Source organism: Dermacentor silvarum, unplaced genomic scaffold, assembly GCF_013339745.2.
Source record: "Dermacentor silvarum isolate Dsil-2018 unplaced genomic scaffold, BIME_Dsil_1.4 Seq123, whole genome shotgun sequence".
NCBI lineage: Eukaryota > Metazoa > Arthropoda > Arachnida > Ixodida > Ixodidae > Dermacentor > Dermacentor silvarum.
Window position 1 is genome coordinate 1 of NW_023605666.1, and position 60,001 is coordinate 60,001.

At 48.8% G+C, this 60,001-nt stretch overlaps 1 protein-coding gene across 1 annotated transcript; it reads right to left on the minus strand.

Annotated features, from left to right (window-relative positions):
- Nucleotides 1–25,958: 25,958 nt before the first annotated feature.
- On the minus strand, nucleotides 25,959–55,981 carry LOC119434536 (sterol O-acyltransferase 1). Its single transcript, XM_037701678.2, has 12 exons — nucleotides 55,840–55,981; nucleotides 50,999–51,132; nucleotides 48,835–48,891; nucleotides 47,610–47,717; nucleotides 45,827–45,975; nucleotides 45,299–45,426; nucleotides 42,029–42,104; nucleotides 40,170–40,272; nucleotides 39,084–39,357; nucleotides 34,289–34,387; nucleotides 30,228–30,360; nucleotides 25,959–26,149 (listed from the first exon to the last, which is right to left on the minus strand). The coding sequence occupies exons 1-12, from the start codon at nucleotides 55,891–55,893 to the stop codon at nucleotides 25,974–25,976; spliced, it is 1,491 nt and encodes a 496-aa protein (XP_037557606.1). The 5' UTR covers nucleotides 55,894–55,981; the 3' UTR covers nucleotides 25,959–25,973.
- Between the last annotated feature and the right edge of the window lie 4,020 nt (nucleotides 55,982–60,001).

A 60,001-nucleotide genomic window follows, 5' to 3' on the forward strand; every position in this document is an offset into this window, starting at 1 on the left:
AATCATGAGACAACGAATTACAGCCCTTTTTATCTGCTTTATGCTCGATCGCCGCGGAGCTTCCTCGACACGATTCTGCCGTTTTCTCTGGACGCTGAGGATTCCGTCGCCAAGACACTTTGCCTCGCCGAGGAAGCCCACCGAATAGCCCTCGTCCGCACATTGGCATCGCAAAACCGCTCGAGAGATCGGTACGATAGATCCCATCAAGTCATTTATTTTGAGAAAGGTGACCTAGTGCTGCTATGGACCCCACAACGCAAGCGTGGCTTGTGCAGCAAGAATTGTCACATTATGTGGGCCCGTTCGTTGTTTTAGATCGCCTGAGCGACCTAACTTACGTGGTTGCACGGGTTTTATCTACAGATAGGCGTTCCAAGAAAGCCCAGCTTGCTCATGTTGCACCCCGCCACACACAGAGAGAGAGAGAGAGGTTTATTTGAAGAAAGGCAGAGAGGTCGGCTTGAGCGTTAGTTTGGTCTGGCCTGCTACTCTACACTGGAGAAGGGGGGAGGGGATAAAAGGAGCGATGAATGATGATAAGATTAGGGGGTGCGTATATACATGTCCATCACGTTGAGGTCATACTAGAGCCGTGCATGGAGTCCAGTGGCTTGAAGGAAGGCTATATAGTCGGTTCGATGACCACAGCTGCGCTGTTGGCGTCAGACCAAGGACCTAAGACAATCTCGTCAGACAGTGGCCTTTTAGTCACCCCGCCACAAAACAGTGACTGGGCTTCGTCTGCGAAAGGGGGATTGTAACGTGGCAAAGAGGAGGAGATAGAAGAGGAGGAGAACGACGAACTGAGCAGCAGCCACGGCTGCATTTCGGTGGCGACCTCTCATCCATCCTGGTCTTCATCTGTGAATAAACATCGATCATCCGTAACAATATGTTGGAATTGGCAGATCAATTTTTGGAAGCACGGGGAGGCACCAATCTCTCCAAGATCAAAAAAGAGGAGCCAGAGGACGCAGAGAAACCGGCATCCGATGAAAGAAGAAACCCTCAGAAGCCTGTTCCGATGTGTTATCTCTGTAACCGACTGGGCCACCATTCTATCAATTGTCGGAGCAATTTTACGCGCCCCAATGAAGTCAAATGTTTTAAATATCGGCGAACGGGGCACAAAGCCGATACATGCCGCAACGTACGTAGTGAAGGAAGCTCCCCAAGCATCCTGTGTGTATGCACCGTCGAAACGTCAAGACGTAAACGACGACTTTGTAGAACTCCGAGACGGAAAAAGAATTCCAGTCATTAATGCGGTGATGACACAACGCCCAGACTTTCCCGCTAAAGTAATGCCCGTACTTGCCGGAAAAATTGCAGGGAAACCAATGACGGTGTTACGAGATACCGGCAGCAGCACAGTTATCGTACAAAGGGACTTAGTCAAAGACGAAGAGCTCACAGGCGAAACCAGTTTAGTTAACCTGGTCGATGGTACGGTTAGGAAGCTTGCGGAAGCCAAGATTGAGGTCGAGACCCCCTATTACAGTGGGAATGTCACTGCGCTTTGCATGGACTGTATGACCTAATTCTAGGAAACATAAAGAGTTCGCGCGCCAGACGATCCGAAACCTTTGAAGGAATCACCGAAGATAGAACCCGATCGAAGAAACTCGGCGAAAACCATCAGTTGCTGACGAGAACAACGCGTACCGAGCTCGAGCGAAGGCTCAGACAAGGCCTTTCCAGCCCTTTTCCACCCCCGATTCCGAAAATAAACCGACCGGGACACGCGAAACACCACCATCGAAAAACCAAGTACAGGAAATTTAAATTTAAAAACCGTTGACGATTAGAGTGTGGTGCAAAGGATTTTGATTGAGTGCACCAATTAAATAATAAAAAAAAGTCTTAGGGCCTTCACATTTTGATATAGATGGCTTAAATTGCTCCTGTAAAAATGTCTTCCCAGCAATGCATTTGTGTTTAAAGATGAATCCGACTTTAAGGGGATCAGTGTAAGCTTGGTCTTTGCAAGCTGTCTATCCCACGTTGTGTTGCAGTGAAGCCTACTCATAAAGAAAAATGTGATGCGAACGGAGCTTGATAACGCTATCGCGTTCCACTCGGGCCCCCAAACCACTTCAAATATTTTTTTAACATTTCAAGTAAACAAGCGCATCGAGTTCAGAATGCCGTCACGATCAACGATGCCAAACGCTGCAGCGCTACGCTCCGCGGGCGCGCCACAAAAAAAAAAAAAAAAAAAAAAAAAAATCACAGCATATACACGAGGTGAATGATGGTGAGGTGGGCGAAGCTCCGCAGGTTATGGGTGATACCGTTAATCCTCTGAGAAGTTCGCCCGATAAAATCATCATACAAACACGTGAGGTACGGTGAAGAAAACTTTTATTGAGATTTCAAGTTACCTTTATATATTACGCACTTGTGGTCGGAGAAGGGCACAGCTAGGGGTTCGAGTACCGGTTTAAGGGGAACGCCATCTCCCCGCACCGCGGGATCCTGCCGACGAGCACGAGCCGCAGCGGCCATCCGCGCCCGCCGCTGCGCATCGTCCATGCTCCACCAACGATCCGACACGCACGGCGACGATTCATGAGAGAGGCGCTCGCTCCCCGCGCAGCCCGCGCATCAGCCAATCGGAGAGCAGCGGCACTTTCAGCGCCATCTAGTGTCGATTCACACAAGCGCCATATTGCAGACAATTCTATTGGACCAACGCCATCTAGGAAATGAGACGAAAAATGGTGATGACGACACAGATTGTGTACAGCGTCATCTAGAATATCGTCCCTGAACTGCAGTTTGTATGTACTTCTATGAGACAGCGCCATCTATTGCATTATACTAGAGATACTGCCGTTTACTGCCGGGAGATACGCCGGACAACGGAGACGTGACAAGGTTAGACTAAGAGGAGCTACGCCCCTAAAACAACACCCTGTTCCTCTCCGAGACTTTGCGGTATCCCCAGCAGTCATCGTGATGTCACCAGGGTGCATGTTGTGATGTCAACGGGGGCGACGATGTCGATTGGTCGAGCAATAACCTCCGACTTCCGGTTAGTCTGCTACCAGGTACATAGAGTTTCTCACTATAGATGATTTGCAGCAGCCGGTTTGTGCAACTGAAATCAGATGGCGCCACCGGAGCGCCGCGCGTGTCGGACATCTCTGGCCTTGGGCGCGCAAACGAAACTACCATTGCTCAGTCGCGAAAGCGTAGCCAGCGGCGTTTAACAAGCGCAGTTTGTCAAACTTCGAACAATATTCTGCTCCATGTGGAGATCAAGAGGGAAAACGTGTGCTGTGGTCGGATGCAAAAACTGTGATGGCGACATTAAGCTGTGGAACACGTCGGTGTGTGAAATACACGCGCCACAGCTGCATCAAGACTGCCCGTGCCCGAGGCCGTTTTCCATGCACCGATTTCCTCAAGGAGAGAAAAACAAGCTCACCCGACAATGCTGGATAGCGAACCTACAGAGAAAGAACTTCAATTAAGGCACATCGGCAAGAGTAAGTGGCAGATCATAGTACCGAATAAGCGAACGCGCTCGGCTTGCGGAATAGTGTATAAACTTCCCATCTTGCGCTTGCTGTACATTAAGGTCACCGTGCGGTGTTTCCGTGGCAGAACACAAGCATTAGCGATATCGTATTGGAACAGTCACCTGCTATCAGTGATGTTTATCGTTAAGCGAAATTACACGCCACGTGCGTGATATATATGCGCCGGGATCGGTGCCAATTAAGGCGTACTAGTTGTCGCGGTGAGAACTCCTGCAGAAAAGATTGGAAAAGTGCTATCTGAATCGCATTTTTAAATCGTTAAGCTTGACTAATTCCTGCCTGCGCGTCTGATTTTACATATGTTGGTCTCGCTGCTGTATCGGATGCACGGTGTGATCAGAACGTAGACCTGGCGTTGTTTGTGGCCAGCAACAGGTGCGCGAAAGCTAGCGCTGTGTTGACGCTGTAGCACAAAATTATTGTTTCAAACAACGCTAGAAGCGTTGGTTGCGTGTTTATCGTAAAGTGATATACAATAATGTCACAATTTCGTGATGTCAAGAGAAACCATGAAAATATAAATAAATAATTTCAAACTCACCAGTTTGACATTATTTGATTAGCTGCGTTTTAAAGTAGTGGTAACTACAAATCAGCTGTTTCCTTCTGCCTTGTGTCTTTCAGGGTTCCCCCAAAGCGCATGCTGAATATATATATTATTTACTTTAATTTTCATAGCCTCTTTTGACATCGCGAAATTGTGGCATTATTTGACACTATGAAATTATGACATTATTTGTGATTATGGAAGAGACATTGGCAGCACATTGCTATTGTCTTTTTTTTTTTGTCACATTTGTGGCAGTTTGTAATAAGAACTGCATGCGTTACCCATGTGCGTGCTTTTTATTTATGTGGACTCCTTTATTCTTACGTTCAAATAAAAGCAAACCATTGTAAGTATTACATGAATCACCCTTTTCTTTCAGGTATGTTCTATTCACTTTGTTGATGGGCGTCCAACCAAGGACTATCCCTACCCAACACTGCAGCTTGGAACACAGCTTTATGCTACAGATGCCATCCTTGGATTGACACAAAGCTTTCCCAACATTGCCACTGTCAAAAAGGTTGATGCCCTCTGCAAACCCCCTGTAGTCCTGTGCAGGCTTCCCATCTTGGTCGATTGCCTTGACCATGTAGTCGTAGACAACTGAAATAGGGGAGAAACATTTGTATGTACTGCGGGAATGAAAAAAAAAAATGGCAATGAAAGAAAGCTGATTTTTTATTTACTCCTCAAGACATCTGCAGATGTTTGAAAGAACTAAAATAACACGATAGATACAGTCTGATATTAAACTGATCGTTTGGATTTATAAATTATAGTTCTGGAGTTTCAATAATGAATACATATTTGATTACTAAGCTGGTGTTGCTCTCCTATGAAGACTTTGAAAAGTTGAAACGAGAGCACTCATTTAAAAACGCTTGAGTTACAGCTAGCCAAAGTTATGCCCCTGTCACATGGCTACTTTCGATCGCGATCGAGCCTCGATCCGGCTCGGACTTTCGATCGCAATCGAAAATGATCGCTACCACATAGTCCAAGGCTCAGGATCGTGTTGTTTGGGTTCTAACGCTTTAAGTGTAACTAAGTCCGAAGCAAATAATAAACGTGCCTAATAGGTAGTAAAGGTACGTACAAATCAATTTTCAGAAAAATTACTTTTTCATTCGGTATTTTAGGCAAACGACGTGCCACGTCCGCCGATTCTGATCGTCTGCAAATCTCAGAACTACGTGCATGGCGTCGACGCAGCACACAGATTTTCAAAATTATACGTGCATAAAAAATAAAACGGCCTTTTTAGAGGGTTATTCCTTCGGATCTCTTTCTTTCTCGTTGTAACTCGTTTTCTGTCACACTGAGCTTGAAGCTGCTTACGTCGGTCTCCGATCGAAATCGGACACTTCGATTACGATTTGCGGATCACGACCGACTGGATTCGGATCGAGGCTCAATTGCGATCGAACGTGCCCGTGTGACAGGGGTTTTACTATGAAACAACACCCGTTCGGGGGCATTCAGTTAGTACATCCAACAAACACAATCTGCCGCTCCGAAGTTAATTACGCGAAACTATTGCGTACCCGCCGCACTGGTGAATTCTGCAGAGATCAGTGCACCAGTATCGAGGCAAACCTCAACGTATGTGGGAAGCTAAAATACCAGCGAGCGAGACGTCAACACACAAGCGGACACGGATTTTTCACTCGGCGCTCAAGCATACACATTCGAGGCCGTCAAGCAAAGCGCGAGAGGCTGGGCAACCACTTCAAACAGCTCAGATCGTAGCTTAAGTACACCGCACTAACCACAAAAAGGAAAAGAACTAGCGAACTGACGTGAACGCCGCACAAGCTCGAATCGCTCGGCGCGAACGAGCGACGCGCATGCACGATGATCGAGCGCCAGAGCGCTCCGGCGCGAGCACATACAACGTTAAAATTACAAACAACGGTTCACTTACATGATCGTTGAACCATGGGCCAGAGCTTTGTGTCGTCGATCCAGCCGCTGTCCATCGGTGGACCCGAAACAACGCCGCTTGCCGCACCGTCGCCCACGACTGCAGCAGTACGGCTCCGGGCTCCTTCGCTGGCCTTCAACCCAAGGCCAGTCATGCCGGCGCAATCACGTGATCAAACATGGCCGCGCCCGTGCGCCGCTGCTGAACATGCGCGCTCCCTGCTCTTCCTCGTCGTGTTGCTCGCTTGTGCGCGCTTGCAAATCGGTAATTACAGCCCGCAACGCAAGTGCCAAATCACTCGCGTTCCAACACAGTCGTGCTTAGCAGTCTGATTAGCTGCGCGAACAGAGTGCGACAGTGTTGGCTTTCCAGACGTGCGCGCAACACAGGTTCCACAGCGGCACGCTTCGCATGAGCACGGGTTTACACGGCAGCAACAGCGGGTAGCCGAGAAGCGCCCAGTCGCGGCGAAGGACCGTTACCGGCACGGTAACTCGCCGTTCGACGGCGGGTTTGCTCGAGAACGGCGAGATTTCCTTGCCGTAGAGAGCATGAGACCATAGAATAAAGAACCAAGACCCATTTGTGCGGCAGCCACACCGCCGTAACGCTCGACGGCGCCGATTTCGTCGCTTCTCCGGTTCACTTTAAAACTAAAGCGGACGGCGCCTCGGAATGAATTACCGACGCTCACTAGCCGCAATATTTTCTTATCGTTGTTGTCGCTCTTCGCAATCACAGTACACAAAGAAGAAAATACGCTGATATTAGCGGCGCCGTCGGCTGCGATGCGAGCACAGCCGAGCCGGTCGTCTGCCGTCGGTAGCCGTGCACTACAGCTGAGCTCGACAAGTATCGGAGCTCTCATTCATGTTTAACGTTTCACAGTGGATATAGTTTTATTGCGATAGCAATTATATGGACACTCAAAAGCAGATTTCTGCCGTCGGCGTCGCCGTCGCCGTCGCCGTGAGGTTCCGTATGACGTCATTTGGAGATGAAATCGTCGCCGCGCGCCGAACGCTGTATGTGCGAGTGAAAGGGCGCGAGGGGCGCGTCTTTCACGGGGAGTGAACGCACGGCGGAGAACAAACGCGCGTTCTGCGCCGTGCTCGCTTAAGGGCTGCAGAATTAGGCGTCTCGTTTCTCCTTTACAATCACCATATATGTAGAGCAAACGCGCCTTCTTCAGACGCGCGAGAGGCCGTGGGGGAGGGGGAAGGAAGGGACGCGACGTTTAGCTGCGGCACCAAGTGCCTATTTATATGAGAGGCTCCAGCAACAGTCACCAACGCCGCACGCATTTTGAGCTAACGCGGGCAAAACGCCGATGGCGTCGACAACAGTTCTGCGTGTTGTTGCTACCAAAGCCGCTCACCTTACTTCGTATGACATTGCTGTGTTGCTATCGCATTCATTGCTTCGCCCTTAGGGCGAAACTGTGACATTTTTTAATAAAATGGACAATTTAGGCATCACTTTATCTAGCGGAAATTATTTTGCTTGGAGCAGAACCTGCAGCCGATGTTTTCGTCGCCGGTGGCGCTTCGCGGTCGCCGACTGTAAAACCCCTTTAGCCGACTGGCCCCTCAATCGTGCGGCGGGTGGAGCGCCGGCCGTCTACTTTGGACACCTCTCGCGCGGCAGACGTTCTACCATAGCCTCCTATATTAAAAAAATATATATAGGAGGCTATGGTTCTACGGTACTAGAGGCCGGTTCGCCGTCGGTAACCCCTCGACATCCTCCGCGCGCGCTTCCCTCGTCCCCTGCGCGGGCCGCGCATTTACATTCGCGCGCCCGTACAGCCGGTTGACTGCAGCGCACCCGCGCGGCACCAACGGAAACTACGCATCTAGGTGCTTTTCGGGTCGCGCGTACCTATCTCCGTCGAGCTATGGTGGCATAGTCGAGCCCCCTAATCCCCGCCTTCGCGCGGCCAGGCTCGGCAACTCGCCGCGAGCAGGTGGTGCGCACACTGCGGGAATCGATGTCTATCCTGCATTGTTTGAGATAAAACGAAGCGATACAAGGTGGAACAATGCGTTTGCGCGAACGGAGCTGTGCGTGCGCAAACAGCGCGACGGCGACCACGTTGAGAAGACGATCGTTTTCTAGTGCGGCCGTGGCGAGCCGACTGTTGAGTTCTAGCGCAGGTATTGAACGCGCATTAACTAGAGAAACACGGGATTTTGACGCGATTAGCGACAGTGTATACAACCGTACGGACTTACGTTTGTGTCATATGGTCAATGTTAAAACGACGATGGCATTTGTGCGCCGGCGAAGTGTTAAAACGTGATTACATTTGGCCGATCACGAAGTCGGAGGGAAGTATGCATGCGATCGTGGACCAATGGTAGAGCATCAAGCTCGGAGTCATATCTGAAAGAACTTTAACTTTTATTCTCTGATTATGCCACAGTGCTAGAGCCTGATTTCTTGCCATTAGTAAACAGGCAAGAAGACAATACATTGCTGCTCTACTCCTGTCGCGACTGTTTAGTCAATTAGATTTAGTAGTGCCGTGTTACGGTGTGGTAAGTGCGGTAACGTACCGCGATGACCGAATACGTTTGGGCTGCGTGTGTGCTCGATGCGTACGGTAACTTGATAATGTTGATAACGGCTAACATTCAGGCCTTGCAGAATGCAAAAACTATGTGCTGAGTGCGAAATATTAATTTTGGCAGATACTAGAAAGCTTTAGCTTGTCTATACACGTATTATTCTTTACGGAATTGCCTGTTACGGCAAATGTGGAAGCCAGTCACAAAGCTGGTGGTGACGCTTTGTCCAACAACGCGTGAAACCTTTTTTTGTTACGTAGGTGTGTTTGTCGAAGCAGTATATAAAAATAAGACTTTGTTGTAAATTGCACCGCTGTCGACACTTTACACCAGCAGATAAGTAGAATATAGTTAGTTACTGCTAGAGTGTACTAGAATATGGTCGAGTGGGACGAGCGGCTGGGGCGGCGCATGCTTTGCAGTGAGGCGCCCGACGTGGAAAAATACTGTGGCGGCGCTGCGATCGAACTGGATTGGGCCACATCAAGGTCGCGCCGTTGGAAACTGCTGGCGATACTGCTCGGCAGGGTCATTCGCACTACTTCGCGCGCTGGTATTTGCGTTAAGACCTCTCAAATGGTGTTCATAATCGAATATGACATGTATATATGTCTTAAGAATAAATGCCTTTCTTTCTCTTCATTTTATTTTTTAATGCCGCTCGGTGATGCGCGTGCATTGCGGCCGCAGTGTCGGCTTTCATTCTACTATGTTATTGTACGGTTCCCTTTGGAGAACAAATATTTTTCTCGTTCTTCAAGCAGCATGTATCTCTCGTGTGTATTGTTCCGCATATAGTTTTCCATCAGTAGGTCTTGCGAAACGCAAACGGAGAAACATATGTAACCTTCCTGCTTGCCGCTTCAAACAAGTAAAGCATATCTGCCCCATCCGGTACCTTGTACTCAGATTTCTTTCTTCTTTTGGGTTTTTTTACGTGCCAAAACCAGTTCTGATTATAAGGTACGCCGTAGTGGAGGGCTCCGGCTTAATTTTGACCACCTGGGGTTCATTAACGTCCACTACAACGCAAGCACACGGGCTTCTTGCATTTCGCCTCCACCGAAATGCGGCCGCCGCGGCCGGGATTCGATTCCGCGACCTCGTCCTCAGCAGCGCAACGCCTTAGCTAACTGAGCCCCCGCGGCGGGTACTCAGATTTACGGGAAGCATCGTTATTGAAAAAAAAAAAAAAAAAAACTGCAGCACAACATTCTATTCAAGTTTCCGCCTTATTCGCGTAACAGAATGCGGAGTAATTGGTACGGGGTCCTTTATCGTGGTCGGTGTCATTCTGGAAATTCATTTCAAGTGGATGCGTTTTGCAACCTCACCGGCTACAATTCGTAAATTGCAATATCTGTCGTAAAGTAATTAACTAAGAAGCTCATTAATCAATTTTGGTAATAAGTTGAATAGGTGTTTCAATTTCTCGTGCTACTAACGTCCGCCTCTTCGAATAACCCAGCTCATCAATGAGAATTGTGCTAACTGCCACAGGAGATTTTTAAAAATTCTCTAAACCTTAATTTCGAACACCCGGTATAGTGGATACGGCGTTGCGCTGCTAAACTGGAGCTCGCGAGTTCAATCCGTAGCGGAATTCGATGGGAAAAAATGGAAAACACTCGTGTACTTCTATTTAGGTGCACGTTAAAAAGCCCCAGGTGGGGAAATCTAAACCGGGTGCCTCATACTCATATCGTGGTTTTGCCACATAAAACCCACAAATTTGTTTGAACTAAAAAATAAAAAGACAGGTGGCTGCGTTCTTCGTCTTTTTTCTGGGAGTGTAAACAAAATAAATTATTCTCGAGTCTGATTTCCGAGAAAAACATGTTACGCTTATCCTATATTTAATACATAAATGTAATGCCATTCCCAAATGTCTGTCCGCTCAACTAAGCAGGTTGTATATTATAAACGGCTGCTTTCAGTTATACAACGCACTATCATAACCAAGGAGGTTATAAAAAAAACTTCTGGAGTGGAGATGCCGCGCCGCGGCTGACGCCGGCGACCGCCATATTGCTCCGGGCAGAAAACGCAGCTGCGCCGCTTGGGCCCTTGCGGTAGTTCGGCAGTTGCGGCATTTATAGTGCTTAGTTACGGTCTGCTGAGCGGTAGTTCTGCGTTTGTAAGGGAACATCCAAGCTCTGCTGAACGGGATGGTGAACGCCTGCGTCGCACGAATCGTGCGAAGCAAAAGTCAGGAGTAACGTTTCACGTGTATATGTGGCGCGAAAAAGCCTTCAATCGCTCGACCATTGCTGTGCAATATCTCCGTCGAGGAGCGCTGTTGTACATGAAATCTACTTTTAATTGGCTAATATAGGCTGAAACAAGCTTTTTTGTGCATGTTTGTGCGACAGGTTCCCGAAAGAGAAAGCGCTGCGTGACGCATGGCAGCCCGCTGTTCGCAGAGATGGCTGGGCGCCTAAAGATTCGGATGTTCTTTGCTCGGTGCACTTTGAAGAGGGTTGTTTTGACAGGTCTGGTCAAACGACAAGGCTGCGACAGGGCAGCATTCCAACCATTTTTCTAGTGTTCTCCGCACATCTGCATAAAACAGCGAGTTCGTAAGAAATGCTTGCTGTTCGTATATATTTCCGGTGCGCTTGCATATGAGATTCCGCATGCCGAGAGGAATTATTTACTACTTATTTATATAAAATGATACAGCTCGCAGACCTGGCGGACGTCGTAGCTGCGTCTCACAAGTTGACTGTTTATAAGCGTGGCACGCAACTGTTTCGCATCAAAACAAGAAAATAACTGACCTAAATAAAGAGTATTGCCAGTCACATATCGTGTGTGTAACAACACGATATGTGCCTGGAGCAACAACAGTTCTTGTGCAGCCATAGGTATCCTATCTCGGCGTAATTTAACTTAGGCTGGATCGCGAATATTACTGTTTTCGGAGATCAAGTTGCTGTTGCATGCCGTCGTGTAAACCTCTATACAAATCAGAGTTCATAGAAATTCGTCTATTGCGGACTCACGATCTTTACAATATTTAAAAGCCATTATTCGTAGTTACTGAACCGTGCGCCTTAAGAAGTGACATTATCAGCATGCCTTTAATTTTGGGCATTGGTGCAATTTTTTTTTGCGCAGCCAAAAATATGTTTGTTTTGATGTGTTTGCATTTTATGTATGCCTGTTTGGTATTGTTTTCCTATAGTATACACTGTGATGCACCAGGTAGTTATGCAATATTTTATTCATTTTTTCACCATGTTGTTTTATGCTTATTTTTATCAAAATAGCCAGGACATAATAAAAATTTATTTACCACTTTACTGATTTCACCTTGTACTTCGTGTCACTTCGGTAATGTGCCAAGCTGATGCGCATGAAACGCGTTACAGCTTCAGCCCACGTATTCTTGCGTTAACAACTGCCTTGTGCATTTGTCCTTAGCCTGACATGACAAAGATTACTGGGGATTCCTGATGATAGAACTAGGCGACATGAAAGCCCTAGCGTCGCTAACTCAATGATACGACGGCCGCTTTCCACTTCTTTTACGGAGTCTTCGTCACTTTCTTTCGTCACAATTCTTTCAGCAAAAAGTCACTCTAAATTCGCCTAATTCACCTCTCTGTGCACGCTTTATCACCTCAGTTCAATCGCGTAATCACTTTTAGAATGGTAAATGTGGCTTTCCCATCATCATCAACTAGCCCAGCACCGCGTGTTCTTCCCATCATTACCTTTCGTTGAACTCCTATCACCCAGCTAAACCCCTTTAATCCACGATTATTTACTCCTAATTCAACATTATTACAGTCTCAACACACTTCATTCACCTATCTATATTCATTGTTACTGCAGTTCACATGCTTAATTAATATTGTATACTTAATAGTGGTATTGCGCGCGCTATCACCTCTTATCCTAAGAGGATCATTTCATGTCAACAGCACGGTTTTGAAACGGCCTTGAGACGGACACCCCACCATGAGGTATGCATAAAAGGCTGTCGCATTAAAAAAAAAACATCTGCGCTAAATAAATCATGGTAATTCTCCCGCTTTCATCATAAAACGCCACCACGAAATCGCACTGGTTACGCTACCAGCGCGCAAGCAGCGCTCGTTCTTGCCTGGAGCAAGATGGCCGCCAACCGGTTTTCCAGGCTTCAGCCGGTCGCATGGGCGCGCATAGGGGATTTCCACTCCAGAAGTTTTTTCATAACCTCCTTGATCATAACGACAATAAGGAAGCAATTAGAGAAACAGGCATACCTCACATACACGTACAGATATGTGTAGATCTGCTGCGTTCGTTCAAGAAGATAAGTGTGGTACCACATGGGGCACCCAGTTTTAATGGGTTGCAAAGATGGTGAGACTGTCAAAAAAAAAAAAAAAAAAAACGTTTTCCTTGCCTGAATCAAGTTAGCAGATTTATAGGCTGCCCCAAAACGGGGCATTTATATTGAATGACAGCTTATTACACTTATTAGCAGGGCTTATTAGCAGCTTATTAGCCGGACTTATTAACACCGCTGCGTTAATTCTCTCAGGAACTGCGCCTCTGCGCAACAGCCACAACTCTCCGGCAGCACAATCATTCGGAATAACAGTCCGCACTTGCATCGGTAACTCACCTTTGAGACTGCAATATTGCTGTTATGCGTTATATTCGTACGGAAACGACTGTTCGGCGTCGTACAGCATATCAATAACACTTGCATGTATATATATATATATATATATATATATATATATATATATATATATATATATAGTTTTAATTGCCTGCTATGAATATTATTTCTGCGAATGAGAGTTTTATGTGCAGTATTCACTAATACGTGTGTTTCGTATGCAAACGTGCACGGTCGGGAGTTCTCACTGTACCATTTGTACCATTCTCAATGTACCCTTTGATTTAATTACGTAGAAATACATCAGTCATTCTTCGCGCCACGCAGCTAATAAACCTGGTTTATTTCACTTTAGTATTGTTTTCTTCGATCATTGTTCCTGATCAATATCCACCGACAAGAAGCGCGCGTAAAATGACACGCTATCAGTAATAAAATTTTCCTACGTAGCTTCATGTTGCAGAGATGCCAGTTGCTTTTAGAAGACAGTGTTAAAAACAATGGTTCACTTGGCTAAAACTACCTTTGGTACCCGCCGTCAAGAGTCATGGGCGCACCAAAGCAACTAAAACAAAACAAAAAAAATGCACTACACAGACGTTTTGCGAGAAAAACTGGGCGCCGCCAGCATCCGCGTAGCGAACGCGCGCTCGCTAGCAGACGACGCGCTTGACAACGACAGCAAAACTGAAGACGACGCGTTGTATAATCCATGCCTCAAATATATATGTTTAGCAAGATGGTGTAAACATAAATTTGCAGTTGAAATAAAGCACTATTTTAAGAGCGTACTATGCGCAATCGGCCTCGGCGCCCGCAGCGAAAGTACGTTGAATATGCCGCGGAGCGCGGCTCCGCCCCAATCCAGTTCGCTCGCAGCGCCCTCGCATAATTTTTCCACACGCGGCGCCTCAGCGGGAGAGCGCCGTTCGGCCCACTCGACCATTATCTAGTACACTCTAGTTACTGCAATTTTTATTGCGATAGCAATTATATGGACACTTCAACCGGATTTCTGCCGTCGGCGTCGTCGTCGCCGTCGTCGTCGCCGTCGCCGTCGCCGTGAGGTTCCGTATAGATAAAATCTTCGCCGCGCGCCGTATGCCCCAGCGGAAGCGTGGGGGGACGCGCGCTATCACGGAGATCGAACGCACTCAATCTCCCACGCGCAAGCAAGGAAGCGGAAAGCCAGCGCCGGAGGGAGCAGGAGGGGGGGGGGGGGGGGGGGGGCACTTCTCTGCCAACAACCGCGCTCGTCGCTCGTCCGCACAGTCTCTTATCTCTCCCACGCGCAAGCCAGGAAGCGGGAAGCCAGCGCCAGAGGGAGCATGAGAAGGGGGGGGGGGGGGGGGGGCGCACTTCTACGCTTCCAACAACCGCGCTCGTCGTTCGTTCGACCGCACCGTCTCTTATCTCCACACGGCTCTGACCTTTATGCCGCTCAGTTTCCGTTGATAGACCGCACGTACCTTCGCCCGCGCAGCGGGCGAAGGTACGTTGCGCTGCCAGCGTTTTGACAGTCGTTGGCTGCAGTCATTCAGTGTGATCTATTCATGTTTGTTTGTGCGCGCTCACACCACGCTTGTTCATTCAGTTAGTAATAGTCGGGCCACATTTTCCAACGCACGCTACACATGCAATGCTGCCCGGATCGGCAGTGCAGCACTACAGGTGTGTCCCTTCGCACGCGCTGCCCACGGTAAGCGCTTCTCATCAACACCACCGTTTCACACGCGCCTTCTCGTGGTCATCGAGTCTCTCTTCATGTCGGTCTACTTACGCCGCAGCACACCTGCTTACTTAATCAGCTCATGTTTACTACAATTCATATTGCTACCAAGGCCGCTCACCTTACTTCGTATGACATTGCTGTGTTGCTATCGCATTCATTGCTTCGCCCTTAGGGCGAAACTGTGACATTTTTTTAAAAAACTCAGCGCCCCCTCTAAGTAAAGTGTACGTCACTAGATGGCGCCACCAACCTGAAGTGTTTTTTTTTTTTTGTGCCACGCTTTATATTCAGTTTTTTTTTTTTTTGATTTGCGGTTATCTGATTTTTTTTTCTCATTCGGCCTGAAAATATTACTCGCCTGCACGAAGGGTACGGCCACAAGTTCAGCATTAGCGCGGCGCGCTCCGGGAAGCCATGCAAAAGCTGGGGAGGCGGCGGCGCTAGGGCGCACAGGAGGACGCCGCGTAGGGGCCAACGCGAGCGGATGCCTGCAACGTCGGCTCCGGCAAACGGTACGTGCTGCTCCTACCCAATCTCTCCTACGGCCACTAATCTGCTCGAGAAGCGACATAAGTGCCTAAGGAAGACAGGGAAACCGCCCATTCCGGGTGAAATCCGACCTTTTTTGTGCTGAGAACGATTATCAGACCGAGACGCTCAGCTGCCCAGTTAAGCCTCACCCGGACTCTACCTCTCCGCCGGCACCGCCGGCAACGCCAGCCATTATGATGGATGTAACGGTTGAAGGCCACACCATAACCGCACAAGAGCTCCAGTCAGACGATTGGACACCAGTGCTGTATAAAGCCTACGCCTCCCGACCAGCCAGTTCGCCGAAACCACCTCACCACTCCGGCAACGCTACCTCCGAGGCAGCTAACCCGAACGCCAGGAACGCGGCGCACGACGCAACAGCCGCCACCCGCAGCGGCAAGACGCCGGCCCGCCTACCACCTGCGACCAAGGAGACGCGCCTCACAGTGCAGCGTAGCAAGCAGCTGCCACCACTCCCACCCAACGCTATTCGAGTGGTCGTTCGCCCGCGAGGTGAACTACGACTTCTAGACGTCCCAACACCTCGACTTACGAAAGCAGTGCAGACCCAGCTCCGAATCCCTCTACCGGACGACTTCTGCCTGCGCACCCACCCGACCAACAATACTTTCACCATGGCAACAACACACTCCCCAACAGCCGAGACTCTCAAGACGCTAACCTCCCTCGCAATTGGAGACCAAACCTACCCTTGCACGGCTTACGTGGCACCCCCACCGGGGGCTACCAGAGGAGTCATCACAAACGCCTATGACGACGAGACCCCAACGCAACTCTACCAAGACTTGGTCAGAAGAAATCCGGAGTACACCATACTAGCAGCCCGACGCATGGGAAAGACGCACTCCATCCTAATCACTTTCGACGCAAACGCAGTCCCGCACTCCATCAAGTACATGGGAGCCATCCACCGCTGCACCCTATACCGCGGCAGTCCGGATGCCTGTACCAATTGTAGACAGCCGGGTCACCGTCACGACGTATGCCCAAGCCCCAAGACCAATCTTTGCCCCCGCTGTGGAACACAGCATTCGCAACAAGACCCTCCTTGTACGCCCAAATGCATTCTGTGTGAGGGCCCTCATCTTACCGGCACGGGAGCGTGCAAGGGACGAAACCTTCACCAGCCAAGGAAACAGCCAAGCCACCCAGAAACGCAGCAGCAGGAATCGGTCCCACCCAGGGACAGTTTTCCCCAATTGTCATCCGGACCCACCCAGCCCAACCAACACAAGCAAGCCTGGACAGAGCCATTGAAACAAGCCTGGAATACGCCCCTTTCTTCTCACAAGCACACGACATCCATGACAGTGAATCCCAGTTTACAACACGCCCTGGCGAAATCCCAGGAGGAGGCAGCGGCAGCCAAAGCAGAAGCTACAGCAGCCCGAGCAGAAGCCGCCGCTCTTCGACAATGCATCGCCAAACTGGAAGCCCAGATAAGTGCTCTTGCCACTGGATCTCCCATTTCACCTACCCCCGCTCCAACCGCACCTCAACCTCCTCCCCTTAACCCACCCAACGACCATACCTTGCCCAGCCACTCCAACCCTACTTCCTCTCCTGATTCGCTAGCAATGGAGGCTGACACGGAACCCTCTACAAATTCAACCACATGCACAACGCCACCTCCCTCCACCCCCCTCTCACTAGACGACATACCAACCCTGCTTGAGTCCTTTGCTGCTCGCTTTGAGGCAAAATTGCAGGACGCTGTCACTCGCATCAACCAGGAATGTGCAACCCTCAAAGACGCGGTTATTAACATAACACAAGACAATGCTGCTCTTAATCACCGATTCGACGTGCTAACCCAAGGGTTTTCTGACCGCTATAGCGATCTTGAGTCCCGGCTCAATTCTTACGCAACCCGCCTCGCAAAGCTGGACTCCACCCCAAGTAGACGTAAGAAGCCTAAAGCAGCTGAAGGACAGGACAACCCTATCCCTACCACAGCTCACGACTCCCACCCACCAGTTATCACGTCTCCCAACCCCCAATCGACTCTCATGCATGATGGCAGCTCCAAACCGTAATCTTACTCTCTGGCAGTGGAACTGCCGGGGCTTTGGCCAGAAGCGTCATGTGGTCCACCAACTGCTGTCCTGCGCTACAGGACCCGACATCCTTGCCCTGCAAGAGCCCTCCAACCCACTCACCCTCCCCGGCTATACTCCTATTCTACCCACATCCCCCCCGCCCACTCGGGTAGCGTTTCTAGTTAGCCGCTCAATCACCACCATCTCCCATTCCCTAGCGATTCAAGACATTGATCACCTTCTAATTGAGCTTGTGCCACAACACGCTCGAGCGAATAGTATCTTCGTCTTGAATGTATACAGCCACCCTAAATGCCTACAAAGCAACTTCGAACGCCTTTTTACTCTTGCGAAGCGCATAGCAAACAAGTGCCCCTTACTCGTCGTAGGAGACTTTAACGCCTCGCATACGGCCTGGGGTTACCAGCACGACACACCGAAAGGACGTCGGGTGTGGTTAGCAGCGCAACAGACCGGTCTCTCCCTTCTTACCGACCCTACCTCTCCTACACGCACGGGAAACAGTGTCTGTAAAGACACTACACCAGACCTTACATTCGCACATCGCCTCCCTCACGCCACATGGTGCAACACACAAGAGAATCTGGGTAGTGATCATAGCATCATCGAAATTCTCTTAAATGCTCAACTACCCCGCAGACCTCCCAGAGGCTCCACTTTCACGAAGTGGGACTCTTTCCGATCATGTAGAGCAGCCCGCACCGTCGTCCCCATCACGGACATCACCGACTGGTCCAAACAATTAGAAAGTGATGTTAGATCCGTAACTCGTCCCCTACGAGAGGACTGCCCAAGTGACACAGTTGACTCCCGCCTCCTGCATTTATGGGAAGCTAAAGAAGGCCTATAACGACGCTGGCAAAGGCAGCGCTGGAACCGAACACTTAGACGCCGCCTCGCCCGTCTCAACAAAGAGATAGAGACGCACGCGGCGACTCTTTCACGACAAAACTGGGAATCACTATGCAACAAGCTAGATGGCAATATGAGTCTACCTCAGACCTGGAACCTCTTTAGGCACTTGATAGACTCCACTCAATCTAAGACCACACAAAGACACAACCTCACCAAACTCATACATACTTCCGATACACCTCCACCGGAATTCCTCCAAGAACTTCGAAATCAGTACTTCCCCACATACCCTCCTGTAACACACCCCGACTATACAGGCCCCGCTAACGACCTCCTTGACCAACCCATTACAGAAGCAGAAGTTCAGGCTGAACTCCAGAGACTTAACACGTCCTCAGCCCCCGGCCCAGACGGGGTACACAACAAGGCGCTCCGGAATATCGACGCCCAATCCATTGCCGCCCTTACCGAATACTTTAACGGGTGCTGGCAAAAGGGCACCCTCCCACCGCAATGGAAAGAAGCCAAAGTCGTGTTCTTACCCAAACCCGGGAAACCTCTGCTGACCTCTAACCTCAGACCGATCTCCCTCACTTCTTCTGTCGGCAAACTCATGGAGCATGTACTCCAGACCAGGCTTAGCAAGTACCTAGAAGGCAACAATCTCATACCCACCTGTATGTTTGGATTTCGTCCTGGGCTTTCCACACAGGACGTCTTCCTACAGCTAAAACAACACATTCTAGATTCCCAAACCTACGACACCAAAGCTATCCTAGGTGTGGATCTCACGAAGGCATTCGATAACGTTACACACTCAGCTATCCTACAGAACCTTACAACCCTGGCAGTGGGCGCCAGGATGTACAACTACATCCGAGACTTCCTCAGCCACCGCACAGCTACACTTACCTTCGGCGACCACCGCCTCCCAGGCATAACACTGGAAGCACGAGGTACGCCCCAGGGAGCCGTCCTCTCCCCTATTCTATTCAACATAGCACTTCTTCACTTACCCCAACAACTAGCTCAAGTTCCCGACATTCATTTCAGCCTTTACGCCGACGATATCACTGTCTGGGCAAACCACGGCAGTGACGCCGAAATAGAACAACATCTACAATTGGCACTAAACACCATCGACACATATGTACAGGAGCGCGGCCTGACATGCTCCCCTTCCAAATCAGAGCTCTTTCTCTACCGCCCCAAGCAACACGATTCAGTCATTCCTTCCATCTCCCTTACGCTAGGTACCCATCCTATCCCACTAGTATCCAAAATCCGCGTGCTAGGACTAGTTCTACACTCCCACGGCGCGCACGGAGAAGTCATAAAGACTCTCCAAACACACGCTCAACAGACCACCCGACTTATTCGCCGCATAGCGAACCGCCGGGCTGGCCTACGTGAGCGAAACGCACTTCGCCTTACTCAGGCTTACATCATAAGCCGCACCACATATGCCCTTCCATACCTACCCCTCCGACAGAAGGAGAAAGACCGGGTAAACGCGCTCCTACGGAGTTGCACGAAAATGGCTCTACGCCTTCCCCCCAGCACATCCACCGATCGACTCCTCAAACTCGGTGTCCACAACACCTTTGAGGAACTCACAGAAGCCACCTTTACAGCACAAATATCCCGTCTATCTAACTCAGCCGCTGGCCGCGCTCTATTATCCCAATTAAGCCTAACCGCAATTACACACCCTACCGAGGGGTCCCCTTTCTTCTATCCTCGCTCTAACCTCAACATACCTCCCATCCCCAAGAACATGCACCCTGAGCGAAGATGGGAACCGCCAGAATAGCAAGGGCTCGGGCCCTCCACAGACAGTACAGCGAGGACCATGATATGGTCTACGTGGACGCAGCAGAGTATACGTCAGGCTCCCGTATGGCCCTGGCGGTAGCCGACAATCAGGCAAAGCTTCTAACCTCCAGCTCAATCATCACCAATCCGCCTTTTTCACGGCGCTACGGCGCATGCGCCCTGCCCTGGCGGATTAGTCGCGAAACGTTTTGGAAGGGTTGCGCGCGCGGCCGTGCGGCCCCGTCTCGGGGAAAACGTCCCCCGAAAAAAAAAAAAAAAAAAAAAAAAAAAAAAAAAAAAAAAAAAAGATGCGCTCGCACGCGCGCTACTGCAAGTGCAACCTCGTGCTGTGTACCTCGTTGAAACTTCACGGTAGCTCGACGTCGGTTGCGGTACCGAAAACGTGCAAGCGTAAGACTGCAACTCCACTTTTAACAGAAAGCGGTGAGGGCTTCGTCCAGACTGCACGGGACCAACGTAGTTGCGCCTTGCATTGATGGCTGTGATAGCAAATTTATCGATAAACCCCTGCGTTACACTTGGCCGACACTTAAAAAACACGTTGCTGACGAAGACTTCTTGTAGCGTCAGTCCTCGCTTGCTGGTAGTGGCAGCGTGTGCCCGACTTCAACGTACTCGTTCAAGGCGCTGGTAACACGGGTTCGATACGAGACCGAAAATAACGCGAGCACGCCAACGATAGTCGACCTTCAGCAACTGTGGTCGCTGAAACCATTTTTATCACCCAGCCTACAACGAACCTACTAGCGGCGAGTTTGTACTGCGACGGGCTTTCTTGTCGACGGCACTGATAAAATCAGCGTGCCGACGCCATCATTCGACCGAACCCCGCGCGATCGGCCGTCGAACCGTAACGCGATAGCTGCAACGGCTTCGTTAGTATATATAGCATATCGCTTCAAAGTAGGCAAAAACATCCTACGAAGTTGAAATGCCAAGATTCGACGTTCCGCTCAAATCCGGCACATAAGTTTGAGCCAATGTTGATCCTGTTTCAGCGGAGGTCAGCCTGGCGCCGTCGAGTTCGCGCCGCTACCGGCGGATCTGTACTGAAAAGTAAGCAATTGGATAATGAAACTGTTTTATAGTCTAGTTCTAGCTTTAGCGATTTGAAATAAACTACCTTCGCGTCGATGGCCGCGTACACAATAAGCTGCAAGCGGGAACACAGCGCTGTGCCCACGCCGTTGCCAATATCTGTACTTCACCGTTCCCGTAGGCTGCCGTTCGTATTCGCAACGTAGATGAGTGGGTTTTTACGTTTGGCATGCTGACACATTTCTTAATTACTGAATGTAACTCGTTATCTCTGCGTCCAACCCGAAACAAGAGACGGTACATTCGGTACATCAGCATAAACAGCCGCTTCGCGCATTATATACCAACGGTGTCAGCGATGACATCGCGCGTTCCTTGCAGGAGAACAACACGGCCTTTAATGAGCGCTTTATGCGCACAGTTTGCTCTATAATGTTTTAATGACACGCGCAACTAACTATCGCGAAATTAAAGAAAAGCGAGAATCAGTAATAAATTAACAGCCCAATATTTGTAACTGGATCACAGCCGCCATTGTTTAAGTGGCTCAGCCGCTCATACTGATCGTCTCACGATGGAACAAACGCGGCTCATATGAGCAGATCGTGTGTTTTATTGTACGTTTCGACATTCTTCATATCAGCGCGCTTTTCATACAGCACCTTTCCCCCATTTTTTGACGCTAACAACGATCTGTGGCTGTAGTGCCGATGTAAACAGTGCATCGCTTTGCTAAATCCGACACGAAAAGACTGCGCACTCGAAACATCTTATTTATGCGAAATGTCTAAAGAATGTGTAAAAAGAATTACAAAAAAAAGCGAGGTGCAAGTGCAGAGTTAGCGCCAACAACTCCAAGCAGCCGCTACGGCAGAGGGACTCAGCGTGCTTTATCGGCCGTAACTGTAAACAAAGAGCACAGTCAGGCCTGCTCACGCCTACATGATATAGCTGGTGAGTTTCTACATGGCTTCCGGGAACGCAATGCTGCCCCCCAGAAGCCATTAATAATTATTCGCAATCCCGAAACGCACACCAATGCGCACTTAACCGGGCCAGTTCACAAAAAAACCGGCGAAAGCCCACCCCTACCAAAACGTTTCCAGCGGCGCGCCGCAAAGGGCGCACAGGAAAAATGAACAAGGCGGATTCCACCACAGAGGCAGAGAGCAGCCATCGCGCTTGCTCTCATCTCTACATCTGCCACCAAAATTATCACTGACTCCAAATCTGCCTTGTCAACTTGCCAACGGCTACATATCCCGCACCGCTGCTCGCTTACTGCGCTTCTGGCAGCCCGGCACCCCATAACCACTCATCTGGACGCCAGCACATGCCGGCCTCCCTGCAATGAGGAGGCTCATTCCCTACCCGAGGCTTACATTCGGGCAGGAGGATTCGAGCCCCCTCTACGGGCCAGGGAGCGCCTGCTTTCTTTCAGTGATATCCTTTCGTACTACCGGGACGAACGAAGGGAATACACACCCCCAGCCCCATCCCTCACCATAGCGCAGGCCGCACACATGGCGTCGACTACAACTCGGACTGCCCCATACCCCTTGCTGCTACATGCACGATACCCAGACCATTCCCCTCCTCATGCAAACTTTGCGGTAAACAGGAGACTTCCTAACACCCTCTTCACATGCCCCACCTTCCCTCATCCCCCATCACAGACCGTGGCGGAGTCTTACTGGGAGACTCTTTTGACCTGCACTTCCCCTCAAGACCAGTGCTGGATCATCTCCAGTGCTATGAGAAGGATTGCGCTACAAGGCTCTCCTTCGCTTTGTAAGGTTGCGTCCTCACAGTAAGGGAGCACCCAGTGCCATGTAGGGGTCTTCGCCCCCATCATCAATGGCAATAAAAGTTTCTACCACCACAGGGCGCACAGAGCTAGGGGCGTTCGCGGACGCGTCCTTGCAAGTACCTAATCTGTAGAGTTCCCTTTAGCGCGCGTGGCGCGCTGCAATCGACCGGCTGTTTAGGCACCGGCGCGGGATGAATTTGGACCGGTGGCGCCTTCATGCGGCGGCGCCGCGAATGAATGGCATGTGGCGGCCGGGCCGCGCGCAGCAGGCGCTGCCGTGAAACCAAGTCTGATCAAACATGTTGCGTTTTTTGGGTGCACAAACAGTTACTGAAACAGGACTTAAGCTGGTTAGGCCATTCAATTTAACCGTTGTTCATCGCGGCATCGCGTTTTTTCAGGCGGAAAGTCTGTATATGTGTGGTCTGTAGGCAACAGCTAGCGCGCTCAGTGCTCAGCAATTAAAACGCGATACTCGAATCACATGGTCGCCAGCGCTTTTTGCACTGACTGTAGGCGCTGGGGACACCAAACTGATGCATTGTGGTGTATAAAGTGAAAGCGAGAACCTTCGTACCGCATTATGACTGCATTTGGTCCCACGGCGCTCACCTGTGGCACAAAAAAAAAAAAAAAAAAGCGGCAGCCGCGCGCTGCCAGCGCTTCAATCACTGAGCACTGTACATGTACGACGCTGATTTGCTATGATGTAGTTGTTCTAACGTTAATAAAAGAGCCGTTCATACGCAAGAGCTTCATGTGCCACTTGCCTGTCTTCGCCTCCGCAGTGTAACGGCTCCGGAGCTTGGGCACCGAAGGCGAACACTCAGATTTGTAGTCATTTTGCCGTCTTATCAGTGTATCAGTCTTGCTTTAATGTACATTTTCGTTCCTAGCAATTCCCAACTCTGGTGCGTCCGGCACGCGACTGTGCTGTGCATCGACGGCGAACGCCAATGCAGTGGCGTGTTTACACTCACCGCCACCGACGGCTCCCCTCGCGCTAAGGTATTTAAAATGGGCCGTGACTGAAGATTCGGCTAATTTATAAGCAATTAAGAATGGGGAAGCATTGCAAACATAAAAGAACTACAACGGACAGAGAGCGCGAACTTTCTGACACATGTGCGATCGGCGAAGCAGCTCAAGAAACAGAATAAGGAAGGCGTACGTCTTTTTTTTCTGTCCATAATTTTTGTGTCATTCGCATATTTCCATGATTAAATACGCGGTAATGTTAAAGCGCAAAGCAAATTAACATTTGGAATATAACTGCTGGAGTTCCACGTCTTAACTTGCCGCGGTGAGCTCCGTTCGCGTGGTGCATATTTGCATCGCAATTTGCGCTCGTTTTCTGCTTTATGTACTACTTGATGCCACGAATGTGATCTGCCTCGTACAAGTGACGACCTTTCTCAAAAGCAGACACACGAAAATGCGTTTTCCGGTGCGTCAGCCCTTAAAACCCGCTGTGCCAAATCACTGGAAGCACCGAGCGCCTTCGTCCCATCGTCTGCTTCACATGCCGGTGCTTTGACAGCTGCCGTTCGCGGCGCTGTTCGCCAGCATATCGCCGGCGCGCCGCTGGCGCCTTACGACGGCCGCCCGGTGCCTATACTTAACCCTATCGGTCTCTCGGGGTCGCGTCATTTTTAGCCAATCGTCGAGCCAGCTCAGGTGTCATTTTCCTCCAATGGTAGGGGCCCGTACAAGTGCCGTCACATTCGGCCAATGGGGACGCTCCAAGGGCTCCATTGTCCGATGGTTGACTTGCCTCCGGCGTTGCCTCCTCGCCTGGAAGCGCTCAGCTGGAGGAGACGGGTTGTTCTCGAACGACCTTCCAAAGCTGCAAAACAGCTTTGTTCGGAACCAAGGTCAACTACCTAGAACCGTGCCAGCCTCCTGTTGCACTTTCGGGAAGAGTCAAGCGGTGGGGGAGACAATAGCTCGACGTGCGGTGCATGAGGTGGGTGTCGCCAACCTGTCTGATGTGTCTGGTAACGTGGTTGACGCGCCCCGGCGCACCATAATTGAAATGCGACGGCGATTGGATGTGGTTGGAGAGCTTGAGTGATGCCAGGAAAAGGGTCCGTATCTAACAGCGGTTAGTGCCAGCCAGACACCAAGGGCGAAATATTAATGTACGCAAGACGTTTGTGCTGTAAAGGCAGCCTGTGTTTCCAGAAGGGTCCACTATAGCCCGCAAGGAAGCGCTTCACTTCTTGATAGGACTGGACAGTCGGCTGCTGTCCCATCAGACAGAACATTGTCCCATCACTCGTCGGCCTGTGTGAACACCTTTGACTGCATGGCGCCGTCCGCGAACGTGCACGCATTCACTGCGTCTTTCCTTTCTCTCATCGTTCTATTCCCATTATTCGTTTCCCCACCGTAGGGTAGCCAACCAGACAATCTTCTGGTTAACATCCCTGCCTCCTCCGTTTCTTTCTTTCCTTTCTGCATTCCTACGAGACCACGTTACTGGATGTGTGGTCCTATATTGCTACAATACATCACCACCACGACGTCAGTGTTGTGGGGCGCACGTGCTTTCTATAAGAGGCGTAGTTTTCAGCCACATGGGAGGGAGTTCATAGTGCGTCGAACACGCGCTCCTTGGAATACCATCCTCATGAGCAGGAGCCTCAAACAAGCGCTTCACTTCCGAGTGCAACAGTGTCTGTTCGTGAAAGTGTGATTACTACACCCGCACACTGAACAGAAAGAACAAAGCCAGGAAAGACGCCAGGATGAGCTTATCACCGTGTGTTAGACTTTTTCGCCCGCTTTGCATTCAAGTCGACCGGAACCCAACTAGCCCAAGTTGCCGTACTCCAATATTACATCATATGCAGGTTCCGCACGCAAGCTCGTTCAGGCGATCGCCCGGACACGACTTGTACGTACCTTGGACGTGGGGCAGTTGATCCTAGAGTAGAATTCGACTGTGTAAAAGATGAGTATCATCCCCCATCCGGCGATTAGCGTGATCCACAGGAACACGTTCCAGAAGCGTGCCGTCTTCTTTTTCGTCGCAAACATCAGCGCCACTGGAAAGCAAAGCATAGGCAGAAGATGGTTGTCAGAGCGGGTCATTCGCAGACAGCGCGTACACGCCTCTGTATGCCCTACGGTGACTACTGCCAGTGGCAAGGCTACAAGATCTGCCAACAGAACAGCAAGACGTAAACAAGTGAACAGTTGCACTCATCAAGGGGTATTAAAGATTTGCTAACCTACTTTTAAATTGTTTTATGGCACATGTTGCAGAACTTAAACCAGTTTGGAATGTGCACGTTAAAGAACCCCGGGGTGTCAAAATTATTCCGAATACCCCCAGTACTGCGAACTCCATAATCAGATCGTGGTTGTCGCACGTAAAACCAGAGCTTTTAAACCTCTTCGGAGCGGAGGAGGGTAGCGCCCGTTTCCCACCTCCACATTACTGGCGCTAAACACGGGGCAATCACGGGAAGAACAATCATGGCACGTCCCACGTGCAACTCGACTCGGGGGGGGGGGGGGGCGGCGTATTTCCAATTGCTAGTAGATACAGCGCTCGACCGCTGGCGCCACGCTGCGCCGCTCGCGCGTACCATGTTTCTAGCCGCCGCCGTTGGAACAGAGGAGGCATTGACGGAGAAAACGCTGGGCTGGTGGTGACTAGCCTGCTGTTGGGATCGGTGGTATTATAAACGCATCACTGTTTTGATGATCCAAATATAATCTCACTATCAGGGAGGGAGCAGTCTACCTGACTGGAGCAGTAACGACCGCCGCTTCGCGTCGGCGCCCGGCACCACGGCTGCCGCCGTGGCACCGGGGTTCAACCGACCGCGCTGGCAAACAGAGAGGAAAAAAAAAGGAAAAGCGTGATATTAAGAAAAAAAAATTCTAGCCAGGGCGCGATTCAAACCAGCGTACGCATGATCCCAAAGCGAGCGCCGTAACCACTCAGCCATACAGCCACGCTTCCAAGGCTTGCATTCATGCAAACCATATGATTGCGTTCGAGCGCCCTCGGCGAAAGAAACCACCTAGAAACGCAGTACGCGCGAACGGCGCAGCGTGGCGCCAGCGGTCGAGCGCTGTATCTACTAGCAATTGGAGTGTTGCCTCCGGGCGAGAGAAGCACGGTTTGTACGAAAATGTAGCTCAGGCGTGCTAGCCATGTCCTCTGTATTAGCCCCAAGAACTAACAAAAGCGGTGCTGCGAGCACCGCTCGCATGACGTCATGGCAATGATTGGCACTTGTCTGCTACAGTTCGGGCTGCGTCCGGGCGCCTTCTGCAACGTTTCCGTTTGTTCGCTCTCGTTCCCTATGCTGCTGCACTTACGACAGTCCTCTCAAATATATTTTGGCGATGTATTGGTTCGTCAAAAATTATTGAAAGCTTATTTTCTAGACAACTGTTTTCTGGGATCTTCAGCGTTCGCAACGTCAGCTACCATATATTTCTGAAAGGCAACGTTACAGTGCCGGCCAACGGAGATCAGTCCGGAGCGGTGTGGATTTTTCATGCGCAGTTCTACACTCTGCAGCGGTAGCTCACGTGGATAATAAAAGCATTAACGCGAAAACATCGGATAGAACAATCTAGTTAAGCGACCATACTTGCCGTGGTGCAACAATCATGTAAGAAAGGACTTCAACATTTATCTTGATTTTAACCCACTATTTCTTTTTTGCCCACGACGAGCTGTTCATTGGCAAAATATTGAATTTTCGCATTTATTCACAGAAACGTTCAGCAGTAGCACGAGGACTAAACAACACATCAGTATAGATTCTGCCAGTACCGTTTGCTTTTTGAACTGCTTCTCAAAATTAGGCCGTTCTTAACCAGTTAATTTTAAGCGGCGGTAATTTTAAGTAAAGCTAATTGAGGCTTTGAGCTGTTTTCCGCTCACAAAAAGGCACGGACCAATATTTATTCTCTTTTCAGGGCTACACGCTCTAGTCAGTTCAACAACTTAGCGCCGCTTAATGTTGCTTGGGGAACCGTTCTGACCGATCTACTTGGCGAAACTGACACAGCTGCTTGGCGCAACGTTTTGGGCAAAATATGCTTTTGGGCAAAATATATCACGAAGTGCCGGTAACACGTTCGGACAGTTGCAGCAGCGGTCCGCGAACTTGGCCACACAGATTCATTCTATTCCTTAACATGACAGTCACTATTTTTGCAGCTAACTACTGCACACGTCGTCAATCCACATGATTCAATCTAGCATGATTGGAGCACAGTATGTTAGCGAAAACTCAGTTGCATTTCCGACAGCTGATCGCACAGAAGCAAGGTAGAAGCGTTGATGGTTTCGTATTCGTGCGCGGTCGCTGAGGAGAGGTATGGCGCGCCGCCGTGAGCGCCATATCGTTTCTCTAAAACAAACTGCTCCGCGAAAAGGGTCACTAATTAAACACCATTGTGGTTCGAGACATCGTCATGCAGACGGTAGTTGCGTGACGATGTTGCATGACGAAGCTGTCTGGAAGAGCAGGCAGCCTAAGCTGCATTCTAGTGCCTCGAGTATGTGATAGCCATTCCAGTTGGCGCTGTAAAGGACTCCTTCATGGTTTCAATTCGAGATTGTAGTGAACGGAACGGTTTCGTGAACAATGCGCGCCTCGTCATACCTTCATAATGATTGTCGATTGCTTCCATTGCGGGAGTTGTCTACCACAAAGACCACTTCAGACCACTATGAGACATTGCATGACATGTAATTGCTTGGCTCTTGATCTTAACCACGAACCTTTTCTTTCAGGTGATTGCTATACATACATGAAGCACAGTCGTGTTAACATCCATGTAGATTGCTTTTTCTGGGTGGCTGTTTCAGAGAAAGGTGAAAGTAGTAGCAAATTTTTTTCGTGGAACATGCACGCCTAACTCTTGTTTTTATGCATTACTGCAATACCCACTTTGAGTAGAACAACTCTACAGAGCAATAAGAAGCTTGACGAAAGCTTCGCAGGCAGTATCCTATTCTAACATACTGATTTATATATAATGTTGGCACCAAATACCAATATTGCTGTTCTGTGTAAAACGAAATGTCTGCCATAACTAAGTACTAAAGGAATGTTAAGTTTGGAGCGCAGCGTCGTACAATTAAACATTTCCATACTGAATTTGCAGACATTGTTTTTACGCAATATTTATGAACAGACACGGCGGACCTCTACTTTGCAAAAGCAGTAATCCCTGCAACTCCATATAGCTTCGATATCCAAGCAGCAAATTTTCACGATTCACGCAGTTTCAAAAAATAGGCTGCACTTTAGCCGTGACAGCAGAAAGCAGCCAAAGCATCCTTCAGGAAGTACGGCTGGCGCACCCCATACATCGAGCATGCACTTAGCGAACGAGAGCGCGCGCGGCAGGCAAGGGAGCCGGAGCGAGCGGCGTCCTGGCCGTGACGTCACTCGGGAGAGGGCGCCACTCCAACTTCTCGCCGCTAACAGACGCTGGGGCGGTGGTTCCCGGAGATCGAGCTTGGCAAATGGCAGTCACCACGCGCGAAGTGGGGTTTGAGACGCGGTAATGCATCTCGGGATCCCCACAAGACATGCGGCCTTGTGCGTGCGTTGTAGTCTCAAGGTTCTTATACGGACCCAGTTTTAGACAATACATCAATATCTGTGGCGAAATGCATACCTGTTCAAGTTGACACTGAACAATGGATTTTTGCTGCAGATATTGAGGGTGTATTTCCCGAAACTGGGGCTATAGCTTCAAGGTTCCAAGTGGGCTTGTCTATAGGGCAAAAACTGACAGTTCTGCATTTGCAACATATGTCCCTATGTAAATAAAAGGTTGGTTAACAAATCGTTAATTACCCCCTTGGTAAGTGCAACTTCTGTGCATAATATTTGCCAAAGAGACCACTCTCCTTGCCATGTTAATTATTAATGTTAAACCTTGTAAACTGATGGCACAATATCTCCCACCGAGCATTTTTTTTTTTTTTGCCCCCAGATAGCATTTCTCTGATTATGGGTGGCTCAGAACTGCACTGTGTGCACTATTGTGAAACCATGGGAAAAGTCCCCGACAAAAAAGGTCCCATGCTCTCCAGCTGTAAGCGCAATTTCTCCCATAGCAAACGCGGCGCGTATTTACCTCCGAGGGTGCCGTAGACGACCAGGACGACGGGAAAGAAGAATCGGTAGCTGAGCGCCAGGATGTATTCGTGAACCAGGGCGGACAGGAAGAAAACAACCAGCATGGCCAGTTTCTTGTTATAATTGAAGGCCTGCAAGCAGAAGAGGGTGCCCGCCCGTGAACTTCGAAGTTGTCAAGGGGCGCTCTTCAACTCTTCTTTGAGCACATCGTGTGTAGTTAGAAGCGTCGCATTCGTGCGTCTGCCCGAAACATAACTGACTGTCTCTGACAAACGGATTTGCAACTTTTCATGACTTCCACCCTTGCGTCGCTACATTTTCTTAAGTAGCGCAAGAATATATATTTTTCTGTAGCTTTTCTTATTGTAACTTTCACCGAGTGAGAAGTTGTAGCCGTCGCCAGCATATGGCAACAAAGACTCCTTTTTATTTACATTTCAATAAAAGAAAAGAAAAGCCACAGTTTTCAAGATGCCATTGATAAGCCGTAAGGCCCGAGTCAAACTCCTGGTGGATCCTCGCTAAAATGCGCACCGTTAGCGAGTCTGAGACACGTGTAACGTGACGCATGACACGGCGCGATTTTAGCATGAAAAAAAAAATATGGTTGTGCACTATATAGGCAGTCACTCTCCGGACTAGTCGCTCATTGCCCCTTTATGAATATCCGATCAGTTAAGAAAATTTACAGCCAAATATTTGGTCACAATAAAGGTGCATTCTGGTCACAGTGCGAATTAAATTTACCCTTTCCGTGCCAAGGACGACTCTCACTCGTTCAGGCGCTTCCTTCAAAACATGCCCGTGATAAGTCGCAGTCGTCCAAGTATTTCCTTTCGTCTACCGAGTGCCACAGACGAGTGGTGGCCATTTCATCATTTTGGTGTGAACGCTGTGCTATTAAATGGCGCTAGCTTCCCAGAAAACTTTTTTTTGAGGGCGCTGTTGACGGAAACGCAGCGGAGGTTAAGAACTCAAGTAGTTTATCGCGGCTATTTTGTCAACCCCCTCCATTTATTTCGTACAAATGAGAAACAAGTAAAGTTTGATTTGGTTTGATTTGAAGTTTGGGTACACTGCGTTTTAAAAATGACTGCGCGGAATGACGCAGCTACAGCAACGACGGCGGCTTATTCAATGCCGAAATCCGGGTGTTTTTGGACGCTTCTTCATCTCAAGTAAACAATTAGACATGAAAAACTCTAGCGAGGCATGTACTCCCCTTGTCAGGTGGAAATAGACCCAGCGAAAAATAAACAGATCTAATAGGGAGATGATTTAGCAGCGCTGGTGAAATCAAGTGAGCAGACAGACCGTTGAGACCTGTTGTGACATTGGCGGTGCTTTGAATCCCCAATTTCATAGGTTCTGCTGCAATGCAACACTCACGTGCTTTACTTTTGAGCGTGGGTTCATGGCTCGGACAACGGTTTCAACTAATTGCAGGACGTTGTGCTCATTTCATTATATATATATATATATATATATATATATATATATATATATATATATATATTGGAATCTCGATAATACGATAACAGCTAATACGAATTTCCGGATGATACGTATTTTTCTGTGGTCCCAGCCGAGCGCCATTACTTTGCAACGTGCTAGAGAAGCTAGAGAACGGTTGTTACGAATCGATTTTCGACCCGCGTCGGTTGATACGAAGAAACGCCGCCCCACCGATGGCCGCGAAAGAGAACAGCGCGCAGTCACGCGCTTTCTCTTTCGGTGCGGAGGGGCGGACGCGGCGCCGGACAGCGCGGAGGCCGCGACGGCGCGCGACGAGTTTGAAGCGGTGGCATTTTTGTTGTTTTCGTGCTTTTTCCCACGCAGGCGTGGGGAAGCGCGGCCTCCACAGCGAGTGAAGGCGCGTGCGGTCTATCGCTTCAACGGAAACTGAGCGGCGTAAGCACAGCGCATACAAAGGTCAGAGCCGTGTGGAGATAGCTTTCAAGATACGGTGCGCGCGACAACACCGACAGCCGGCACAGGCGCAAGGTACAAGAAGGAATTTGTAGGCAGAGTAGAAGCCGCCCCCCCCCCCTCCCTCCCTCCCGCGCTGCCTTCCCGCTTTGCTCCTTGCGCATGGGACAGTGCGTCGCCAGTTACCCTTGCAAACGGTTGCAAGATACGCATTTGGTGCCGCAGCACAGCGTCGTCCTCCCTCCCATACCCCCACGGCCTTCCGCGCGACGGAATTCGCGTATACTCTCCGCTGTGCGCTCGCTCTCCGTGAAGGCGCGCGTCCCCCGCGCGCTTTCACTCGCACATAGGGCGCGCGGCGACGATTTTATCGCCTTTGGACTCATGCTACACGTCTCATGCTCCTCCTCCGCATCGCCCTCGTTGATCTCCTCTCCCATCGGTGGGCGCACCTCGTTGAGAAGCGTGCTCGCTACCGCCCTTGTCGGCGAGATTTTCCCGCGGAAGCCGCATTATAACCGGTATTTTGTCTCACGCGGCTGCACTGTAAGCGGTATGCGTATACATGGAGTTCTATGGGAGGGTAAACGGGAGTCGGAAAAGGCCGCGTTGTAGCCAGTTCTGCGCTATAAACAGTTACGTTATAAGTGATCTATACTGTAAATGCTTTTTACGTGCGTGTGCCTGAGTGAGTTCACCTCCGACTCTTTAACTAGTTTTAATTATGTATCGATGATACGAATTTCGGCTAATACGAACATTTTTCGTGACCCCGTGAGATTCGTATCATCGAGATTCCACTGTAATGGGAACACGTTCTCCACCGGGAGACCATGATGACAGGTGTGTCAGCGACGAAATCTGTATGCGCAGTCCTCGTCTCTTCAAGGCACGACGTCTCCAAGAATCGACACGACCAGCGAGGACCAGGAAGACGAAAACTGCAGTCGCTTCGAACGCGTGCCTCTCATCAACAGAAAAAAAATTGAGTAAACGAAGACATCCTACAATGAGCATTGTGAGAGGCCGCAAGGGCAATAATCTACCTGCGAGCGAGGGAGTGAAGGCTCCGATCGAGCATTTAAGATACTGTTTTATGAAGCAGCATGCTCTGTAACAGAAAAACGACATTACTACAAAGCAGAGCGGCAGACTGTCATCGACCAGGAATACATTCCTTATGGCGAAGAAGGATCTTATGAAGTCAGTTCCAATTTCGGGCATAAGGATCAGAGCACGGGGCACTAGATGCTTGTAAAACACACGTGGCAGAGGTGCAAAGTACCTAACTGTAAAGGACAGACGGTTTTTTTTGTGCTCCAAGCGGCAATGTCCATATCTGCCTCAATAAAGACAAGAACTCCTTCAATTTCTACCAGCACTTGAGTCATCAAGACCGAATTCATGAGTTTTCTTAACAAATGCCAAGTTTCGCAAATTAGCTGCATACCAATTTTGAGAAACACAGCAACGCAATGAAGCTTTATTCCGCAGTTTTTTTTCCGAGTACAAAATAAATCGGGGCACCAAGGGATTAACTTGCGCCAAACTCTCGGTACACTAGCGTTTTTGCATTTCGCCCCCATCATAATGCGCTGCGGTCGGGTTTTTTGAACCCGCAACCCTGTGCTACGCAGCAGACGACAGTGGCCCTTCGTTTCGACATGGTCTCACGAAAGCCAATGTCACAGACCGGACGATATGACGAACGAAGCAACACGAGCCGTTAATGTATTTCACATATAACACAGCTACAGCGACGATGAGCAAAAATGCATGCACAGGTGCCCACCGCACTGGAGTGACAAGCCAAAGAAACCAAGTAGCTTGTCCCAGGCGCGGGCACAAGAGAGTTGCTCGTTTTTGGTTTCTGCGCGTGAGTGCGTCTTATAAGCTCACATATCCGCATGGTTTCTGTCGCCAAACCTTTGTCGCAATTCTACAATGATGCATGACTAGTGTCAATCAGAATACTATAGCCATTATCTCCTTTAACTCGAAGATGCGAATGCTAAATACGCGGTCCTTCCAATAGCGGAACGGCCTTCGCCATTAGGGTCTATAAGCCAGAAATGAAGCGCTCATTGCCAATCAGGTAACGCACATAAGGATAGACGGCCACGAACTCACCTTGTACGCATCACGGTAGACGTAATTGAAGAGCCAGTCGTGAACGACCAAGTTCCAAGACCGGTAGTAGTCCGCGTAACTAGTGCTATTCCACCAGTCCTGCGAATGCGACGAAATAAAATACATAAGGCTGGAGCAGAAACAGAAAGCAACAACGAGAATCACGTGTGACAACTTTTAATCCCGAACAGGAGTGAATTAACCTGCAAGTATCCTAGCTTCCATGTTAATTGTACCATACCTGCCAACGCTCCCGAATTTTTCGTGAATTTTACGAATTTGGGCTATTATTTTACGAATGATGTATCAAGCTTTACGAAAAATAATTTCTATAGACGGAAACGTTTAACTTTCCCTTGAGTCTTCCGATGCTGAAAGGACGCCAGGGGTAGATGCTTCGAGAAAGTTTATACAAACAAGTCACCTGAAGCAGGCGAAATCAGCAACAGTAGATTCGCAAAATCGCCGATCTAAAAACAATGTCTTCCTTGTCAGTCTCTGCTGTCCCAAGTTTGCTGCTGCTTGTGTTCTGGGTCTAAAGATAACTGATCGTTAACAAAGTGCGTATGTATCCCTCAAAAGGCGCGTCTTCAGAGCAAGCATTGTAGAAAAAAAAAACAAGAATAAACGCAACCTTGAAAGTTTAAACTTGAATGCGAAACCCGAGTTGCTGACGTGAGCGCAATTCTACAATGATGCATGACTGGTGTAAACCAGAAGACATTACCTTCTTTAACCCGTTAAGGAAACTTGACCTCAGCTCGTCATGAGTGAATGAGTGATGGTCCCTTTCTAGCTTATGACGGAGGTGGCAGACATTCTATCATGCGACTTTTTATTGAATTACATTTACCACAATATTTTGCAGACATATTCCCATGTTATTAAAGCATGTCACGCAAAAAAAACAACAAAAAAAGAACATCATGGTCGTAAGAGTTCTTAAGGGGTGAAACACCACGGTGAAAGCAGATGCCTGTCAATACTACGTAGTAATAAAATTTATCTGCGCGTTGAGATGTTATACAAGTCGGTGGACGAGGCAAGCTCTCAAGTTTCCGCCCTCGACACCAGCGACGATCCCTCCCCTAGCGGGCAGATTCAAATGTCGAGGGTCGTCTATATACTGCCCCGTCGGAGAGTGACCACACGCCCGTTTGCGTTGGAACGTGTGCCACTGGTGTCAGACATTAAGTTAATGTCTTGATGGACGGCGGAAAAAAAAAAAAGCTGGCAGCCACAACTCCAGTAGAGCGCTACGTAATGCGAAGCATTGTTGTTTTGTAGTAGATGGGCATTCGCCAACCGTGGTAATTTTCGGAAGCGAAACGTACACCAAACTTGTGAAGGTGAAATATTTATATGTGTTACGGAGCGGCATATTTTTGAGAGTGGTTTTGACGCTGATTAGCGACACGCCGAATTACGGGCGTCAAAAACGTGGGGTCTTCACTATGTGGCGTATAATTTCGATTACCGACACGCCGAATTACGCGCGTAAAAAGCGTCGTGGCCTCACTGGGAAACATCTCGATTCGAGACGCGACACGCCGATTACGGACCCAGAAGTGTGCATGTACGTCCGCGTGGTATGCCGGGCTCGACCTTGGCCCTTGACCTTGGGAGAGAGGAGAATCTGCCGTTTTTTCGCCCATGGTGAAAAGGGCGCGGCCAAGACTTTTGGGAGCTAGGAGCCGTGAATTAGGAGAAGTCTAGATACCGGCAGTTTCCCTACATAGGGAACTAGGGAAAGGAGAGGCTATATAAGCGCAGGTTTTGGGCCTTGCTATTTAGTCTAGAAGCTGAACCTATGCGCTGCTGAGAAGCCGTTGGGGGGCTAGTGCCGTCCAGTATCGCCTGGGCCGCCTAGCCGCGTCGGAACTCCAAGTAACTAGTTGACGTACGAGACGACGTCAAACCAGCGTCTGCAACGAAGTCCTCGGTAGTCCGCCTCAAGTTAGCTCAACCTGCTTGAGGGAAGTCGTCGGATCTAGACTCCCGGGAAACCCAGCCCAGCAATTCGCATCCACCTCGACAAGATCGGATCGCCAGCCTTCTTCGGGAAAGCTCTGTGCACCGACTTCACGGTCTATGGACTTGCTGCTGCTGCCCGGCCAAGCGTATGACACCATTTGTTTTCTTTTGAACTTTGACTTCTATTGAACTTTGCTTTAATGAAATACTGTTTAGTGTATTCTTGTGTATTTGATCCTCGCACTGTTTCATTTTTATATCTACTGTTAATTGCTCGTATTTATTTGTCTTCATCATTGTGTTATATTAAGTTCAGTTGTGTTAGTTTTAGGTTTATTTTATTAATTTGTGTATATTTATCAGCCGATAAATAACTTGTTTTTTTTTGTTTACTCCCGACTGACTCTCTTCACTGTGTTCGCTTGAGTACGGAACGACCAACCAGCTTGTCTACCCCGTCGATCGACTTCGCGCCGACGACGAATCGGAGACAGCTGTGACAATATGACATTGCATTGTTTGAGATGGTGATTCTGTACAATTTTACATTGTTAGAGCATGTACAGTTATGCATATGTACTATCGTGAGCAATATGAAAGGGAACACGCGAACGCGTGGCAAATAGCCTCGAAACCGAGCTAGAGCGATACGCGGATGGCGCTGTCAAAAGCAAAGGGGAAAGGGGGGCGCTCTTCCGCTAACTGTTGGCATTCCCACCGCGCCTGCGTTTGTCGAAAACGGCAGCTTACGGCGTTTCACTGGCCGCCAAAAGCCAGTAAGACGGTTATATGTGCCGCAGTGACTTACAGCGAGTCATTTTCTTTCATGTTTTTAAAATTTTTTTTTTTGTTCCTTGTGCAACCGTATGACGGAACTTTTAGACCTTGGCTCGTATATTCAGTCATTTTTTTTTATATCAATTGACGCGATGAGTTTCTTACGCCTTAAAAGAGTGCTACTTTTGACCACGCTTCGGCGCACAACGTTACCAGTAACCGCAATACCAAACAGTTGTCACTGTGCGCTGGCGAGTAGAAGTTCCGCACTTTTCCACATTGTTTTCGACGGCGGCCGCCGCGTATCGCCATAGCAGGGTTCGCGGCTATCTGACATACGCTCCTGTGTTCCCTTTTTATATTTGCTCACGATAGTACATCACTTGATATAATTACTCAGTGTCCTTCAGATCACTGGTTGTGATTTCGACCGTGTCTTGACCGGTGACATCACTGGTGGTTTCACTGGTAGTTAACGGTTTGGGCGGGGCAAGCCCAATTTGCGTCATTGCTGACGCCAATGCGCACTTGTGGAAGTACCCAGATACGCTATGCCAAGAAACAGAGCGCATGTGTCAAGCGATAAGTGATTGCACATTGTTTCATTGGCGCTCTGCTCGGTGTGAAGGTCACATTGAGCGCTATCTGGGCGTTTCGATAGCAATGCGCTCGAAATGCAGTCTTGTAGGCCACTGTTTGAGGCGCTTGTTAGACTATTACCATTGGGATCGGTCAGATACCCGGCAGGCAAAGGCATGCAGTCGGCATTCAGCAAGAATGCTTCGCATTCAAAACAGAGCGCTTTTCATTATCATGTAGTATCATAACGTATCATACATGCTATGCTGACCTTGATGCCTCAAAATGCCGATTTGAGCACAGGAAACTACATTCCGAGTCCATAGTTGCGTTTTTGAAATGCTAGAGGCGAGTTTCCTCCCCAGATTGCTCAACACACCAATTACTAATTTGTTTACTATATTATGTTTTGACCGAAATTACATCTTATTCTTTTTTTGGTACAAATGAGCTCTCCGTAGCAAGAAATGAAGGTCAATTTGTTAGAATTTTCCTTGATGTGGAACTGTGTGCTTGGACGTAGTACACACGTGTGGCTAATGTGCACAAGGCCTTTGAAATCAGCTGCACAAAACATTGCGCCGATATTTCTGAGGGAGACTGACACACACACACACACACACACACACACACACACACACACACACACACACACACACACACACACACACACACACACACACACACACACACACACACACACACACACACACACACACACACACACACACACACACACACACACACACACACACACACACACACACACACACACACACACACACACACACGCACACGCACGCACACGCACGCACACAGTGTCCGTTTGCGTACAAATGTATACCTATCAAAGAAATGAATGGCTCTCTGCGCACCAGGGATGTTATTAACGTGCTTTAAATTGGAACTAAATAAACAGTATGTGTCTTAGTTTAATTCATTTCTAACTACGGTGGCTTTTGTGTTGCATGAATTCGCGCATATACCTGAGGCACGATGCTGCGGAAGACCTTGTCGCTGAGGTGCGGAACACACCTGACGTTTGTTATCGAGTCTGTCCACATTTTGTTGGACACCGTAAATGAGAGGCAGTACAGACGCTCGCCTTTCTCGATGTTCGCGCCGAAAAAAAAAAGTATTCCGCGTCGGACAGTTTCTGGAAACTGCACCGCAGTCTACACTGTTTCCCCAATCAGTCCATGTACTGCCGTTCAAAATACAGCGCGAGCATCATGAGCCACGAGATAATATGCAGCCACAATGTAAACGAATCGCCGATGAAGCGCCGCTGCGAACGCCGAGAAGAATCGTTTTCAGAGGGCTTTTCAAGAGGATATATTTTTTTTCCCGTCATTGCACTCTTAGCACGGTGTAGTACCGCTTAGTGTACCTGTATACCGGTAGCGCTGCGCTAAAAGCGCCCCCGAGCTTGCCGAGGTTGCGTCTATATGCATAGGGCACGCACCAGGTAGAAGAGTCGGTCTCCAAAGCGCATGGCCTCGGCGAAAATGTTGAGCCAGCAGTGAAGAAAGCCGTAGAAGACGAGGAACATGCTGATGCTGCCCAGCAGTATAATGGCACAGCCGGTGAGCGTGAAGCCCAACAGCTGGAACCCTTCCTTGCCGGCGTCACAGAAGAGGTCCTTGATGAAGTGGTTCAGCACCACGGAATACATGGCCACGCACGCGAAGAACTGGCCCGTGTACCACAGCACGGCACCCCAGCGAACCTTGGGCGTTCTGAAATTTTAACGATGCGCGCAAGTCAGTGTGTGTGTGCGCGCCTTTTACTATGCGCACGATCGACGTCCTATAACATTGTTGCCTGGACAACAACATAGTTTGAGCATAACGCGCGTATATGCAACACGCCGAGGCCTGTATTGCAAAGAACCAATCGAGAACTGAACAGTAAAAAGGCCACGTCAGTGATGTTCCGAAACTACGTTTTCACAGCAGGCTACGCTGCAGCTACCGGAGTGGTAACTACGAACGCTGATATTCCTTGGATCTAACATGACTATTGAAGGCGGGTTTTCGAGCAGCTCGCTGAACAAGCAGTAATGATTAGCAGCGGTTGGACAAGGAATGTCGCAGGAGCCAACATTCGACGAAGACAAATCCCCTCGTCGAAACGTTGGCAGCGATATACATTGTATAACCCACTGTTAATCACTTCAAGCCTTCGTCTTCCTGTCAACTCGTGTCTTATTCTTTTGCATTAACACGCTGTAGGCTTATAATCTATACTGACCGTACAGAAGTTGCGCAGACAAATACAAGAACGGTCACTCTACTTCACGTATTTTGTGTACCGTTGACGGGTCACTTTTAGCAAAACGATCGCAATCACGCAAAAGATGAGATAAGTGGCGATCGCCAGTCTTGACATCCAGCTATAGAAGATACGAAAGAACTGCCTTCTTCGCGCGTTAATCAACAAGCCTAAGTTCGTTCAGAGGTTTATCGACACCTGGTCTCAACGTTAGCGGCTCGCGTGCGAAGTATGCATGTGCTGTTCAAGCGTTGTCATGGCAAAAGCATTCACTTGCCTGGGATAGGAATCCCTGTAGATCAGAGTGGGCGCGAAAAGGAAGTAGAGGACGCAGGAGAGTCCCGGTAGCGTCAGCTCCACGTGGTTGTTTTCACTCTTCGCTGGATGGTCAAGTGACACGCGGAGAAAAAAAAAATCTTCAGATTAGTGCACACGCATTACGTACATAAAAGTACAATCTGCCAGTGGGAAATGGGAGATATTAAGAAACCGGGTATTTAAGTAAGCGCGGAAATAGCAGGTGTTTCCCGCAAGTGAACGTTGAGGGATTATTCCTGGATAGTTACGGTACTCACAGGCCCCAATTGCTTGTTCTTTTGTAATTCAGGAGGTGTCATACGAGACTTTCGATGCTTATGCTTCCACGCAAGTATATTTTCAGATCCCATTTGTCAACGATGTGAAAGCAGAAGCTGTTCGTTAACGGTGTTTGCGCTCGGAACTCTTGATTTCTTTAAAGCGATGGTTTTAAGTCGACTTCGTCACATGAAATGTTTGAAATTCGTAGTTTATGCGCCGTGGCCGTAGAATATGTGTTCTGTGCGTCGAGTAAAACGGGAAGAACGGTTGCGTTAAAAAATAACTATTACGCACATACGCACTTTTGTTTGCAATTTTTAGATCTGTAAAGGAGAGTAAGCTTTTAGTGAATACTAACTGTTAACTTTTCAGCTATATTTACGAATAATGAAGTCATCACATGGTAAGGCACACATGCAATAGAAATCGGAATTTTTTCAACAGGAGGCAGGCACTACAGTCATCACTGGTAGATTTACAGATATTTTTTTTTTTAAGAGAAGCGTACGCAATCAGTACTAACCCACGGAGTCGAAACGTGGAGGATAAAGAAAGGTGGTCAAGAACCGCGTAACGAGCGATTTAAAAATATAGATAGGTATAACTTTAAGTGAGATGGAGCCAGAAATAATAATTAAATCGTACAGAGCAAAAGCGGATAGCCGATGTTTTAAGGCACGCACACGCGCAAGTCCTACAGTGCCTGCGCAGCCCTACGCGCACGCGGGCGCTGTAGGACTGAGTGCATTACGAAAGATGCCACACATTTTATACATACATGGTCCAACAGGCGAAGCACGGAGATAAAAGATAATGCAATGTGGGCGCTAATCGGGTCACTTATGTATAAAATGTGCGGCATCTTTCCTAATAAGGTCAGATGTATAACGCTCATGTGTGCGTTTCTGTCTCCATCCTTTTCTATACTGTGCGGCATAATCTGTGTGAACAGCTGATGTAATGTGCAGAGCAGATAACTGGTGTCCTATATATTACAGTAACGGAATGGGCACCAAAGGAAGTGCAGTCGAGGATCACAGAGGATTAGGTGGTGTGATGGGATTAGGAAATCTTCAGGCATAGAATGGAGTCAGCTGACGCAAAACATTGGTAATTTGACATCACTGGCAGAGGCCTTAGTCCTGAAGTGTACACATAAAATGACGACGGTGACAGTTACGAGGACAGAGGAGCTGCAATGTCACGCCGTGCGGTTCTGATGTTTAATCTCTTTCTAATTATTACAAGGGTCTTGCTGTTTAATTTGCTACTTTTGCAAAACTTGCGAACCTAGCTGCTTGGGAGAGTAGGATAAACGTCTTGCCGTGCAACCCTTCCTGTAAAAAAAAAAAAAAAAAAACAACCCGGCAAATACAGCGCTCAAACATACTACTAGTTAAACCGTTGTTTCATATCCATTTCTGCGGTCACTCTAGGTTAAGCAATGTTACGGGTCACACTCCATGCGACGTACTTCGTCCTAGATAAGCAAAAGTTCACCGAACCCGATGCACTGGGAAGTTGGAACAAGAGATGATGACTACGACGATGACGCACCTTTCAGCTCCGCGTGCTTGAGCACTCGGCCAACAATCTCCCTCGTGTACGCGTACGCTTTCATCAGTAGTCGTACCTGAAAAAAAGATGGACGAAAAAAAAAATAAAGGCATGACGACTATAGGCTTTCGTGGGAGCTCACATTTCGAAGGCTGGCGAATCGCTCTGGTTTTCAACCCTATAGACACGGCTTTCAACGCAGCTTTCTCGTGGGGCGGTGAATTTTACGGCACCGGCTTCTTTACTGAGCCAACCAAAGGCGGGTGGTGAAACAGTGTGATGGACTAAGATGAAGCAGGCACACCACTTGTTACCTTGGCGATCACTCCGCTTTCTGCATTTGTAAACTCATTCGATCGACGAGCAGGGGCACAGCCGGGGAGGCGAGAAATGACCACGCCGTGATGACACCGCGCTGCTCACGAAAAAGGGGATGCGAAAAAGGGGGAGCTGGCGTTGCAAAAGTCATAGTGCTCTAACGTAACCACATTCAGGTCAGCGTGGCAGAGAATCGCTTTGTGCTTGCACTCGAACGTCATCGCGGCGCAGCCTCGTGCAGAGTGGCACAAACGCATACGGCTATGTTTCAACACTAATCGCGAAGGCACCCGCGTCGTTTTTTTTTTTGGTCATTTTACGCCAGTCCTTGCGACGATCAAAGTCATCAGGCGGGCAACCGGCCAACAACTAAATCGCGTACAGAAGGGTGCTTCAAGCAAAGGCGAAGTAGTTCTGTCTCGTGGACAGAGGGCAATCGAACTGGCCTGCACGCGTGCGCCGACTAACGGAAAAAACAAGTCATTGTACCTACAGCTCTAGTGATCAAAGAAAAGAAAAAAAAGAAAGAAGAGGAATAAGAGCCACTTTCAGTCACATTGGTGCCGTAGCCTACAGCGATGTGTGCCGCGGATCGGCCGAGATGACCGGTTTCTCCCAGGCGCACCACAATCAGTCATCAGAAAGAGTTGCCAGATGCGCGCCGTTCGATGGCCCCTTCAAGGACGCTTCACATCTCACTGGCGGACACACGACAAAAAACGTATGCACTCGTCTTGCCCATTTTTCAGGCGAACCGAAAAGTTGATTTTATAGTGGCGGACATTTCCAGAATCAAGCTCGCTCAGCGGGAGTGAAATGACGGCGTGCGCGTGGTTCTTCGTCTCAAAGCTGAATTGGCACGAAATACGCGTACCGCGGAGCAATCAGCGCTTCTATAAGGAACATTTGGCTGTTACGCACACGGGACGTTTCTTGTCAGAAATGCGCGTTTTAGTGTATACCGTACCTTTCCCAAGACGAGCTCACTGCACGCGGTCATATAGCAAGCCCTCACTATTAAGAACACGTGTTTGCAAACGATATGAGAGCAGCTATGTGTTCCGTGTGTTTCGAAATAGCCAAAAGGAGACGTGCTTCGAGGTAGTTATTTTAACCACAGTTAAGATGCTTATTGTCGCTTGAAGATTCGCCGCTTGAACTCCTGAGGAAAAAAAAAAAAAACGCGCGACGGACGGGCGACGTAGATTCTAGAAGCAAACGCGGGAATGACCTACGTGGCGCGCCCCGCCGCTGTCCTCGCGCGCTAGCAGTCGCGTCACCCTCCGCTGCCATCTCACTATCACCCGGTGATCAGTGAGCGAACCTCATCAAACGCGAATTGTGCTCTCTCTCTCGGTCAAGGTTGCCTGGGGAATTCCAACTTGCTGCCCTCACGCAAATGCTAATACAAAACAACGTCGTCATCATCGGCCTCGAAAAAAAAAAAAAAACTTCCTGCTTCCTTTGCTTTACTCGCGAACGGCTCACTTTGGGCCTTTCTATACGGCTCTGAGATGTGGTTCATCAGGTTTTCTGCGGAGCATTATTCGCGCGCGCTACCTGCGCCGAAGCCGCAACTATTTCGACTCTGAATCGTCCCACGTCGGGCGTTTCGCCTTTCACGTACACGCCTCACGCGTTCCGTGCCTGATGTGCACCGGCATATTGCCGCATAATGTTGCTAGTCGGCCGCTTGTAGATTTAAACCACGAGTCGCTTTCTAAACGCACGCCATTTCTCAATACTGTGCAATGTGGCCGCATTTGCATTACGGTTCAATCGAGCACTGGTGCTCGATTGGACCGTTATGACAATCTAGTAGAGAACCGTAGTAACCATCTCGACGAGATTAGTAAAATAACGGAAGGCTATACGCAACTCGGATCCATCATTTTACTGCCTATTGTATACCTCCAGTCCTCAGTACTTCTCCCAGAGCCGAAAGATTCATTCAGTGAATGAATAAACAACTTTGTTAACTAATTAACCAACATTGTAGTTACCTGCTTAATGACAGCTTTCAATTGAGACTCTCAACTGAATATAGCAACTCTGTTTTGCAAAAATCCGCAAGGTAGATTACGTTTTACGATAGGCCGGGAAAATAGGGATTTCTTCAAAACGCATTTGCCATATTTTTACTGTAGCTGCGCTTCGAGTTGTCGATATTCGTCCTCACCTTGCAATTTGCTAAGCCTCCTGGCTTTGCTCAAATGGTAGAGCGACCACCCCGTAAAGCCATTGGTGCCGAGTGCGATCCCCAGACCAGGATGAAGTTGTTTTCAACAGCGAAGCTTTCTAAAAAACCCGTACGGGTTTCCTCTGTGGCTTCGTGCCACTCTCGGGTGGCTGATAATTTTTGCCTATCACCTTGATAAGCTATTTCTGACGAGCTACCTTATGTCCAGTTTGTAGGCATATAACAATTACACGAATCGACTATGAACTTCTGAATCGGCTTTGTCTCAGCTTGCCGAATAGCTTCCTAGTTAACTACTTGGAGTAGTGGTGAAATGAGAAATTGGCTACTTATAACTGCCTATGCGCAATATAATAAAATAAAAGTACACTGACTAGGTATACAAACTCGAGTTGTGCATACAACCCTCTTATCTCGAAACCGTAGTTGAGTGCGGCCTGTTTATCTGCGCATCAATTTCCCCGACATACCTATACAGGCACAGGCGTTTTCATATTTAGCCTGAACGATATTGCGACCAGCGCGCAGACAATCTCCTCGGTCGCAGAAGTGGAACGTCCTTAGTCGTTAAGCTGTACCGTGGCTTTTTTTTTTCCTTTCGTTCGATCCGTAATGATTATTGGGGGACAAAGCTAGCTGGCCATTTATAGCAATCAAGTCGTTACAAGGTTTCCACACACACACACACATAGGCGGCTCGCCAAAGGCGGTTAGCAAACAAATGTACACAGCGTGAAAGCACCGATGCGTACCTGTTCGAAGGCGAGGATGCAGGAGGACAGAGGAGGCAGCTCGTTGACGAAGATGTAGCGCACAGGAAACACGGTGACGCAGCCCAGGAACAGCGCGAACAGGCTGCCGAAAACTGCGTCCACGGGCCCTGACAGAGAGCGTGCCAAAGCGCTAGATTTAAACATGAACGTTCATTACTCGGAGTAGCATGCCAGACAGTCAGCCAGGCTAACATTTCCAGCGTATTAACATCTATCTCTGGGTACGCGATCAATAAAGCAATTAAGATTATAATGATCTGTTTTATTTCCGTGGGCCAGGTGCGGAAATATATATATATATATATATATATATATATATATATATATATATATATATATATATATAATATATATATATATATAAATGTAAGCAGCACCCAAGTACTCTCAAAATGGAAGAATGGGTATTGCAACAAGACACTGCTCGCCTCTCTATTCGGTCACTGTGTTGTTAAACAATATAGGATGGAAGGGGGCGGGAGGTACCACCTCAACCCCGGAGCTTACCGCTCTTGCCGAGCGCTCGACAGTTAGCCCAGAGCTGCAGCGATGGATGCAGGAGGAACAGAATAGCCAGGTTGATGGCAATGAGATGGCCAAAGACGCCCACGATGCCCGTGGAGTTGACCACGATGGTCGACATGTCGTCGTGTAGCCTGCGCGAGATTGTGGGATTGGCGATCATGGTTTGAAGGTCAAGCGGGCATTGATACGCATTGAAAATTTCATTAAGCTTGCAGTCACACCAACTGGTGCTCGTAGGACGGCTTGCCTTTATTACGCTCAAAGATCATACGCTTAAACAGACACGACCCCATACGGAATGCATATCCTACGTATTTTAGGCACGGCGCCAGTGCCGACTTTTGGCTCTGTGCATTACGCGTACGGTCGCCATAATCAGGGTTGAAACCTTTTGTACGTGTTCCATAAGTGCAACCTTACGGAAAACAGCCTCAATTATAGCGTGGCCATTACGGGGCGTGAAAAAAAAAAAAAAAAAAGGGATGCCAAGACGCCTAATATACGTCGGAAATACGGTCCCATGTGGGGTTATGCAGTTGAGATAAGGAGTCGGCGCACTCGGCACCGTACACCCGGAATCACCCGCTTCGGCCTCGCAAATTAAAGGAAATATGAGGGACTCGCAGATATGACACTTGTTTCATATAGAAGTTGAACCTCCAGTCTTCAGAAGTCAATAAGAAGCATGACCAATGAAGATAAGCCAGTTTTCCGAGTGCTTTTTGGTTTTCCCGCCCTTTATCATTTGACGCAGCAACAGTGCGCATCGTGGGAGTGGTTTTTAGCTGGAGACGCTTATCCTTCGGTAGACAGCTTGAACCAAGGAGAGCACAAGTTATCTTATCCTGCCATACTCCCGGCGCTATCTACCAAATCAAGAAGACTTCAGCTCGTATCAGCGGCGGGGTAGTTTATCAGTTTACTCAGCGTAAGAGGGGGAAGAAAAAGGCTGAGGGCTTTTCCGCATTTCTGCGTACATTGCCGACTATGGCTTTAGTCCTGGTGCTACAGATCAGCAGTTGGGGTCTATACAGTCCTCACTTGCGTTACAGCATATACGCTCGATTGTGTAACGCGACTTTCGAGTTCCTTCTGAGAGAGCTTGAATTCGCAGCCCAAGAATATATAGAAGAAGCAGAGTATCGCCCAGCGAACACGCCTGCGCAAGGTCTGCGCAACGATGTCCACCTATACATTAGTAAATTGTCGTGTTTTGTTCTCTTATACGTCGAATATACGTATGAATGTCAGACGTAAAAATAATTCACCCGACCAGAGCACAGTTCTGTAAGTAAAAACGGGCTACATAAGCAAAACACTTTTTCATTGTATATATATATATATATATATATATATATATATATATATATATATATAAGGGATTTTGCTGCTGCGACTCGAGATAATCCTGGCCGTGAGGGAAGTTCTCGCTCCACGGAAAGCATTGACTTGAGCTCGTCATCACAACAGTGTTTAGCGAACGAGCTCGAGACATTTGTAACCGTTTCCCAACACTACAGTGAAACAGTGAATTTTGTGATCGCCAGGCGCCCGTAGCGCGGCTGCTCGTGTTTACATTTTGACATTTTTAAACCAACTGCTTCGGTTCCTTGTTTTGAACGAGCCGACATCCCCTATCAGACGCCAACATTACAGGAATAATTTATACACGAAATTAGACACGCAAAGGAATTAGATACGCGCTTGTTTTTACTGAACTAGTGGGTGAGGCTGCGCTCGCCCACAAACTAACAAAAACACTTGCCTTTGAGGATCGTAAAAGTAGGATGTGATCAGTATGACTGTAACGAGGAACAGAAAAGCCACGAAGATGTTGAACACTGTCCGGATGTGTTCGTTGGCCATAATTTCCCTGGAGAAAGACAGAGGAACAGTTGTAGAACGACGTGCTGCCGCCTTCGAAATGACAAGTAAACGTGAACGTTGCGGAACATGTTTAGCAAAAGATGATTTTTTTATAATGTACATGTTCAGCAAGGAAAATGCTTAGTTTGTGCAAGAAATATGTGAGTGCACGCGAACTGGCGTCGTACTGATCCTTTGCAAAACTCCAAAGGTATACCTTCATCGCATCACGCAAACCATTTCATAACTGCGCTATAGGGCCATCCTCGAGACAACATTTTCGGTGCAGCACGGCGTATTCCAGCGCGTGGTTCCTTCCTTGGAGGTGTCTGAACCACTCCAAAATTCTTGAGCGCTAACTGGCGTCCCGTGGTGACAACGAATGCACCTGCCTCGCGCTGGGAGGTTGGTGCGTATGCTACATCTTTACACAAAATTTGAGCCTACCTCAGCTGTGCGGGGAAGCTGACCTGATCGAGGTTTTACAAACGTCCCACAGGGTCCTCATTAACACACTTTCACCGAGGGTTTATAACAGAGTTTAGGGTATGCAGCAAAAGCGAATGACCCTGCATGCAATAGTCAGTGGAAAAATAAAAATTTATACAAAGAGATTCTAGCGGATTCATGGGTTTAACGCCCCAAAGAACACTGGGGCAATGAGAGACGCCTTAGTGGAAGAGGGCTCTGGATTGATTTCGTCCGCCTGTGGTTCTTTAACCTGCTAAACTATCTTTTGGAGTATTGTCATGAAACGGGGATAAACGCTAGCGCCTGCGTAGACAATACACAGAAGCAGGAAGCAGTACTGTTCTTTTTTTGCACTTATAAGCTCAGGTGTCAGTTATCGATACTATTATAGAAGAGAACATTCGCATCATTGAAACGAGCATCAGTGACGCACGGGCGAAGGCGATAGGCGAGAACCCACGCTGAAGCCGTTGTGCTGGGCGCGTGCAATGGAAAAATGAGAATTGTTATGCAATCTAGTAGACAATGTCCTTATGCTATATGACAACGCGTGCTGAGTTAAGGGTAAAAAATAAATTTCAGAAGGCGGCTAATAGAAATAACTCACACGGCAGAGAGAGAGAGAGAGAGAGAGAGAGAGAGAGAGTACTCACACAATACGACTCTCCCGAATGGCGAAGAACTTCTCTGGAAGGTCCTGTCCAGGTGAGCTGGTGAGGAAATACGGTGAAATTTATTACATTTTTCCAAGCACTTGTCATATATGCAAAATATCAGAACAGGGAGAAACCAGTGGATTAAGCTAGAACACACATCTACGTCGTAACGCCAGGCTGAAAAGGTTTCAGTTTAACACAGTTACGGTCCACCAGCAGAAGTAGTACTACGTCAAAAGTGAGGCTAAACGTGTAAGGAACCCGCTAGTGCTAAATGCGAAATGTTTGGCCAAATGTTTAACTTGAAAGGGACGGCGTTTTCGCGGCCCGCTGTTCGAAGTGGATCGGGAAGTTCGTTTATATGTTGGTAGAAACGAACTTACTTCCACACCCCCATCACACCCTTCGAACATCAGTAAATCAAGCGAAATGGCAGGTTACTCTTTCAAACCCGACACCTCAGTTCATTGTACAGTGTTTTGACATTACGTTCAATGCGGCAACTGTGGCCAGGAATTGGACTGGCCAACTCGTGCTCAGCGCTATCGCCGAGCATTATTAAAGAAACGACACTGTTCGTTTCGCCTACACATTTCGCCCTCGGCCTTCCCCCCTATGCGTCCACGGCGCGTCTCCTCCGCCTGGGAGTCCACAACACGCTCTACGAATTGATCGAAGCTCATCGCACCGCTCAGGTGCAACGCCTTCATCGTTCGCCGACCGGTCGCCACATCCTCTCTTCCATCGGTCATGACACCTCTTCTCACTCGCCAGACCTGGTCTCACTACCGCATGCTCTTCGGGCAGCCTTCCATCAAGCCGCTACCCAAGAATATGCTCGCGGGACACCACGACGCCCGCCGCCAAGCCTGTGCAGCCATGCTTCATGCCAAGTACGCCGACCACCCGGCCGTCGCCTACGTGGATGCGGCCCGATACGCCTTGCCCGGGGACGCCTTCGCAGTCGTCTCCGTCTAGCCATCCTCGCCGCCCTCGCCGCCTTCGGGGCCGACAAGCACGGCCGTCACTGTTCGAACACCCTACGTCGTCGAGGCTGAGGAGGCGGCCATCGCTTTAGCCGCCACCTCGACCGACGCTAGCGTCATACTGTCCGACTCCAAGCACGCCATCTCCAATTTCGCCCGAGGTCTCGTCTCGACTACCACCTTACGGCTCCTTCGTCCACTCCTACTGGAAGACGAACCGCGTCACATTGAACTGGTCTGGGTCCCCGCCCACTCGGGCCATCCCGGCAACGAGTCAGCTCACCAACACGCTCGAGGATTTGTCGACCCTCGATTTGGTGGGCCCCTCCGCGTCGGACGCCTCGGTGCCGGAGCCCCTGGTCACCTACCACGACATTACCCAGCACAATCGCCTCGAACGGTACGCCTGCCCACCCCCACATGGCAGTCTTCCCAAGCGGTCCGAGATCGCCTGGCGTCGCCTCCAGACCCGCACCTTTCCGTACCCCCTAGTGTATTAGCACATCCACCCTGGTGTCATCGATCCACGCTGCCTGTGCGGCAACGTTGCCTCATTAAACCACATCCTCTGGGACTGCCCGGAAGATATCCCCCGCCCGCCGACCTCGTCTCGCCACCCCCCACCAACGAACAATGGGAGGCCCTTCTCTCCAGCACTGACCGAGACATCCAGACACGGGTCCTGGCACGAGCTGAAGACGCCAGCATGAAACACAGCCTGGCAGCCTACGTAGCTTAGCCTCCCTTACCCCTTCTAATAATAAAGTTGACACTCACTCACTCGCACAACGGCCTTCTGCTTGCTTGATCACTAAATAACTGCTAGATATACCTCTGCGATCCTGGGCAGATATATCACTTGCCTTGGCAAAATTTTGTGGTTGGATCCAGGCTCTCCGGTTAGTTTCCGCATGTCCTAGTCAGGATTTTATTGTATATTTTTCTTTTCTTTTTTTGCACGAAGAAAAAATCAAGCGCAGAAAAACAGCGACACAGTGGACATCATCAACGTCCAACCAATTGAGAGTGCACACGACCCAAATAGGAGAGGACAGCGCTCCCAATTATCCGCCAATTTTTCGCACTGTTTCAAGTACAAAGATCGAAGATGAACCATCTAGCCCATACCAAGATGTTAGCTGAATAGTTCCGAGGGTTAGAGGACAATCACGCACCTCTTCTTGCGAAGCTGAGACTCGCTAGTGTGGCTGCCATTGACCCTGTTGTTGCGGTTACTCTCCTTGTGGGCCAGTGTGTCCAGCACTGCGCTCAGGTTGTCCAGCTCAACGTTGACGCTCCGGCGCAGCCTCTGCGAAAGAAACATTGCTGTTTACCAAGTCGTCTTGCGTGGCAAACAAACGTACACGCCACTATTTAAATCCAGTGCTATTCTTACTTGGTTGCAACTGCATTTCATATGCCTTTCTGACGACGCAGAGCGAACTATCTTCCATTGCAGCGGGAACCAAAAGGAAGAGTAGAAGTGTAACCATGATAGCGCTGTAGAGCAAGTACTACACAGCAACAATGTTACGTGTAGCTGATGCGCAAGGCTATTTACAATATGTTTACACGTAGGCCAACCGTGGCCAAGATGTTGTTGTTGCCTATCTAGTCTGTGGCTCCTACCCACTATGGGGGATTGGCCAAGAAATGGGTGGATTTTTCCAAGTTAATATGAAGCATAAATTTCCTAATATCTATGAACAAGATGGCGACCCTATATCAATCGGGAACACGTCGTCATCCTCCTCTTCAGTGCAGCCACGCAGTGGCGGCTGTTCCGTATCAATAGGGGTGGGTGGGTTGGATAACTTTATTGTAAGGTCCTGCGGGCTACGGGGTTCAAGGCCCCATAGAGCGGGCTACTCCCACGTTGGGAACGGGAGTTTTAGCTCCCTGGCCGCATCGTGGGCTCGCTGGACGGCCCAGAGCTGTTCCGCCAGGTCCGTGCTGCGTAGTGCTTCTAGCCTGGCGGTGTCTTGATTCTTGTTTGCGTGGGTCCGACGACACGGCCAGAGCAAGTGATGTACGTCTAGCGTTCTAAGGCAATTTTCGCAATATGATGTTGTGTATAGCTCACGCATGTAGTGATGTAGTCTGTTCTGCGTGGGGTACGTGTTGGTTTGAAGCATTCTGAAGGTGATGGCTTGAGGCCTGGTGAGCTTATTGTGAGGTGTGCTGTATATTCTACGGTCTAGATAAAAGTGCTTTGTGACCTCGTTATATGTGGAGGGAGGGTCCCGATTCTCGTGGGGATGGTCACGACCCGAATAGGTGGCGTCGCGGAGGGTTAGGTCTCGCGCGCTCCTGTGAGCCATCTCGTTGAGATTGGGAGGGGCGTTCTCGATCTCTCCGAGGTGTGCCGGGAACCAGCAGATGGTGTGATGCTGCAGCGGTGCGGATTTATTAATTATATGTAGTGCTTGTCTTACAACGGCGCCTTTCTGAAAGGCTTTGACGGCCGAGCGTGAATCGCTGTAGACGTGGGTGGTGGTCGGGTCTGTGAATGCGAGTGTGATGGCGACCTGTTCTGCTATCTCTGACTTGTGGGTCTTGATTGTGAGAGCGTTTGTGACTTGACCTTGCTTATTGACCGTGGTGGCAACGAAGGCCTGCCTGGACAGGTACTGTGCCGCGTCTACGAAACAGGCTTGGATCTTCTTGTCACGTATTTCGCGCAGGATGAACGATCCGCGTGCCAGCCTTCTGGGTTGACGGTGCGCAGGGATCATGTTGCGCGGGATCGAGTGGGCGAACCGTGTAGGAGTTGCGTGTGTCCGTCGGAACACTGTCATATAAATTCTCGATTGCTGTGGTGTCATGACCTAGTTTGGCTAGGATTTCGCTACCCGGTTTGGTTCCAGAGAGTCTTGTCAATTGAGCCCGTTCTTGAGCTTCGGCGATTTCTTCAAGTGCATTGTGTACCCCCCAGTTGCAGCAGGAGCTCTGTCCCGGTGCTCTTGGGGATCCCCTGTGCTAGTTTGACTATCTTCCTCAGTTGCGCATTGAGTTTGTCCTTCTCCGCTACTTTCCATCTGTGCATGGCCGCCTCGTAGGTGAAGTGGCATAGCGCGAAGGCGTTTGTGAGCTTGAGGAGATTTTCTTCCTTAAGGCCGTGTTGTCTGTTTGCTACGCGTCGTATCAGATTCATGGCGTTATCCGACTTTGTGGCGATCTTCGCCACTGTCGCGGCGTTAGAGCCGTTGCTCTCAATGGGCATGCCGAGTACTCCGATTTTGCTGACGTGCGGAATGGTTCCTCCGTCTTTTGTTCTGAGAGTAATGGCGTGTGTGTCTCTGATTTCACTCTTTGGCTTGGGACTGCTTCTCGATGGTTTATAGACGAGAAGCTCTGACTTAGCGGGCGAACATTGCAGACCCGAGGGAGCGAGGTATTACTCGATGGTGTCGATCGCTTGCTGTAGAGCGTTTTCAATTGATCCCAGGCTACCTCCGGGGATCCACAGCGTTACGTCATCTGCGTATATGGTGTATTTGACGTTCTCGATTTGATCCAGTCTCTTGCCTAGGCCGGCTAGCGCAAGGTTAAAAAGCGTCGGAGAAATGACAGAGCCTTTCGGGGTGCCCTTGCTGCCTAGTTTGTATTTCTGGCACTTGATTTCTCCTAGACGGAGGGTGACCGTTCTGTCGCTCAGGAACGATTTTGTATAAGCGTATATAGGTTTTGTATAAGCGTAGAGTCTAGTGCCGAGGTCGAGGTTCGAGATTGTATCGAGTATGTAGTCATGCGATAAATTATCGAAGGCCTTTTCGAGGTCCAGCCCTAGGATTACTCACGTCTCTCGTGTCTGCGTCAATGATCTCATGTTTGAGGAGTTTCATGGCGTCTTGGGTGGACAGCCCGGGTCTAAAGCCGATCATTGTTGCGGGGCAGATATCTCTTTCTTCTAGATGTTTCGAGAGCCTGTTTAGGACCGCGTGCTCGGCTACCTTGCCGACGCAAGACGTCAGCGAGATCGGTCTGAGGTTATTGATGTTGGGCGCCTTGCCAGGCTTGAGGGATGAGGGATGAGCACGATGAGGGCCGTTTTCCAGTCTTCGGGTAGTGCTCCATTCCTCCAGATTTTGTTGATTTCCTCAGTGAGGGTTTCGATGGAGGTGTCGTCTAGGTTTCTAAGTGCCTTGTTAGTTACGCCGTCTGGCCCCGGCGCTGACTTGCTGTTTAGGTTCTGAAGCGCCGTGCGTACCTCTTCGGTCCCGATCTAGCTCTGGGTTGGCCTTGCCGCGATATGCTTCGGCGGTCGTGCCTCTAGCATTTTTGGCCAGCGGGAGGTACCTGTCGGCGAGACGATCAATGAGGTCATTTTCCGTGGTATTCTTGAGTTCTTGGTGCATGATCCTGTTCAGCGTGCGACCTTGGTCCGCTTTGGTTCTGGTTCTGTCTAAAAGGTGTTTAAGCAGGTGCCATGTCGTCCCGATGTTGATGCGGCCGTCCGCGGCATCGCACACTTCATTCCATTGCTGGTTAGATAGTTGCGTGCAATATTATTCAATCAGGCGGTTGAGGGAAGAAATTCTTTTCCTCGGCCTTCGATTGTGTCTTTGTTCTTTCCATCTTCTGGTGAGCGATTGTTTGGCTTCGAGCATGTGAGCCAGTCGGCTGTCCATGCTTTGAATATCAATATGCACCTGTCCTAAATCCCCTGCCCTGTGAAACGAACTCTTCGTTGATAACAAACTAATGGTCGCGTACACACAAACACACCACCGCGTACATGACTGCACCATCAATGAACATAACATGACTGCTGGACAACGCTGTTTAATGAATTTGATCATACAGGAGGGTACAACAGGGTTCAGGAAAAGACGCACACGGTATAAAGCTGTACCATACATTTCAACTTAGGCGGGACACATTCCGATTTAAAATGCATGCCGACTTCCAAGGCAGTTTGAACGAAGGATCTTTGGAGTTTTGTCTTTGGACGCCTTTGTGTTTCCGAAGGCACGGTGGTCTTCGAAGGCAGACTCCGAAGATTGCCACACTCTCGAGCTAGGGAAATTAACGTTATAATTATTCGTGCAAGTACAAACGTCGTACTCCGGATATGCTGTTTGAGCCAGTAAGTTTACTTCTCCAAACCCCGAATGAGCTCCGGCAGTGCTGTGTAAAAAATAAAAGTAAACTAGGCATTGTAATTCCAACGTATGATTCAGTGACCACGCCATATGTATGTCGGTAACCATCGGCGTCCTTCTCACATTTCTTCCTATATCTACTCGCTTCCTACTTCATGGTCCATAACATCATGATCACTACAACAGAATCATGTGCAAGGGCTTACGCCACTAGAAAAACAAATGTGAGCTAAACAAGAATGATTACTGCAAACCAAGCGACATTTTGAAAAGTCACACTCGAAAGCCTCCCATGCCACTGAGCCTTTTTCGTTGGTGGTGCACCTTCATTGGTGGTTGTCATGGAGCAAGTTGCAGACAACCTTCGTGAGCAATGTCAACCTGTGCGTCCGGTGGAGAGGTTGACAGGCTACTCGAACGGGCATGAAAAGTGGCCACAACAATTCACTGCCTGACCATATGCAGTACCGTGTTGATAGGTTGCGGATAAATCCGAAAGTAAAGCTGTAGCCGTCAAGCTCGGTTAAATCGCAGTGTAACTCAGACAAGCTGCCTTTATATATATACATACATATATATATACATACATATATATATATATACATATATATATACATACATATATATATATATACATATATATATATACACGTTATACGTTATTTTAGAAAATCGAAAAACGTACTGCTTTTATAGCTAAGCAGTAGCGGTATAGTGTTCATGGAGTTTTTGGTGCATGAAGCGCCGACATTACCCGCAATGCACCAAACACTAAGCACGAAAAAAGAAAAAAAAAAGAAAAGTGCATTTAATAAAGGGCAAGTTGGCTTTCATTTTCTCAGCAAGTAATTAACCCCCCCTTCAGCAAGTTGCGCACTACGCGAGCGCGAAGCTTCACTGCGGCTTTTTACCTCGATGCTGGTCTTGAGGCTCAGCAGCTGCTCGGCGCACCCGCTGGGCTCCATGGCGCCGTCCAACGGTCAGCAGCAGGATACGGGCAGAGTGCAGCCTGCAGAACAAACAGCGCACGCTCGGGGTGAGGTTTCGTAGTTCAGCAATTGCGAACGATTTAGTTTTCAGGAGTGCCATAGAATATTTGTAAATCCAACGGTCACTAAACCAAAAAAATAAAGAACAACATGTGGTAGTGCAAGTGAGCCATGCGATTGTGCAAGTGTGTCGCAAGCATTTATATACCGGCGGTAATAAGCATGGGAAGGTAATCCTATACTGGAAGCTGAAGCCCAAAGCTGGTTTGCTGAATTGCTACTCCGCAAGTTAAAAGTTAAGAAAAACATTTAGTCAGCAGACCTCGTGGCGCGCACAATAACACCATTACGCTTGACTACAGCAAAGAATGTGGCCTGCGCAATGTAGGCACAATGTTGATAAGAGTGCAGTTAATGAAGAAACAGTGCAGGGGACGCGCTAAAGTTCAGAAAGGTGCTCGCGAATGGAAACAGTTTCGCGGAGCCTGCCAACTCCTGACTCAAGACACCGAACTGCAGCTGCGCCTGCGGGGGCTTACAACCCAGAAGCGAGCGCTTACAAATTCGTTGGTACCCGTCGCGGCCCAACGTTATACGTTTGCTTGTTTCCCCTCTTCGATTATAAACGAACAGCTGCGCTCCAGTGGACTGCGTTTTCGCTCTCCCATTTCCACTGGAGACAAGAGGCAAACAATACAGCCGCATCAAAAAAAAAAAAAAAAAAAAGAAAAAAAAAAAAACCCACGATCGACTGTTTCCCCATCTACAAAATATGCTCTAAATGCATAGGATTTCCAGGGTCACCTCGCAACCTATCTTGCTAAGGCACTTCGGAAGGAATGCTGAAGGACGTCGTGCGAAGCTTTAGTGGGCGTATGAAAATATTTCCTGCGAATGCTTCAGAAAGCATGGCACTCAGCGTGGGAGCTTCCGCATATGAGGGTAATCATCGTGCAGTGTTGCAAGCGGAGGGAAACAGCGGTTACGCTGAGGAGTTTTATCAAGGCAAAGCGCGAGGTGAGGTGGGGAGTGGGATAGCACGTTCGCGGTGCTAATCTGCTGCCCCCCTTCTTATCACCTCAGCCACACTTGTTGCATACACCAGCACATTAAGGCGTGTGACAAGACTGCCATCCACTGCATTCGTTTACCGGTGTATTCGGTATCCTGGAGACGCTTCGGAAAGGGTCGCTTTCTTTGATCTCCGGCTCGCAGCCCCCTTAGCTAATCTTGACAGCTCAACAACTCCGTTAAGTCATCGACGCTTCCGTTTCGCATTGTACTCCGCGCTGTTTTCTACGGCATTTCCAACTCTCAACGCCACTTCTCACGAATACGCTTTCTCTTACAGTGCTTCTCGGTAGAAAACCCGTTGCAAGAGATCGAAAGGAGAGGTTGGAGGCAACCTGACTTCGGCTGCTCCATTTCACAGGTGCGGGCTTGCAGCTAAAGAAGGGCATAGCCTAGCAAGTTATGTGCACGTACAGAATGATCCACCCTCGAAAACATAACTGGTAACTAACCCAGTTATGACTTACACTTCAACTTAATCGAAAGAAAAAAAAACATATGACATGGCTCGTCATGTTGACATCTATAAGTAGAAAGAATAGTAAAATAGTGTGCAGGGCCTCATGTCGTATCTCAAAGTAATCAGTGGCTAAGTATCACTGGGTGTTCCCTTTAAGTGTACTTATAATGTACTGTAAAAATATAATGCACATTATGGTACACATGCGAAGCGCATTGTACATTGTATTATGTAGTGCATTCTCGACCTCCGGCCTTAGTAAAAAAAATATATTATTTTTTTTCGAGGCTTGAACACTGGTAATGCGAAAGTACTCTAAAGGACTCTTGACGTTATAGCATTAAAATAAATTTTCGAACCACTCTTCGTCTGAACCTTCAGCAATTAAATATATAGAATTACACAAGTGCATAACTGCGCATGCGCAGCGCGTCTGACGGAATTAAATAAAAAGTTAAAAATAAGCAGATTCAACTTCAATTGCCATCTACGTAATGCGCAGCATTGATGGTTTGATTGATGTCCCGTGAATCATACTTTGCCGCTGTGGGACTAACGTTTCCACCATGTGCCGTTTGAGTTCGTTGTCTCTGGACATACAGGTGCATCTACCGCCTCAATTATCAAGACGCGAACAGACCATGCTCTTATACCTTCCTTATTGGAATGGCCAACAGCCCCACGTGCGACACATGCCGCTGTGATGAGACACTCGCACACATTATCCGTGTTTGCCCGCGCTATAGCGGTGGACCAATTGGACAATCGTCCACTATAAGAAGTAAAAGCTCTAGGCCAATTCTCCCAAAGAACATTCGCGCAGAAGGCCTTATTCGCGTTACTAAGATTCCTGCGGTCTACGAGCCTTCACGACAGACTTTAATAGCGCCATCCGCTACCGCGGTTTGTGCACGTTTCTCTCGCTCCCCTTCCACTCTCTCTTATCCCTCTACTCCTTCCCCTGTGCGGTCTATCCAATCGGAACTACCTCTGGTTAACCTCCCTGCCTTTCTATGCATCCTTTCTCTCTCTCTTGATAGACAATGGTTCCTAAGAATCTTAACTGTTCTGCAGCGAACGGTTAATGCTTTTGCGACGTGTTGCCAACTGATGCGGAGTGCAGCGCGCGGTGCTTGATGTCGTGATATCGAGTGACCCAAGTTGGCGTCAACTGGTACCACCGCCGGTACCGAACGGTATCGGCCCACATTTATAGGCTGCACTATATCCGGGATCGGCCCAGGAAAAAAGCTAAAAATCCAAATACCCGATACGGGAAAGTGGAGGCAACTGGCCAAGAAAAATTGTCATAAAACAAAAAGAAAGACGAAGGAGGAAGGAAGCGTCACACAAAACTCTAGACAAGCGTTACCAAACAGCTAGTGCAGTAAGCTTCATTTTGGCGCATCGATGACGTGGTGAGGCAAGCGCCCGCCAAAAGCCGTAATCACCATGTCGAAATAAGTAAGATGGCTCGGTTTGCGTGGCGCAGACCGCGAGACGTCAGACGACGTCAACGGCTGACGTTTCTTGAGTACGTGGTTTCCTGCGCTCCTCGAGCTCCCATGTTTCTCTTGCTTCAAGGACTGCGAGAGGACTTTTCGCGCTATTTGAAAACTGGTGGATCACCTCGTCAGTAACTGCAAACTTTACTTGTAATTAGCCACGTACCAGCGCTAATTAGATTAATTGGTGTACGTAACTAATTAGCAAAGAAATTAGAACACAACCTGTTTCTTGAACTCCGCCATTCCCTAGAACCCGGTTTAAAGAAAAAAAAAAACTTTATCGTGAGCGCTGTACTTTAAGGAATTTTCGGCAGTCTTCGCAAAAGCACCCGGTATGCCTGTAATAAGTGTTTCCGGTTAGCTTTTTTTATTTATACATTTTCTCTTCATATCATGATCTTCACTTTATCCCTTTTCTTTTGTTCTCCTTCCTTCCTACCCCAACGAAGAGTAGCAGGCTAGAACACAGCAGACCAGGCCGACCTCCCAGCTTTTCTGTTATAATAAATCCCTCTCTCGCCATTCGGAGCTTAGTTTGAGATGCCTATTGGTAGCACCAACTTTCATTTTCCGCAATGGTGCTTAACACAAATGTGGGATCACTTCTAGCCCTTTAAAAAAGCTCAGCAGCAGTTGTTCGTATGGTTTATTTTTGTGTGTGCGTGCGGGACAATTTTCGCATCGTTTCCGTCCCCTAAATCATTGCGTAATATAGAGTGGCACACATTCCTGTTCAATTTCAGATCGTATGATATTATACCCACAGTAACATGGCGAATTTCATGCAGTAACTGCCTCACACGTTCCACATTTGCAGCGGTATATATGACGTTATATTATCATGCAACGAATCTCGGCCCTCCCAAAGCTTTTGGTGCCATTCAAACACACGGCTTCTGGATAATTCTTCGTCACCATATGCTTGCCGAGTCATGTTCTATGTCTAATTTTTCTCTATAGCCTAAAGCATAACCTAATCTTAACACACTGCTAGCGATTTGTGCCCTCCACGTCAATCATGTAACGTCCAAATAAAGGTGCCAAA

What these genes read in the sequence shown, in the direction of transcription:
- LOC119434536 (XM_037701678.2), bottom strand. Translation starts at nt 55,893, where the DNA reads ATGGAGCCCAGCGGGTGCGCCGAGCAGCTGCTGAGCCTCAAGACCAGC. An exon ending in TCGAGCGCTCGGCAAGAGCG is followed by an intron (nt 45,427 to 45,826) that starts GTAAGCTCCGGG and finishes GCTCTCTGTCAG; the next exon opens with GGCCCGTGGACGCAGTTTTC. An exon ending in CAAGCACGCGGAGCTGAAAG is followed by an intron (nt 40,273 to 42,028) that starts GTGCGTCATCGT and finishes TTGACCATCCAG; the next exon opens with CGAAGAGTGAAAACAACCAC.